General features: G+C 41.3%; 1 protein-coding gene and 2 pseudogenes across 3 annotated transcripts; 2 read left to right on the top strand and 1 right to left on the bottom strand.

Annotated features, from left to right (window-relative positions):
- The first annotated feature begins 17,747 nt into the window (after window positions 1-17,747).
- Window positions 17,748-19,970, top strand: LOC309819080 (serine/threonine-protein phosphatase PP1-gamma catalytic subunit B-like; annotated as a pseudogene). Its single transcript has 2 exons — window positions 17,748-18,683; window positions 19,909-19,970. The product of its transcript is annotated as a serine/threonine-protein phosphatase PP1-gamma catalytic subunit B-like (transcript).
- A 5,564-nt stretch (window positions 19,971-25,534) lies between these two features.
- On the top strand, window positions 25,535-58,342 carry GOLGA5 (golgin A5). The gene is made up of 13 exons (XM_082649449.1): window positions 25,535-25,672; window positions 27,673-28,249; window positions 35,059-35,286; window positions 36,171-36,390; window positions 36,841-36,964; window positions 39,537-39,740; window positions 43,409-43,579; window positions 46,007-46,135; window positions 48,725-48,823; window positions 52,269-52,494; window positions 54,725-54,830; window positions 56,524-56,587; window positions 57,924-58,342. The coding sequence occupies exons 2-13, from the start codon at window positions 27,703-27,705 to the stop codon at window positions 58,002-58,004; spliced, it is 2,199 nt and encodes a 732-aa protein (XP_082505575.1). The 5' UTR covers window positions 25,535-25,672; window positions 27,673-27,702; the 3' UTR covers window positions 58,005-58,342.
- On the bottom strand, window positions 32,787-33,615 carry LOC309818474 (non-histone chromosomal protein HMG-14-like; annotated as a pseudogene). Its single transcript has 2 exons — window positions 33,611-33,615; window positions 32,787-33,122 (listed from the first exon to the last, which is right to left on the bottom strand). The product of its transcript is annotated as a non-histone chromosomal protein HMG-14-like (transcript).
- Window positions 58,343-72,089: the final 13,747 nt, after the last annotated feature.

Here is a 72,089-nt window from a genome sequence, read left to right as displayed (position 1 = left end):
AGAATGACAAATGTCCATATACCCACATTCCAGCCTTATCAAGTGATAACATCATGTCATTTTGTTCTGACCCTGAAAAAACTTATGTCTGAAGGCCCCTCTGTTCCTGCTTCCTCAGCCCAGAAGTAACTACTGCCATAACTTAATGTTTATTATTCCTGTAAGTTTTTATACTCTTACTAGGCGTGCATACATCCATAAAAAGTATATAGTAGGAGATATCTGTATATGTATGGCTGATTCATTTTGTTGTATAGTGGAGGCTAACGCAACATTGTAAAGCAACCATACTCCAATTAAAATTAATTTTAAAAAAAAGAAAAAAGAGAGTATATAGTACAATTAAAGGAATGGAGGAAACTTAAATGCATATTATTAAGAAAGAGGCCAAACTGAAAAGGCCACATACTATAGGATTCCAACTATATGATATTCTGGAAAAGACAAAGGTATGGAGACGATACAAAGATCAGTGGTTGCTAGGGACGGGGCAGGGAGAGATGAAAAGGCAGAGCATAGAGGATTTTTAGGGCAGTGAAAATACTCTATGGTATTGTAATATGATGGCTATATGTCATTATACTTTTGTCTGAACCCATAGAATATACAACACAAAAAGTGAACCTTGTTGTAAATTATGGGCTTTTGGTGATCATGATGTGTCAGTGTAGGTTCATCCTTGATAAAAAGTGTACTGTTCTGCTGAGTGATATTGATGATGGGGGAGGCTATACCTGTGTGGGAGCAAGGGGTACACGGGAAATCTCTATGCCTTCCTCTCAATGTTGCTGTAAACCTAAAACTGCTCTAAAAAAAGAGAACAGTCTTTTTAAAAATTACGTAGTATTGGGACTTCCCTGGTGGTCCAGTGGGTAAGTCTCCACGCTCCCAATGCAGGGGACCCAGGTTCGATCTCTGGTCAGGGAACTAGATCCCACATGCCCATCCCACAGCTGAGAAGTCCGCATGCTGCAATGAAGATCCCGCGTGCCACAACTAAGACCTGGCACGGCCTAAATAAATAAATATTTTTAAAAATTATGTAGTATTATTTCACAGATTTAAAAGTTTTAAATAGATGTTATTATACCATATAAACATCCTTCAGCAACTTCTTTTTCTCACTCATATTTTTAAAATAAAAACAGGCAATTCTGATCAACTAGGCGCGTCCGGAGCCTGTGCTCCTCAACGGGAGAGGCCACAACAGTGAGAGGCCCACATACCGCAAAAAAAAAAAAAACAGGCAATTCTGATCAACTAGACAAGTATGTATCAAACATTCCATGAGACACAGTGAAAACCGTGAAGAGCTCAAACTCTTGCTCCACGCTGGCTGAGCAGAACTCCTACCTCATATCACATTGTCTTTTCTTGTTTTGATTTTTTATTATGGAAAATCTCAAACGTTTACTAGAGTAGACAGCACAGCATAATGGACCTCCGTGTACCTACCTATCAGTTGTTGATCAACCGATGGTCAGTCTTGATTGATTTGTATTGAATCCCACCAAATTCCCCAAATCCACATTATTTTATAGTAAATCCCAGACGTTTATACCTTATCTGTTGTAGTCAGTCCCCAAGATGACCCCCAGTGATCCTTACCTCTGGTTCCTCACGCCCTTGTTTATTCCCCTCCTACACTAAATCCGGGATGGTCTGGGTAGCCTGTAAAATTCGGTGAAAGTGTTGGTTTCTGATCTCTGAGTCTGAGTCATAAGGTATTGCAGTTTCCTCATTGGCCTCTTGGATTGCTCACTGTGGGGGGCAAGGCCGGGTCTAGGACAGCGGTCCCCAACCTTTTTGACACCAGGTACCGGTTTCGTGAAAGAAAATTTTTCCACGGGAAGGGCCGGGGGATGGTTCAGGCGGTAATGCGAGCGATGAAGCTTCACTCGCTCTCCCCGCCGCTCACCTCCTGCTGTGCGGCCTGGTTCCTAACAGGCCGCTCACCTCCTGCTGTGCGGCCTGGTTCCTAACAGGCCGCTGCCCAGTGCCAGTCCGTGGCCCGGGGATTGGGGACCCCTGGTCTAGGATGACATAAGCAAGGCACCTAGGATGCAAAATATAGGGAAGCATTTACTCTCAGGTGCCAACCCTACACTTGTATAACCCCGAGAGTGCGTCCTCCTTCAGGTTTGCCCTCTAAGTGACTCACTTCCCTCCCTACGGTCCCAGCCCTGGTGGGGGAAGCAGCTGCCATTCCATGAGGACACTAAAGCATCCTTACAGAGAGGTCCATGTGAAGAGACAGAGGCCACCCATCAACAGACAGCGCTGACTTGCCAATGAGGTGAGAAGCAGATTCTTCAGTGTCGGTCAAGATTCCAGATGACTGCAGTTCATGGAAGACCCTCATAAGACAATTTGATCCAGAACTGCCCAGCCAACCTGCTCCCAAATCCCTGCCCACAAAACTGTGGGAGGTAATATATAACACCATATTGTTCAAGCTACTAAGTTTTGGGATAATTTGTTATGCAGCAGTAGATAACTAACACAGAGACTGATACCCGGAAGTAGGTGCTGCCTTAACAAAACCCTAAAAATGTGGGATTGGCTTTGAGATCAGGCAAGGGGTGGAAACTGGATGTACCTTGAGAAGTGTGTTAATGAAAGCCTAAAGAGCCTCAAAGAGGCAGTTGGAAGTAGCTTAATGGCCCCCAGGGGGGCTGACCATGAAAGGTTAAAGGAAAATGAAGAAAATATTATCAAAAACTGGAAGCAAAGGAATTATTGGTATTTAATGGCAGAACTTTTAGCCACATTGTAATCCATAGTAACATGGAAAGTAGACAATCTATCTAATTAAGCGAGTGATCTAAGAAAATTTTTAAGCAGAGGGTCGAATGTTCACCTGACTTCTTATTGCTGCCTATAGTAAAATGCAAGAAGAAAGACATATGTTAAAGAAATAACTCTAAAACGTAAATTTTTCAGGACTTGCCAGATTTGAAAATTCCCAGAATCTATAGATAGCAAACAATGCTAAAATTAAGAAATGACTTCTGGGAAAAAAATCAGAACACAAGTATAAAAACATGGTTTAAAGATGAAGCCAAGGGCTTCCCTGGTGGCACAGTGGTTAAGAATTCACCTGCCAATGCAGGGGACATGGATTCGAGCCCTGGTCTGGGAAGATCCACATGCTGCGAAGCAACTAAGACTGTGCGCCACAACTACTGAGCCTGTGCTCTAGAGCCCATGAGCCACAACTACTGAGCCCATGTACCACAACTACTGAAGCCCATGTGCCTAGAGCATGTGCTCTGCAACAAGAGAAGCCACCACAATGAGAAGCCCACGCACCGCAGCAAAGAGTAGCCCCCTGCTCGCCACAACTAGAGAAAGTCTACATGCAACAACGAAGACCCAACACAGCCAAAAATAAATAAATTAAATTAATTAATTTTTAAAAAAGATGAAGCCAAGGGTGGACTATAAAATCCTTTACTAACATGTTAGAAAGATCTAAGGCAGTGCCTCAAATAATGGTTCAAACAATAGGACTTCCAAGAATTTTAAGAACATTGTTCTTAGGCAGTCTCAGGCAAAGCCCAAGTAGAGAAGAGAATATCTTAGAGATTCACGGGTGTTGATTTGCCTAATAATGTAAACTCCAGTAAGATTCATAAGGGATCTACAACATTTTAAAGAGAATTATATTAGGAGAAACACCGCCAGTTTGGACTGAAATTAAGAAATCTTTGGACCCCCCCAGATTCTGTAGGCAGAACACAATTTAAGAAAACTACCTCGTTGTAAAGACAGGCTACCTTTCATGGACAAGGAACGATGATGTAGAGGGTGGAATCAAGAGCCATAGTGAATCTTCTCAAGCCTTGAGCCCTAATCAGGGAACTAACAACACGTGCCTGCTGGATCTCAGAATCCACTGCTACGGACTAGCGATTCTTGTGTGCCACCTAGTCCCCCATTTTTTTTTTTTTTTTGCGGTACGCTGGCCTCTCACTGTTGTGGCCTCTCCTATTGCGGAGCACAGGCTCCGGACGCGCAGGCCCAGCAGCCATGGCTCACGGGCCCAGCCGCTCTGCAGCATGTGGGATCTACGCGGACCGGGGCACGAACCCACGTCCCCTGCATCGGCAGGCAGACTCTCAACCACTGGGCCACCAGGGAAGCCCTAGTCCCCCATTTTTGAATATGAGAATCTATACCAGTTACCCTATGCCTGCTTCACCATTGTATGTTGGCAGACCTCATTCAAGTTACATCAGGTTTTACATACACTCATTTGTATGTGTGTGTTTATAGTTTTATGCAGTTTTATCACATGTATAGATTCATGTAACCACCACCACAATCAAGAATTCAAGATACAGAACTATTTCATCAACACAAAAGAACTATTTTTAAAAATATAATCTCAATATTATTATCACACTAAATAAATAACTATAATTCCTTAATACTGTCAAAATCCAGTCATTGTTCAAATATCCCCAATTGTTTCATATTATATTTTGCTTTTTTGTTTTCATTTGTTGGAATCAATATCCAAGTAACATCCATATATTGGAATCTATAGGTTCCTCTCGTCCCCCCACCCCCGCCCCGCCTTTCTCTCTCACTCTTTTTCTCTGTTTTTTGTTATAGTTTTTGTTTGTTTTTCTACCTTGCAATGTATTTGTTGAGGAAGTCAGGTTATTTGTCCAGTAGAGTTTCCCTCATTGTGGATTTAGCTATTATATCTCTGTGGTGTTTTTAACATGTTCCTTTCTGAAGACTTGATAAGATTCAGATTCTAATTTTTGACAAGAATGCTATGTAGGTGATGGTGTGTACTTCAGTCAGGAAGCACCTCATGCCTGGTTACCTCCCTCTTTTCTTAAATAACAGTTTTATTGGATATAATTCACATACCATAAAGTTCAATTCCATGGTTTTTATCATATTCACAAAGTTATACAACTAACACAACTATCTAATTCCAGAATATTTTCATCATCCCAGAAAGAAATCCCATACCCATTAGTGGTCACTCCCCATTCTCCTCTGCCTGCCCCCCTGCAACCACTACTCTACTTACTGTCTCTATAAAGTTGCCTATTCTGTACACATCATATAATGGAATCATGCAATATGTGTCTTTTGTGTCTGGGTTCTTTAAACACTTAGCATAATATTTTCAAGGTTCATCCACAGTAGCATGTATTAGCACTGCATTCATTATTATGGCTGAATAATATTCAGTTGTATGGATACGCCACATTTTAAAATCCATTCAACAGTTGATGGACATTTTGGTTGTTTCCACTTATGTCATTATGCGTAATGCTGCTATGAACATTCATGTACAAGTTTTTGTGTAGACATATGTTTTTATTACTCATATATATACTAAGGAGTGGAATTTCTGGGTTATTGTTGAAACCCATTTAAGTTTTCTTGTAGCTTTTTGTTTTCCTTTGGCCACGTGGCTTGTGGGATCTTAGTTCCCCGACCAGGGATTGAACCCAGGCCCTCGGCAGTGAGAGCACAGAGTCCTAACCACTGGACCACCAGGGAATTCCCTCTTGTAGCTCTTTTTGTTCTTAGTATATATGTCTGTGGGAATGTGCAGTCAAATTACTTTGTGTTAAAGTGAATTGAAATAGTTTCTGTTTGTGTCGTTATGCTACAACTCAATGTACAGATGTATTTCATTCTTTTCTTTTGATATGGGGGATTTATTTTTAAACTTAATTTTGTTTTATATTTATGTGAAATATTCATATGGGCTTCCTGCCTTCCTTTTCTTCTTCCTTACTTAATAACCCAGTTGAGAAGTAATTGAACAGGTACATGTGAGGAAAGTTGCCAAGTTTGGAGGTACCCCAATAGCAATCAGGGCTCATACAAGATTATTGGCCCAGCAGGTCAGTGCCCTGGCAGTGGGGTCCTCAGCAAAGAAAGTAGCCAAGTTGGGCAGCGACAAAGCAGGTTTGGGAGATTAGTTACATAAAGTGGGATTGAGCAAATACATAAATATATTGAGGATAATGGATAATAGAGAGCAGGTTTCTCACTATCAGAGAGGAGAGTTACAAATATGAAAATGGCAAGTCTGGAATGAACCTTGTGGTGCTGGATTAGGATTGGAAGTATTGGTGTAAACTCATGGTCCTCGAAATATAAATATGTACAAGTAAACAGCAAGTAACAATGAACACACTTAGCCCCCAAATCTTGGTTTCTAAATACCACTTTTTTCTAGCAAAATGAACCAGGGATCCTTGGGGAAATTACTGATTCTAGGAGGGCACAGAAAGTATAAGATGAGCCCAAAACCTCTTGTGGGGTCCCAGAAATAAAGGAAGTGCTCTAAAAATGATTGTGACATGTCCAAAGGACAAAGAAGCCAGATTCTAGGACAATTTGAACATCAAAACAGTTAATAAACGTTACAGATTATAGGGACTTCCCTGGTGGTCCAGTGGTAAAGAATCCACCTTACAATGCAGGGGACGCCGGTTCGATCCCTGGTCAGAGAACTAAGATCGCACATGTCACGGGGCAACTAAGCCCATGCACCACAACTACCGAGTTCGCGCGCCTCAGCTAGAGAGTTTGTGTGTCACAAAACTACAGAGCCCACGCATCCTGGAGCCTGCGCGCCACAACTAAAGAGAGAAAACCTGCACGCCACAACTAGAGAGAAGCCCGTGCGCCGCAATGAAGAGCCCACGCACGGCAGTGAAAGATCCCACATGCCTCAACTAAGACGTGATGCAGCCAAAAATAAATAAATAATAAATAAATTCTTTTTTAAAAAAAGGAGTAACAGATTATATTCCATGGGGTAAAACAGGAATCTATGAGTCTACTTTGATATCAATAAATGAATGAGGAGAAAAGAAAGCACTTACTTGCAGTAGAATGCTAACTAATAAATGTAGAAGGAATGATGGCATCAGAAAATCATCATTTGGCAATCGTCATAGCAATAATGAATTCAGGCAAGCAACATCAACGGATGTTAAGCCCAGCAGATGAATGTTGGATGAGAAACAGGATATTTACATAGTCTTGAAATGTCTCCCCACAAAGTATTTATTAACTCAAAAGGAAAAACAAGTAACTTCATGATGGAGAGTCTTGGCAGGGGACATTGTCTTCCACTTTGAGGATGGAGCGCAACTTACTCAACTATCCCTATTGATGGCCCTTTGGGTGGTTTACAGTCTTTTCCTATCATAAATAGTTTACAGTGAATAGTCTTGTGCATGCCTCCTTTTGTATTGGTATCTGGGCATTATTATTTTATTTTTTTTATTTTATTATTATTTTTTTTGTGCGGTAGTCGGGCCTCTCACTGTTGTGGCCTCTCCCGTTGCGGAGCACAGGCTCCGGACGCGCAGGCCCAGAGGCCATGGCTCACGGGCCCAGCCGCTCCGCGGCATTTGGGATCTTCCCGGACCGGGGCACGAACCCACATCCCCTGCATCAGCAGACGGACTCTCAACCACTGCGCCACCAGGGAAGCCCTCTGAGCATTATTTTTGTAAAATAATTTGACTTCAGGACCCCACCCAGATAACTTTCCTCAAGATTAAGATTATTCATTCATATCAAAAAAAAAATTCACTGAGCATTGCTCCAGGTGCTTTTGAATTTGGAAATGAACAAGAAAGCAAACTTCCTGCCTCCATGGGGCCTGCCTTTTAGTGTCGACACAGAAATAAACAAAGTAGCATCAAATGAGGATAAACGCTATGAAGGAAAAGACAACAGAATAAGGGAATAGTGAATGATAGGGTAGGCTCTATTATTGGGCCGTTAGGATAGGGAGCCTGAATTAATGCAACAAGCTCTGTGAATATCTTCGGGCAGAGGGAACAGCGGCAAAGGCCCTGAGATGGGAGTGAAAGCTGTACCTCACTCCTGCTCTTTGAAAGAGGCACTGCTGTCGATGGAGGCTGCTTGCAGCCTGTGGCTCTAGTGCACGTTTCCCTGGAAAGCTCCCTTCACCAAGGGCATTTTCATGTCATTTTACAAAGCATCCGTTGTCATCACATTCCAGGAGTGAAACTGGATCCTTTTAAGGTGAACAGAATGGCTCTTGTTTGCTCAATGCCTCTTCAGTGGCTCGTCAGCCAAGATTATGATCCCTCCAGCATGTTCAGAATTTTCTCCCGGCACTGACTCACTCACCCCTCCAATAAGCCTGGGAGGGCAGGGGGCCCAGGGAGTGAGAGACAAGGCTGGGTCTGCACTGGGATTTCGGCCAGGCTTTGGGTGGGATTTCTACTCTACCACTCGGCTTCAGAGCCTCCGTTTTCTGCCTTGTGTCCTCTCTAGCAATATCCATCTTTGAGTCTCAGACCTTACCAACCACCACCTCTCCCCATTACAGTCGTTACTGACACCAGAACCGAGATCCTTGTTCCCTGAAGAACAAGCTTCTTGTTCCTGGATCATTGTCACTCTCTCCTGCACAATGCCTGTCTCTATTCTCAGTGATTGCGATATACCCACAGCTATTCCTTCCAACACCCTGAGCCTCAAATCCCATGTCATATCCTAGAGCAGAAAATGTCATGATCAGTGTATTAGTCTGCTCAGGCTGCTATAACAGAATACCACACAGTGAGTAGTTGAAGCAATAGAAATTTATTTTCTCATAGTTCTGGTGGCTAGAAGTTCAAGATCAAGATTTGGTTTCTGGCGAAAGCTTTCTTTCTGGCTTTTGGCCTTCTCACTGTGTCATCCCCTTGGTGGGGAGGAGAGGATGGGGATGAAGAAAGAGCACTCTCTGGTTTCTTTTAAGAACACTAATCCTATCTCATCAGGGCCCCACCCTTATGACCTCATTTAACCTGAATTACCTCCTTATAGGCCCTATCTCCAAATACAATCACATTGGGGATAAGGGCTTCAATACATGTGTTAGGGGGATACAATTCAGTCCAGAGCAACCAGGAACCCCCAATCCTCCATAATTTCAAGCATCCCATTCTCCACCACTTCTTCCTACCTTCCACTTCATTCTCTCCAGGACCTCGACCCTAACAGTCCTTGTAACCCTCCAGACTCTACAATCCATTTCGCCCAATGTGCTTTGCTGTCTGCCACTTACCTCATGCTTTCACACCCTTTAACCCACTTTAAATCCCATGGCCACTTTCATGGGCTCTTTCATTTCCTCAGACTTGCTTAGCTGAACCTGGCTAATCCATTGCTCCCCCTGCTTGGCCCAGAGCTTAGAAGGCAGAATGCCACTGCAGGGGATCATGCAACCAGGCTGACACATCTCACTGTAAGTTCAGGGCCCAGCTTGAAGTGGGCCCTGGATGCTATCCAGAAATCACCCATATTCTCCCTATAATTTCGTTTCCCAGCCTGCTAAGTGGCACTTTCACATTTCCTCACTCCTAAAACCCCATGACCTCCTCCCCAGTCCTCATCTTCAGGTGGTGACCTCATTTCCTGTTCTTCTGAGACAAGTCAATCAATCAGAAGAGAACCCTACAAGCACCCCCAGAGCATCCACCACTCTACCTGCATGTATGACTGTACAGTCTGCTTTCCTTCCTGTGAGGATGTGCGAGCAAAAGAAGAGCAAAGAGCATCTCACTCTCCATCCAAGTTCACAAAGATTAACCCGCTGCAGCCGCTGACAGTGCACTTGGTGCTTCAGACAAAGACATTATGGCAATAACAGGATGAGGCACTCTGTGCTTCAGACAGAGGAAATTGAAGGTGGTAACAGGATGTTCTGTGCTTTGGACAAACAGGTACTTAGATAGTTTGATGCATTTCAGGAAGAATTTTAATGAACCCTGCTTTTTGCATCCTCCGTACGTAGAAAAGCACTATAACCATTAACTTGAGATACCTGTTCTTTGTGATGAGCAGTAATCTTTTGTGGCCTCTCCCGTTGCGGAAAATAGGCTCCGGACGTGCAGGCTCAGCGGCCATGGCTCACGGGCCCAGCCGCTCCGCGGCATGTGGGATCCTCCCGGACCGGGGCACGAACCCGTGTCCCCTGCATCGGCAGGCGGACTCCCAACCACTGCACCACCAGGGAAGCCCTGTAAGTGACTTTTTTTGGTGTTCTGAGACCCATTTCCAGTGCCTGCTGAAAAGAAAAGCCACACAACCTAAGAGCTGTGAGTCGCGTTTTACTCAGGATCTTACTAAGGATGATGGCCTGAGAAACAGCCTCTCAGTAACTCTGAGAAGCTGCTCTGAAGAGGTGGGGGAGGAACCAGTATATACATGAATGTTTTTGTCTAGGAAAACATGTAGCGAAGCATGCATCTTGGTGAAAGGTTACCGCTAATCACAAACGATATCTCAGGTTGATGAGTTCAGTGCTTTTCTGTGTATGGGAAGATGCGAGAATCTGGGCTCATTGAAATTCTTCCTGAGATACATGCATCTTAGCTATCTGGGAGCCTGTTCTTAACCATCCGGAGCCTCATCCTGTTTATCCAAAGCACAGGATGCCTCACCTGTTGTTTCCATTCTGAATTCTCCTCAGGGTGCACAGTCACTGGGCAACTGCCCTAGGTAGTGATTTAACCCTTTGTATACCTGGAGGATGAGTGACATTCTTTGTCCTTTTTTTATACCAACATGGCGGGGGTGAGGGGTGTGCCCCACACTAACAAACGATTCTCAGACACCAACTGGGTGTCCTAGAGTTCAACTCAATTCTGACGCTGTCTACCTGGAGTTAGCATCAGACTCCACAGGTTAAGGCTTCGGTCCTACAAGACTGCCCCTCACCTCCGCCCCTCACTTTAGGGGCCAGTCACAAGCCCAGTGGTAGCTGCTTCTTGTGCCTCCTCATATCTAGAAAAGCACTAAAATCCGTCATGGTAACATCTGTGTTAGCTGCTTCTTGTGCCACTGCACCACCAGGGAAACCCCAGGGAAGGGTTTTTAAAGGCAACGTTTGGGGTGAGGGCTGCAGTGTGCATAACTTTTTCTGATGGGTGGGAGGTGAGGTAACAGGGTGGTGTTTCAGGAATCTTAATCATTCACCTCCTGATTCCAGCCAGTCTGGGGTCCACATGCTTGTGGTCAGCAAGTAGTCGTCGTCTCTATGATGAGCAGGGGAAGAGGAGGCAGGGTGGGATCTTCATTTTTGCAGAACAACTCAAAGATATGCATCAGATTGTCATATATATATATCCCTTGAGGAGGAACTAAGTCTCTGTTTTGTTGCTGAACTATTGTTTCTTGACTGCTTTCCCTCTGTTTCTGCATTCCGTCACTTCCCTAATTAGTAACTGCTTGCGTCTGCTCTTTGGAACTCAAGGAAGGCCTAGGAAACCAAAGCCTTTTTCCACAAACAAGAAACAGGAGACACAGAGGGGCTTTTATAACCAGGAAGGCCCCACAGGGCCCTGCTCAATTTCAATCCCCCTTTTCTTTGATATTTCTCAATCCTGAGGGGAATAGGGGTTGGACGAGAAAGGGAATAACGTTTTAGATAGAGAGGTTAATCCTGAACTCAGCAGGGGAACTCTGTTTTAGGGGACTTGGTTTCAAGCGCAGGGTAAGTGGGAAGGGGCACAGAGATTCCATGCCCTCTGTTGGCCACTTTGCCTCCCATCCACTCATATTCACCAACCAGGAAGCTCTCCAAACTCTGTCCTTTTAGGTTTTGTACGGTGGCTCTATTAGAGAGGCATGACTGATTAAATCATTAATAATTGGTGATGCATTCCATTTATTCTCCCTCCAGCCCCTCTCCCCTCCCCACCGGGTGGGAATGAAAGTTGGTTGGTTCTCCTGGCAAACAGCCTCTACCCTTAGTGCGTCCATCACTTCACTAACACAAGACACTTTTCATCACTCTCAACACTTAGGAAATTCCAAGCGTTTGGGAGCTACGAGCCAGGAACTGTGGACAGAGGCAAAATTATATATGGAGAAATATATGTTGGTCATCTGAATGACCAGATATATATTTCTTATAAATCACAATATCTCAGACCTCTGTAAAAATAAGGAACTGATCTCCATAAAAATCAGGATTGTTGTTACCTTCAGGAGAGAAGAGGGTTATGGTAGGAAAGAACACTCAGGGGCCTCTGGTGCACTGGCAAGCACATATTTGTACATGTATGTGATATGTATTTGTACACTCCTCTACGTGTGTTATGTTTCACTGTAAAGATAGGTTAAAAAAATGCAGGGGAAATTTGTGTCCAAGCAAGCTGTGTATAAAATATCCTGAACTCTTCCTACATTAAAATACCTAAAAAAACACTAGATAAAAATATTTTTAAAACATATTTTATATATATACATTATATACTTATAAAATACATAGTTACATACATGTATATTGCCAACTTAAAAAATGCACAATGTGAGAGTTGTGAGTTAAGCTTTATTTGGGGCAAAATGAGGACGACAGCCTGGGAGACAGCATTTCAGATAGCTCTGAGAAACGGCTCCAAAGAGGTGGGGGGAAGGTCAGTATATACGTGATTCTGGTGAAGGGGGAGTGCATGCAATCAAACACATACTTTTTGCAGAAGATTTCTGCTAGTCACAAGAAGCAGATGTTACCATGAAGGATTTTAGTGCTTTTCGAGATATGAGGAGATACAAGAATTGGGCTCATAATATCGTCTCCTGAAAATATCTAACTATCTGAAGACCTGTTCTGCTAGTTTTTCCCAGAGCACAGAAGACCTTATCTCTGCCCTCCCCCCTGAACCCCTTTCAAGGGGTGTTGAAAGTCAGTGGCTGCAGCAGCTCATGATTTAATCCTTGTAGAGCTCGATGGCAAGTGCCCATGGCAAGTGACAGTTTGTATTGACAATATCAAGGTGTACACATACAATATATGTTTACATATGAAAACCCACAATGAGGCACCACTGGATACCCACCGAATTTGTGAAGCTGGAAAAAACCATCATTTTAAATGCATGAAGGAGTTAGCAAGAAAGAAAAAAAGTATAAGAAATCTGCGATGCCAAGGTCAAAACCAGATTCCAGAGGTGAGTGAGCCTTGAGGTTAATGAATAAAATGACAGAAGGAAAAAACGCGATCCTTGCTTTGGCCCTGGGTGGAGAGGTAAAAACCTCCTGGGAGTACTGTGGCCCTCTGGCAGCCCTCACGTGTCCATTCTCCCTTTAATTTACTCTCCTTAGGTTCTTGCTCTACAGCCCCCCAAATAACTCCTGCCTAGACCACCAAAGACCGCCACACTTCTAAAATCCACGAGTCATTTCCCAAGCTGAGCACACTTGATCTCTCACAGAACTTTTTTTATTGATGTGAAATTCACATAACATAAAATTAATCATTTTACAGTAAAATTCAATGGCATTTAATATTCACAACGTTGTGCAACCACCATCTCTGTCGAGTTTCAAGACATTTTCGTCACCCCAAAAGAAAACCCTATACCCAATCAACAGTCACTCCCCACTCCCCTAACCCCTGGCAGCCACCAAATCTCCTCTTTGCCTTTATTGACTTACCTACTCCGGATATTTTGTGTATATGCAGTCAAGCCCTCTCCCACAATTTGATGCAGTTGATCACTTCCTCTTCCTTTCAACATTTTCTCCACGAGGCTCCCAGGATCCCCACACTTCCTGGTTTTCCTTAACCTGATCTCTGAACACTGGTGGGTCCAGGGCTTAGTCATGTACCTCTCCTTCTCTCTATCCCCACTCACTCCCTGGCTGATTCACCCAGTCGCATGGTTTTAGGTTCCATCCATGTTCTGATGACCCCAAGCTTTTCTCTCCAGCCAGGACTCTCCCCGGAACTCCAGACTCACACATCCCATTGCCTACCTGACATCTCCGCTCGGCATGTCATACTTGCCCTAATCAAGCCTGAGCTCTTGACCTTCCCCTCGTTCTGATTCATGTCGAGTCCTCCTTCCGGGTCCTCCAGCAGAAAACCTTGACGTTTTCATCCTTGACACTGCTCTTTCTTTCATACCCTACATTTGACCTGTCAGCAAAATCCTATGGGTTCTCTTCAAAACAGATCCAGAATCTGACCACTTCCATCACCTCCACAGCTATCATTCTGGGGCAGGCGATCTCCTTTTTCACTAGAATTATTGCAATCACCTGATAACTGTTGTCCTACTCCTGTCCTTGGACCCCTTCAATCCATTCTCAACACACCATCCAGACGGATGTATTAGTCAGGGTTCTCTAGAGAAACAGTATGTATGTATGTATGTATGTACGTCTGCATGTACGATAAGGATATGGAATTGGCTACGGACTCATGCAGTCATGAAGGCTTAGAAGTCCCGTGATTGGCTATCCGCAAGCTGAGACCCAGGAAAGCCAATGGTGTGGTTGCAGCCTGAAGGTCTGAGAACTAGGAGAGCCAATGGTGTGATTCCCAGCCTGAGCGCAGAAGACCAACATCCCAGCCTAGACAGTCATGCAGAAACCGAATTCTCCCTTCTTCTGCCTTTTTGCTCTATTCAGGCCCTCATTGGATTGGTTGATACCCATTCACATTGGGGAGGGCAATCTGCTATACTCAGTCTACTGATTCAAATGCTAATCTCATCTGGAAACATCCTCCCAGACACACTGAGAAATCATGTTGAGCCAGCTATCTGGGCATGCCCAGATTCAGTCACGTGGACACATAAAATGTATATCACGTTGCTAAACGTGAGTTAAAGCAATTCTCTGCTGGAAACCTTCTAATGGCTTCCTAACACTTTTAGCCTAAAATGCAGAATCCTCCACAGGGCCTAGAAGGACCCATATTATCTGACCCCTGCCTGCTTCTCCACCCTCACCTCCAGCCATTCTGCCCCTTCTGCTCTTACAGTTCTGGCCCCCTTTGCCCCTGATTTCCGGGTCCCTGCACTCACACTCCCCTCTGGTTGGAGCACTCTTCCTCTCCCTTGCCCCATGTCCTCTGGGCTCACTCCTTTACCTCCTTCAACTCTTTACAGAGGTGTCAGCTTTTCATTCAGCCTGCCTGACCATCTTATTGAAAATTGCAGTTTCCACCTGGAACACTGCCCCCTCCTTCCCTGCTTTGTATTCTCTCATAGCACTTACCACCATCTCCTCTCAGCCAGAATTTGACTTATTTTATCTGTCTTCTCTCGTTAGAATATAAGCTCCACAAGAACAGGGACCTTTGCTTTGGTCCCTTTTGTTTCTATCCCCAGCACCTGGATTTGTACTTAGCGCATAGTAAATGCTTAATAAATATTTGTTGAATCAATCAATGAATGAATTTTCCAAAAGCTAGTTTAAAGAAAGAAAAGGGGTTTGTACTGATCAAGAGAAACATTCCTTATTGTTCATAGAAAGGAGAAACATTTTAAGGATCCCACTTTCCCCAAGTCTCTGCCTTAGACATCTCACATGTATCCTTTTAAGAGAGGGGCATGGCCTTGGGAATTCAGTCCTAGACCTGTCTGCTCCTACCCACTGATAAGGTGGACATAAGACTCGTCACACCATGTGCGGGGGCTACAGGATTGAGTAGACTGAGGTATGTCCACATAGCCAGACTTACTCACTAATTCACTAATTCATTCATTCCTCTGGCCTCCCTTGCAGGACTTACTACCTTGTTTGTAATTGTCAGTTTTCTTATCTATCCACACGGACTTTGAGCTCTTTGAGAGCAGACATTCTTCTATCTGTCTCCTTAATGCCTAGCTGTGCCTGGCACAGACTAGACAACTCAACAAAATGGAAAGAGTGGGTGAATAGAAAACAGTGGCCAGAGTGAAAGAAGGCCAGCAGCTGGGGAACTCACAAGGCTTGTCTTCAGAATGGGGGGGCACCTGTCTGGATGGAGCAGTGGGTACCTGTTGGGGGAATAACACTGGATGGGTGAAGCTAGGCACCGAGTCCCTGCTAGGCTGCTGCAGTTCCCTAATTAGGGGAGAACAGACCAGTCGGGAAGGACATGAGTTGAAACAAGCACACATTTATTTGACTGCCTCCTATGTGGCTTCACACAGCTACCCCACCTGCATTCAGATGACGGATCCCCAAATCACGATTAACAGTCAGTTTACGTGGGACTGATGTCAATGACCCAGGTGTGCCCCTTCCTGGGCCCCGTCACTAGACTCAGGCACGCTTCTCTCCTCCTCCTGCCCTCCATGACCGGGGAGCCCCACCACTATCCCTCCTTCCTGAGACTCTCACCTCCTTCTCGGCCTCCTGAGGAGAGGGGGCTGGGTTGGCCCTGCCCCTTGGCCACGCCACCAAAGTCACACCTGATTGCAAAGATGATGTCTCCCCTGAGGGGTGATGAAGACCCCTCCTCTCAGGCCTGAGGAACTCTACCAGGCTTTTTTATGCTTGCATGATGGAATGTCTCCAGCATTTCAGTAGAATGTTCCACCCCCATGCTTCTGGGGTCCTTGAAAACCAAGTAGGGGAACTACTTGAGGTGAGTTTTGGGAAGAAAGAGGTAGATTGGCCTTGTGGGTTAGGCAGGCTGCATGGGTGGGGTCCAGGAGGCCCACGGCAAGACCCCATGCCTTCATTTTGGATGGAACTAGGACTTAGGATGTGGATTACGGATGGAGAAGAATAAGAAGAAGGTCATGCAGGGGGAAACTCAGAGAGACATAAAAATCATACCTACCGTTTGTTATGCACCTGTTGTGTGCCAGGTATTGTGCTGGATGCCTACATATGCAATAGATTCTTTCTGAGGTACCTGCCTATCTCGTGGAGCCAGCTTCTCTAATCCACAGGGTGGGACCACTGCATTCATTCATTTAACAAGATACGTATGCACCTACCAAGTAGTAAGCCCCGTCCTAGGTGCGAGGTGCACAAGAGGAGGACAGATGTGGTCTATGCCTTCATGGAGGGGGGATGCACACTAAGTAAATAAACAAGTAAAAATACATTATACGGATTATTATAAATTTGCATAAGTATAATTGCACAAATTATAATCACACAAAATAAAATTGTATAATTATAAATATTATAAAGGAAAAGAATGAGGTATCGTGTGGAGCAGGACAGGACCTAGTGGACTCAGGGTGGCCAGGGAAACTTCCAGAGCGGGAGAATTTTATACCAAGACGTGAATGATGGGAAGGGACTGTCCGTGTGAATTGGGAATTGTGGGTGATGATGGGGTGGGGAATGTGTGGAGGGGAAATTTCCAAGGCAGTGGGAACATCAAGGCCAATGTTCTCGAGGGTGGGATGACTGGACACTGTGAGTCTGAGGGACAGCAGTTCCAGATGCAGCTGGCGAGGGCAGCCTGAGCCAGATCCTGCAGGGCCTTGTGGGCCACAGTAAGGAGGCTGGGTTTCATTTTATTTTATTTTATTTTATTTGGCCCTGCCTGGTGGCATGTGGGATCTTAGTTCCCTTACCAGGGATGGAACTGTGCCCCCTATATCGGAAGTGCAGAGTCTTAACCAGTGGATCTCCAGGGAAATCCCCCAGGTTTCATTTTACACACTGTTATTTGATGTGTTAATTTTAAAAGTATATAGATTATTGAATCATATAATTTAAAAATATTTTGATAACTGTATTTCAATATTCCCACTATAATTTCTTTTGTCATACTGTGCATATTATTTTATGGTTTAAAAACACAATTCTGCCCCATGGTTCCAGTGGGGAGAGAAAGAGGAAGCAGGGGGTGCGGGCGGTTAGGGGGGACCCACCAACAGTTTCTGCTACCACCGCCGGGGCCGCCTCTGTGCTCTTGGCTGTGGGAAAGGAGATGTGAATCCTGGGTGCAAGGCCGCACGTACGGGAGGGTGGGCAGTGGGACAGCGATGGCAGATACAAATAAACTCAACATCAACAGCCTCATCCAATGGCTGTTGGAAGTTAGAGGGTCCAAGCTAGGCAAGAATGTCCAGCTACAAGACAATGAAATCAGAGGACTGTGCTTAAAGTCCCAAGAGATCTTTCTCAGTCAGCCCATCCTACGAGAACTTGAAGCACCGCTAAAAATAGTGGTGATACCCACAGGTAATACTATGATTTGCTTCGACTTTTGGAGTATGGTGGTTTCCCACCGGAAAGCAATTATCTATTTCTTGGGGACAGGGAGAAGCAGTCTTTGGAGAATATCTGCCTCTTATTGGCTAAAGAAAATCAAATATCCCAAGAATTTTTTTCTTCTCAGAGGAAACCACGAGTGTGTCAGTATCAATAGCATGTATGGCTTTTTATGATGAATGTAAAAGAAGATACAACATTACACTATGGAAAACTTTCATAGACTGCTTTAACTGTTTACTGTTAGCAGCCGTTGTGGATGAGAAAACATTCTGCTGTCATGGAAGTTTGTCCCCAGGTCTTCAATCTACGGAGCAGATTCCGAGAACTGTGTGGCCAACTGATATACCAGATCAAGGTCTTCTTTGTGATCTTTTGTGGTCTGACCCAGGTAAAGATGTCTTAGGCGGGGGTGAAAATGACAGAGGAGTTGTCCTTCACATTTGGTGCCGAAGTGGTTGCCAAATTTCTCCATCAGCATAGTTTGGATCTCATATGTAGAGCCCATCAGGTGGTTGAAAATGGTATGAATTTTTTGCAAAGAGGCAGTTGGTGACTCTGTCTTCTGCAACTGATTATTGTGGAGACTTTGACAATGGAGGTGCCATGCTGAGTGTGGACAAAGCACTAATTTGTTCTTTTCAGATTTTAAAGCCTGCAGAGAAAAAGAAGCGGAATGCCAGGAGCCCCTTTAACACCTCCAAGGGGTATGATCACAAAGCAAGCAAAGAAACAGGTGTCATTTTGACACTGCTTAATTGGGACTTGTAACATATAGTATACAATCTTCACTTTTTAAATCGTAATGTATATTGGTCAGCTTTGCTCAAATAGTTTTTGTGGGCATGCTCCTTCCATTTTTGACTTAATGAATGATATTTGCTCATTATAACAGCAAATAAAAGACTCTCCACTCCCAAGAAATAAAATGTTTTGTTTTGTTTTTTAATTCTCTGGGTTTTCTTTGCAAACAATTTTAATGATGGTATTAAAGCAGTACACTCCAGGACAGTTTATCCTGTCTAGGGGGTAAGTGTGCAATTGATCTATTTTAAATTTGGTACAACCCAAGAATAATGCAAATTTGTTTTCTTTAGGATATAAAGAGAGCCCTAGGGTGCTCAATCTGTACAAGTTATTGTCATAAAATGCATACTGTTGATACAAACCACTGTGGACATATATTTTTAAAACTTTGTTTCAAAGGATTGCTTTTTTCTCTTACTGTCTTGTCATGTACAAACTAGTAATTTTCAACCTTGCCAGCATCACTGGTATGATGTATATTTAATTAAAGCACACTTTCCCCTACCATATACTTAAAATGATGATTAAAGCCATTACTTTATTTTACCTTATTTTTTTAAATAAATTTATTTATTTTATTTATTTATTTTTGGCTGCGTTGGGTCCTCCTTGCTGCACGTGGGCTTTCTCTAGTTGCAGGAGCAGAGGCTACTCTTCGTTGTGGTTCATGGGCTCTAGGCACACGGGCTTCAGGAGTTGTGGTACGCGGGCTCAGTAGTTGTGGCTCGCGGGCTCTAGAGCACAGGCTCAGTAGTTGTGATGCACGGGCTTAGTTGCTCTGTGGCATGTGGGATCTTCCCGGACGAACCCATGTTCCCTGCATTGGCAGGCGGATTCTTATCCACTGCGCCACCAGGGAAGCCCCAGAGTCATTATTTTAAATGTTTGTTAACTCTTTCCTAAAGCCAAAGTTTCTGTTGAAATACGTATTGACACTCCTCTAAGTATAACGTGGCTCGGTTGTGTACACATGCTGCCTTCCTGAGGATTCAAAAACAGGTTTTTGAGTTTGAATAGCGATTAGTAACATAGTGCTGCTTAAGCTATTAATGACTAAAGTTAATAACATTTTGTACAATTTCCACACAGCCTATTCATTAAATAACCTTTGTACCATTACATCAGGCCTGAACCCATTCATTCAGAAAGCTTCAAATTAAAGAAACAATACTGTTCTTTATGAGTGACCAATTATGCTTTCTTTGGTCTACATTCTTTATTCTACAGTGAACTTGAGGCTTGTAAGTCAAAACAAAGGAACTAACTCACTACCACTAATTCATACAGAACTCAGGATATCTATGACTTTTTAAAACTATGACCTGTTACAATGTTTCAACAGATGACCCTTTACAATACCATGTGGTGAAAATGCATTCAGACTTATTAAATGATGAACTTGTTAAAACACACACACACACACACACACACACACACACACAATTCTGCAAAAGGGTCCATGGCACAAAGAAGATAAGATGTAGGTCAATTCCCTGCACCCAAGCTGGACTGGCCTTCCACAGGATCCCAGAATCTCAGAGTGACGCTCTTAAAGAACGCCCGGGGAACTTCCAGTGGTTGGGACTTGGAGAGCTTTCACTGCCTGGCCAGGTTCAATCCCTGGTCCGGGAACTAGGATCCCGCAAGCCTGTGGCTCACCCCCGGCAAAACAAAACAAAACAAAACAAAACAAACCCAGTACAGAGCGCAAAGAGTGCAAAGACATTTTAAACTCCCTAGTAGCTATATCAAGAGCTTCTCGGTAGGGTATGGGGAAAGACTGGGAGGGGCTCTGCATACCTTCTTCCCTGCCCCCCTCCCTCTTCCTCCACACTCTTCAATCAGGACTGCTTGACTTGGATGCATTTTATATACGGGGCATAGACATAAAGATTTCCTTTAAAGAAAGAAGCCTACAGTATAACAATCACTCACATACACCTTAAAAATCACTAACCACCCATTTTACAGGTGAGGAAACGGAGGCCCTGAGAGAGAAATGGAATTGCCTATGATGCCAAAGCAAGGCGTGTGATGTTTGTTGACTCTCAGGGATCTGCTTTTTCCAGGACAGCACAAAGCCTCTTCCCCACCCAGCCCTGCTGCCAATGTTGGGTCATATGGGGGTTGGAGGCCTCTGAGCAGGGGCAATGACAGGCTGAGGATGTGGGGTGAATGGGGGCCTAGGAGGTTTCATCAGGGCTGCAGTGGCAGAGGGACTCATCTCTGGGAGCAGCTTAGCATTCCAGGTGACATGGAAAACACCAGAAATGGTCTGTCAATCTGGAGGAACTCCCAAACAGGTATGGGAATATGAAATTCCTGGGCGTCACCCAGCGTTGATTCATGGAAATATTACATTCTGTGCTCTATAAACAAAACAATCCAGCAATACTCATTTTACTTGTCAATCCAGATGTAATATACATACATACAAACATACAAGCGTACGTATATATCTTTAAGCATAGAGTGCCTCCTGCTGCTGGAAGCTAAAAATGCACAAGGAGGCTCACAATGTCATTCGTCAGAGCTGCTCAGCAAGGAGTAGAATCACAGAAACCCGGAGCTGAAGAAACACAGGCATCTTCCAAAGAAGGTCACAAAATCCCTAGGGAAAAAGCCTGCAGAGCTGGGCAGGTGGCATAAATGAAGGGTGTCAGGCTATCTGAAAGGAAGGGCTGTGAAGACATGAGGAATGCTTTCAGCCTCCAAGGGCGTTCAAAGTTAAAAAAGTTTTTTTATATGATTAACTTTTGGAAAGTAATAGATTCTTATGGTACAGAGTTCAGAGGATACATACAAAAAAGGATTCAGTGAAGAATAAACCTCCCTCTTACTCCTGTTGCCCAGCTGAATTCTCCAAGGAGGGAAAGAAAGTGTCCCTCAAGAGATAGACTCTACTCATCAAAGATATTTGTACACAAATGATAGCATATTACAAACACCATTTTTTAATTTTTGGTTTTTTAAAACATCAGATATTGTTAAGATCTTGGAGCTCTTTTCGTATCCTTGCATAAAAGCTTCTGTTTCTTTTAAACATCTGCATAGTACTTCATTGGATGAATGTACCGAGATTTTTAAATCAACGAACATTTAACTTGTTTCCAATATTTGCTATTATAAGCAATGCTGTAATTAATAACTTTGTATATGTGTGAGTATATCTGTAGGATAATTTCCTAAAAGTAAAATTACCTTCTCAGAGGGTATGTGTAGTTTTTTGGAATTGTTTTCATTGAGATATAACATACATGAAATAAAGTTAACAGTTGTTAAGTACAGAGTTTATAAACTCTTACATGTGTATCCATACCCATAATCAACACCCAATTCAAGATATAGAACATTATCAGCCCTCTAGGAGCCTCCATCTTGACCACTCCTAGTCAATATCTGGCCCCCAAAGGTAACTACTATTATAACGTCTATAATCACAGATTAGATTCACCTGTTCTTGTCCTTCATATGGACAATGGAATTCACTGGACAATGGAATTCATATGGACATGATGGAATTATACAGTATGTGGTCTTTTGAGACAGGCTTCTTTTCTTTAAATTGAAGTATAGTTGATTTACAATGTTATATTAGTTTCTCATGTACAGAAAAGTGATTCAGTTATACATATATATATTCTTTTTCATGTTCTTTTCCATTATGGTTTATTACAGGATATTAAATATAGTTCCCCGTGCTATATAATAGGACCTTGTTGTTTATCCATTCTATGTATAATAGTTTGCATCTGCTAGTCCCAAACCCCCAATCCAACCCTCCCCCGCCCCTGGGACTAGCTTCTTTGAACTCAACAATATTTCTTTAATTCAAGTAAGTCTGATTCATCCATGTTGCTGCATGTATAGTTATTTGTTTTTCATTGTACATGTCTTTTGATGGACATTTCACCTCCATTTCTCTTGAGTGGAACTGCTGACTCATAGGGTAGCCCTATACTGGGCCATAGAGTAGGCCTATGTTTACCTTTAAAGACAGAGCCCAAGTTTTCCAAAGTGGTTCTATCACTTACAGTTGTGTCAAAAATGCACAAGTGTCCTAGCAGCTCCACAAACTCATCATTTCTTGGCATTTTTCATCTTTTTACATTTTAGCAATTCTGGTGGATGTGTAAAGGTATTTCATTGTGATTTTAATTTGTATTTCTCTGATGACTAATAGTGTTGAATACTTTTTCCTGTGCTTTGGCCCATTGGATATTTTCTCTTGTGAAATGCTTATATATTAGTCTATTTTTGTTGGGTTGATTGATATTTTTTATTGATTTGTTGGAGAGCTTTATATATTCTATATATAAATCCTTTGTCAGATGTATGTATTGTAAATATTATCTACCAATCTTTGGCTTGCCTTTCACTTAATGAAAGCCTTGCAAGCTTTAATGTTGCTGTGGTTGTTGTTGTTTTTGATGAAAAGAAATTCTTAATTTTAACAAAGTCCAAATTTCAATCTTTTGTGGTTAGTATTTTTTGCATGTGTCTTGTACAAGGCAAAGTTTTAACCTCTTTCTGTTGGCTGTGCTGTTTCTCTGGCTAATCCAGCCTAGCCCCGATGACTTCTGGGTAATATGTCTCTATATGCTGACTCTCTCAGGGAGTGTACATGGGAATTCTTGAAACATTGGGGTAGTCTGCCCACTGCCTTTTTTTTTTTTATATGGGAGATCTGGCTCTGCTTCAACTTCTTTCATTCTCATCCCTTCACTGATTAACAATATTGTTTCTGGAGTCACACTGATGTAGGTTGGAATCCCAGATGTATTACCTACTTCCTGTGTGACCTTGGGAAAGTAACTAAACCTCTCTGAATCTCAGTGTCTCCATCTGTTAAATGGGGTATGTATTAGATTTCATTAGGTAAGGCTGCATAAGAAACAATTACAAATCTCTAAAAGCAAAGGTTTCTTTTGCACTCATGTGACTTGTCAGGCGTGGGTTGCTTCACATCTCTTTCCTTCCAGGACCCAGGCTGAGGGAGCAGCTCCATCTGGGACAGGCCATTCTCATGAGAGATGGAAAAGATTAAGAGCGTTGGTAGGAATACATAATGGCTCTTAACACTATTGCTCAGATGTGGTGAAAGACACTTCTCTTCACATTCTATTGGCCAAAGCAAGTCACGTGATCAAGCCTGACATCAGTAAGGCTGGAAAGGACACTCTTCCTACAGGATGCATTGCAGTCACAAGGCAACAGGTGATGATGTATAATCCTTGCTGACCTGAAACAACTCGGCTGCCAGGTATTTCTCCAGCAAAGATGGGTTTATTTGGAATCAGCAGAGAATTGCAATTTGGGGTCTGCAACCATGGTGAGCCACATGTAAGTCCCCACACAGCAAGGGAAGGAAAATGCTGTAATAGAAAGGGAAAGGGGTTGGAAGGGCTATACTAAAAAAAGTGTCCACAGCTTTTCATTGGCTGATTTGTTGCTAGGAGAGAAAAGGGGTCTTTCTACTTCTTGGGCGAGAGAGCTCTCCCTTCTGGTCTCCTGACTCTATTTAATTTAGGTTTCTGTTTCTTAATTTTTTACATCCTTAACAGGAGGAGTCACTTAATAGCTGGCAACAACGCCACCTACCACAAGATAATAACAGTACCTTCCTTATGGCTGTTTTGAGAATTAAATGAGGTGAAGCACGTCCAGTGCTTAACACAGTATACTGCACTTAATAAGTACACAATAACTATTAGAGGCTATTATTATTATCATTATTACTATTATTATTTCCTGGTGCTGCTGAAAGTTCTTCTGCTTACTGGACTGGGCTAAACCTTACTTGAGAAGAAGAAAAGAAGGAGCTGTAATTACTCCCAATATTTAATTTGGAGACAATAAAACGTTGAGTCTAACGGCTCAAGCTTTGGAGTAATATGGACTCCTTACTAGGGCACATAATCTTAGACAAGTTACTTAACCTCCAAGGTCCTTGGGACTATGTTGTAGGCTTGTCATTAGTGCCAAATTAAGTCAACCCTGTGCACAAAGTAGGTGCTGAGTATTTGTTGAATTATTAAATGTGGATTTTAGACTTATTTCAAATATTCAGTGAACTGTATGCATAACTACAGTACAGCTGTATGGAAAGCCCGTTACTGGTCTTTTCCATCATTTGGGTCTCAGCTCAAATGTCACCTCCTCGGAGAGAGACCTTCCCTGTCCACATCATTTAAAGCGCTTCCCTCACCTCCAGTCACTTCTCCCTATTATCTTGTATTTACAGCTCTGGTAAAGCTCTGAAATTGTCTTGTTCATTCAGTGGTTTATTTAATATGTCTCTGCCACTAGTTCTTGTTTTCTGTACTCTCATCCCCCGTTGAGGATGGGCCTCAACATCCTCATTCGTAAAACTAGGCGTGCGGAGGAAGAATGGGGAAAGGTAAATGCCGGCCGCTCCACCTGTGTCTCGGGCCTCCTATTCCTTCCGGCAGGGCACCGCCCCTGCCACCCACGTGGGCCGCTGTGGGGCACGCCCCCAGATGGGCGAGGCCTCCAATGTTGTGTCGGCCGCGTGCGGGCCGCGGTCCTAGGGAGGCGAGCTACGTCACACGTACGCAGGCCCTGCCCCCGCCCTTGCTCGCCACAGGCGGAAAAAGGGAGTGGCCAGGCGCAAGGGCCCCGCAGCCGGCGGCGGTGGCGCCTGAGCCGCCTCCAGGTGGCTGCTCTAGGCTCCTGTCCGCTCAGGCAGCTCGGAAGCCACTCTGTTTTGGGGTCCTCGCCGCTCTTCCACGTCTCCCGGAAGAGTAACTGAGCCGTGGCCGATCTAGGGCCAGGTTTGCTCAACCTGGACCCTCTCCCGGCCGGCTGCTGAGGACGGGAGGCCTGGGAGAGTGACCAGGCCGCGGTGCAGCCGCTCCAGAGTCCTCAGGTGAGGTGGCCGCGGGGGGCCGAGGGGTCCCCTTGGGGCCTTAACGGCCTTAGAGGCGGGGGCGGCATCCCCTCAGCGGAGACCCTGCTCTCTCCGCCCTGCCGGGGGCTCAGGAACAGGGCAGGGGAGCCCCTTTGGGCCTCCACGGACGTGGCTTAGTGCCCTCCCCTTCCCTCCTTCCCCCACCCCAGCCTGGTTTGGCCGCTCTTCCCCCTCCGGAGGCTCAGTGCAGTGGGTAGGGAGCGAAGTGGGGGTCTGTACTCGCCCACCTGGCATTGACGACAGAGCCCCTGGGACCGACCAGCTGATCCCCAGCCTCCCTTCCTCTGTGTTGACACTTGGCCTTCGTGCATGCCCTGCCACCGCCGTCGGCCGACCCGTCCCCGTCCCCATCCCCATCTCCATCCCCATCCCCATCCCCATCCCCATCCCCATCCCCATCCCTTGCGCTCTCACCCTCTCTCTCTTCAGGTCGGCTTGGGCCATTTACTGGGCGGAATTTCTTGAGGGCTCTGTACCTCGGAAGTCTGCTACAGTTCTTTTGTCCGCGGGGCAAGTGTCTAGGGCCCATCTTAACATTTAATTGGGTACTCAATCTTAAGGCACAGGCTTTTGTTTTAAAACCCTTTAAAACTTTACAATGAGAGGCAAGATATAAGTTAATAAGTATGTTTTGATTGCTTTATTAGGAGAGATCATTTGTTCCCTACTTACCACCAGTGTTTACTCGGGAATGATACATACTCTGTAGGGAATTTTATATGTTATGGAGCATGTCGCTTCTATTTTCATTGGATTTCACATAAGCTCTGTGAAATACACGGGCATGTAATTATCCCATCTTGTAAGGAACAGGTTTAGAGGGTTTCATCTTGAGGTTGTTCATATACTGGGAGGCTAGATGGGGAATGCAGGGGTTAAAAAGTGGTTTTTGGCTGACTTAGATTTGCCTGTCTGAGCTGCTGTCTAAACTCTGGGATCTTTCTAAACCTTTCCCCCCATTTTTTTTTTGTGAAAAAAGGGTATTGCTACTTACCGCACAATGTGGTTGTGAAAATTATGTGTGCTAAAGATAATGTTTGCAGGGCACCTAACATAAAAATTAATTCCATTCAGCAGGATTTATGGGTGCCTGCTGTGTGCTGAGAATTCATTGGTGAGCAAAACAAGACATGGCGTTTATCCACCCACTCCCTGCCTCCCCTTCCCCAAGAGGGAGAGACAGGGGAAAAAAAAATACATATAAAACATGAAGGGATGTGAGGGAAAAGAATAGTGTGTGAACAGAGAATGATAGGACCTAATTTAGATGGGACAAAAGAGCCATTTTGGGGGCAGATGACGTTCAGGTGAAGAACAAAAAAAAAATTAACTGTGAAAGAGCGCTCCAGGCAAAAGGAATAATGTGCACATTCAAGAAATGGTTGACTTTTTTATATGCTACTCTTCTATGAAATGGAAACTAGTTATTTCATCATCATCATTTTGATTTATTGTGGCACTGGATAAGTACCCAAATATATGCATCAAATGAATGTGCAATCGTAATTGTTTTATTCTGAACTTAGCTTAATGTGCATATAGTAGGTACTGAGAATCCAAATTATTGAAGGTATATTTTAGGCGTGTATATGCACACCTAACTTATCCATGATAGTGCTGCAGTATTTACACTTTGTTGAAATAGGAATAACAGTAGTAGTGGTAGTTGTAATTATGGTAGCAACTACTCAAATGAGTGCCTACTGTGGGCTAGGCATTTTTCAAAGTGTTTTTTAATGCAGTATTTCATCTTAAAACCATCTTGTAAAGTAAGTACTTCTTATTTTCCTCATTTTCTAGGTGAAGTTTCTCAGTTTCAGTCAAGTAGTTTGCTTGAAGTTACATAGTAAGAGGCAGGGTCAGGCTTTCCAACCCAGGACTATCTGACTCTAGAGCCTGGTCTTAATCGCTGTGCACTGCTGTTAAGCCACACTGATCATTTTATATCCTTTTTACAGGTTCACCAATAGGATTATTCTGCTGCCATCATGTCCTGGTTTGCTGATCTTGCTGGAAAGGCAGAGGATCTTTTAAACAGAGTTGATCAAGGGGCTGCAACAGCTCTCAGTAGAAAAGAGAACACCAGCGGCATTGTTTATAGCAAAAATACTGACTATCCTGAACTTCACCAGCAAAATACAGATTTGACTTATCAGACAGGACCTAAAGCTACTTACATTTCCTCAGCAGCTGATAATATTAGGAATCAAAAAGCCACCATCTTAGCTGGGACTGCAAATGTGAAACTAGGATCTAGGACATCAGTGGAGGCCTCCCATCCTGTTGAAAATGCATCTGTTCCTAGGCCTTCATCCCAGTTTGTTCGAAGAAAAAAGTCAGAACCTGATGATGAGCTGCTGTTTGATTTTCTTAATAGTTCACAGAAGGAGCCTACTGGGAAAGTGGAAGTCAAAAAAGAAAGGGGCAAAACACCTGTCTTGCAGAGTTCTCGGACAACAAGCGTCAGTTCTGAGAACACCAGTGTAACCACCATCAAAACCATTGAAGAACATCCTTCTGGGAGCCAAAGCCATGGTAGTTAATCAGTCCTCTGTTTCTTTTAGAGTTAACCAAATTGGATGTCATCATAGCCTAAAATGTTCTGGTAGCATTTGTCATGCTCCGTTTTGTTACCTGTCCCTGCTGGCGCAAGGGCAGGCTCTCTGAAGTGTGTGGTGTAAATAAGGGGACAGCATAGAACACTATTAGCCAATATACAGTTACAGTAGGGACCTTTGAATGTTGTCTGTTGTAACTTTACCCAGCCCAGCATTTTATTTTTTAATTATTTAATTAATTTATTATTTATTTTTGGCTGCGTTGGGTTTTGGTTGCTGCGCACAGGCTTTCTCTAGTTGTGGCGAGCAGGGGCTACTCTTCGTTGTGGCGCGTGGGCTTCTCATTGTGGTGGCTTGTTGCGGAGCATGGGCTCTAGGTGCACGGGCTTCAGTAGTTGCGGCACACAGCCTCAGTAGTTGTGGCTTGCGGACTCTAGAGCGCAGGCTCAGTAGTTGTGGCACACGGGCTTAGTTGCTCCGTGGCATGTGGGATCTTCCCGGACCAGGGATCGAACCCGTCTCACCTGCATTGGCAGGCGGATTCTTAACCACTGTGCCACCAGGGAAGTCCTCAGCCCAACATCTTAAATTATATCCAAAATGAATCTCTAAGATGTTTTAAGATATAAAGAAGAAAATTTTGAAATCAGAAAGGAAACATATAGTTTTGGATTTGGAACTATCTCCAATTCATTTCATTCTGTCATTGGTATTATAAGAGTAACAGGCGGCTGTACTTCACTTATATTCTGGATTGTGAGCTTTTTGGTGTGTTTTTCCCCCTGCCTACACTGAAAGTAAAGCGTGAGAAACTGAACTTTGATCTGAGTTGGAGGGTTAAAGGCATTGATTTAGTAGTGAAGTAAGAACTTAGAATTCTGGTTTTCAGTTGTTTAATTTGCTATGAAATTACCTCAACATGTACATCTTCTCACCTGCAAAAAATGATGTTTACATGGTAATGTGGCTAACTTGAGTACCTAGGAAGCATTTTAAAATAACAATAAACATGATAGGTCCTTGCAGGGATTCTTTATAGAGCTGATAGCTCATGGGAGCTTGTTATGTTCTTAAACCTTTTAGCTTCTTCCACAGTCTTGGCTCTTGGTGAATAAAATCTTTCTTGTATTTCAAGATAAAAAAGTGGTAAAGAGACGGGTTTTGGGCTTTCAAGACAGGTGCATGCACTAGCAGTTAATTAACTAGGTATGAACAATCCTAAATTTCTTCTCAACTATCTTTTGATTAATTATACAAACATTTATTGAGACCCTATTGGGCCAGGATACAGAAGTGAATGGGTTATAGTTTATTGGATGAGATACACATGGACACAGATGATATACATGTAATATAGTAAATGCAGCAGTTGAGGTATGGTCAGAGTGTTGTGGAAGCGTGTCCTTTTCCTTACTGATTCATAGATACTCTCTTTATGTTCTAGATGGCAATTCTTTCTCATCCTCCTCCAGTTTTACCTTGTTGTTTTTTTCCTTTTTCTATAATGTCTCAATAGAAGTTCTTAATATAATGATTTATCAATTTTTTCTTTATGGTTTGTGTCTTTTGGGTCTTAGAAAATCTTTTCCTATCCTGAGGTCATAAAGGTATTTTTCTGTATTATAGGAAAAGGTTTTATACTTTTGCCTTTCATATTTAGATGTTTACCTAAAGTTGTTTTTTATGTATGGTGTGAGGTAGGCATCTAATTCCCTTTTTTTCCCAAATGGAAATCAGTTATCCCAGCACCATTTATTGAAAATATTTCCTTTCCCTGTTAATCTGCAATACCACCTCTGTCATATATCAAATATCCATCTATATGTTGGTATGTTTCTGACACTTAATTCTGTTTCATTGGTTTGTCTTTATGTCAGTGCCACATTGTCTTAATTAACGTGGTTTTATAATATGTCTTTATATCTCAAAGAGCAGATTCTACCACCTTGTCCTTCTCCAAGAATGTTTTGGGTATTCTTGGGACTTTTGTACTTCCATATGCATCTTAGAATTTGCTTGCCAAGTTCCACAACAATTCTGTTGGTCTTTACTAGGAGTCCATTGCTTCTGCTGACATACAGATAGTTTGGTGAGAATCAGCATCTTTACAACATAGAATCTTCTAACTTATTAACATGGTATAATTATTTTTTAGATGTTTTTCATTAAGATTTTATTGTTTCTTCCATAAGTGTCTTGCATACTTTTTGTTAGATTTATTCCTGGGTAGTTTATATTTTTTAAAGCTCTTAAAAATGGTATGCTTTAAAATTTTTTACTTTCTGTTTGTTGCTGTCTATAGGTTTTTGTAAATACACACACACACACACACACACACACACACACACGGCAACCTAAGATAGCTCTGAAGCTTCATATTTTTCTATACGTTCATTTAAATGTTCAACAACACAATAATACCATATGTAGATAATGACTGTTTTCTGCTTAACCCTTTTATCTTTTTAAAAACTCTTTTTATTGCCTTACTACATTGGCTTGTACTTGAAAACCAATTTTGTGTCTTGTTCCTTGTCTTAGAGAATGCTTTGAGTGTTTCAGTTTGTGTTAAGTTTTTCATAGGTACTTTTTATTGGGTTAAGGAAGTTTCTGTGTATTTCTAATTTGAGTTTTTATGTTGAATTTTAGCAGTGTTATTTTCATGTATGTATTGAGATATCATGATTTTTCTTCTTAATATTAATATGGTATACAAATCAGTTGATTTACTTAAACCTAAAACCAAACTTAACTTTCAGTAAATGTTTGCTAGAACTCACTGGTGAAACCATCAGGGTCTGGGGTGTTCTTAGTGGAAGATTTAACTATTGATTCAATTGGTTTTCCATTTCTTTTTATATCTGTTTTTGGTAAGTTATATTTTTTTCTAAGAATTTGTCTATTTCATATACTTTCGGGAGGATTATATTTATTTTACTTAATTTCAGGAAAATAATGTCACAGCTGAAATGTTAACACAGTCAGACACTAATCATTTATAGTAACCCTGCAGAAATCAAAGCTTGATCACAAATACCACGTGAAGAATACCAATATTTGGCACTCTGCTAAATGTTTGTTTTTTTAAAGCAGCATTAACGAAGTATAACTGACATGCAGTAAATTACACATTTTTAAAGTATACAGTTTGATGCGTTTCATCATCATGTACATTTAAAAATTTATTGACATAACGTAGTTTACAGTGTCTCCCTCAGAAGACCATTTTTGGTTATGTTGATCCTCTAGTATGTTTCTTTTCTATTTTGTTAATTTCTGATCTTTATTATTCTGCTTTCTTTGGGTTTATTTTGCTGTTTTTGTAATCCTTATGATGGGTGCATAACTCATTAATTCCTTTCATTTTTAAAAAGTATATTTTATTTACTTATTTTTGGCTGCGTTGGGTCTTCGTTGCTGTGCGCGGGCTTTCTTTAGTTGGTGGTGAGCAGAGCCTACTCTTCGTTGCGGTGCGCTGCCTTCTCCTTGCAGTGCGCTGCCTTCTCATTGCAGTGCCTTCTCTTGTTGCAGAGCACAGGCTCTAGGTGTGCAGGCCTTAGTAGTTGCGGCACACAAGCTTAGTTGCTCCGCGGCACGTGGGATCTTCCGGGACCAGCGATCAATCCCGTGTCCCCTGCATTGGCAGGCGGATTCTCAACCACTGTGCCACCAGGGAAGCCCCCTACCTTTCTTTTTATTTTTCTTTCATAATTGAAATTTTATTGGCTGTTTTGAGGATCAGTACACAGACATTTCAATTTGTACACAATTCTCAACATACATACCAAAAATCTAAAAAAAATCATGCAGTTGTGAATCTTTTCTGAACAGTTATTCCAGTGACTTTCCAGCTTAAAATTTGGAGGCAAATTTTCCTTCACAGCATATCAAGTACCAATATCTTCAAATATTGATAATGCTGTTATATCGTAAGTCCCACTAATTCACAATTTAATATCATGTACACTACATACTCAAATTGTCCATCGTTCACAGCACATTAACAGTTACTAGAAGAACTGGACTACCACGACCAAAGATGTTACAGAGTGCACAAAATTCTGCCCAGGAGAACCAAGAACAAGGGGTGAGTGGTTTGCTTTAGGAAACAATTCTACCAAAAACCACATCGGAAGAGAAGTAATTTAAAGTGTTTAAGACATTAAATGCACAACTGACTTAAAACTGACATTTAGTGTGCTTTGTATTATAGGATATAAAAGCTACCCTCCATCTGTGGAATGTTAAGCTGACACCCAAGACAATCAAAGCCTCCCATATTCAATATCCCACTATTTTCTGGTTGTACCAAAAAATAAACAACCAGCAAATGATTTCACCTCTTAAAAAAAGCATTTACACTTAAAAAATGGGATGAGGTGGGATTCCCTCCTTTTAAAAAATATTTCTAGAGCTACTAAAAAACTAGCATTTACAAAACAGTTGGTAAAAATATTCCTCTGGATTGTACAAGAGGGGAGACAGGGACCACTGATAGGACCGGGTGTGTGATATTAATCAGACTTGGCTTCTTTCTCTCCTGCTTCATCAGAAGCTGGGCTCTCCTCGTTTTTAGTTTGTCCGTTTTCTGCAGGTACGTCTTCTTTAGTCTCTTGGTTAGCCACTTCAGTCTCTTTTCCCTTTGCTGCCTTTTCCCTTTTGTTTGCACGTTTTTGTCTAAAGATTTATCCTTTCCTGCCGCCTTTTTTGGCTTCGTTTCCACTTTTGCAGGAGCCGGTTTAGCTGACAACCTCGCCGACCTCCTCTTGGGCTCCTCCTTCGCCGCCCCCTCGGCGGAGCCGACCTTCCTCTTGGGTATCGTGGCGGCGGGGCCGGCGCGTGCCGGGTGCCTGCGGGCCGCCTGAGAGCCTGCAAAGCTGGGCTGCCTGGCCGCTGCCACTCCTCCCCCCACCCGAGCTTCTTCCTGTCATTTTTAATGTAAATATTCAAGGCTATAAATGTCTAAATACTACTTTAGATATATCTTACAGGTTTGGATATATACTTTATTTCTTTTTAAAATCTTATAAAATTAAAAATAATTTTTAAAATTTTCTCAATTTTTATTCATTAAAAAAAATCTTTATTTTGGAAATTTCAAATATACCAAAGTAGAGACTGATGGTTCCCCTCAACCCCCATATTAACTTTTATCCAGTGATGATAATCAACAGCTCATAGCCATTCTTGTTTCATTTATAACATCTCATTTTCAATCTCTTTCTTTACCTCTACCCACCACAGAATTATTTTGGAGCAAATCACAGATCTCATATCATTTCTTCTATAAATATTTTATTTACTCTAAAAAATACAAGTTTTCAAAATGAAAAATCACGCCATTATACCATAAAATTAATAATTCCTTTGTATCATCTACTATCTAGTCAGTATTCAAATTTCCATGTTTGTCTCATCATTTTTACACGTTATTGAAATGCGAAAATCTTAGTTGTACAGACAAATGGCTACACCTATGAAACCCACACCTTTATCATGATAAAGAATGTTTCCTTTGCCCCAGAGAGTGCCTCATGTCCTTTTCTAGTTAATCTCCCCACCCATCCCCCAAGCACCCACTGTTCTGATTTTTTTCCCCTTAGATTATTTTTGTCTGTTCTAAAACTTCACGTTTGCCAGCAAAAAGTGAGATCATATAGTATGAATACTTTCTTAGCTGACTTCTTTCATTCAGCATGTTAGTGAGATTCACTCGCGTTATTGAATATATTAATAATTCTTTTTTATTGTGTAGTATTTTACTGTAGTATTATACCACAATTTACCCAGTCTCTTTTATGGACATTGGGGATTTTCCAGTTTTTGTTTTTTGTGAATAAAGGTGCTACGAACATTTTTGTACTTGTCTTTTTGTGGAAAAATGTTTTTACTTCTGTTCAGTAAATACCCAGGAATGGAATTACTGGGTCAAAAGGTAGGTACATGTTTAATTTCGTAAGAAATTGTGAATACTTCCCCACAGTGTTTATGTCATTTATATTGCCACCAGCAATCTGTCTATAAGAGTTCCAGTTGTTTCATATCTTCACCAACATTTTATGTAGTCTTTTTAATTTTAGCCAGCTAGCTGGTGTGTTTTGGTCCTTGTTTTGGTTTTAATTTGCATTTCCTTGATCACTTAAGATGTTGAGAACTTTTTCATTTAGATATAGTTCATTTTTTAGCACATACTTAATTTTTTTGGAGTAAGTAAAAAGTGTATTTGCATCACATTTAGTAACAAAACCAAGATGAAACTGAATTAATGAGTATCTGAATTAATGAGTATCTCTTTGGGTAAGGCAGTTTAGACTCCAGTTTCGTATATAACAAATTGCTCTGACCTGTTGTTACTCTCCTTGCCTCGAAACCCACAGCTGTTCTTTTATGCCTTTCCAGTATTTTCAATGTTGAAACTTCTCCCTTTTTTTCAAAAATGATTCATAGACAGAAGGGAGACCAAAACGCTTGTTTACCTAAACCCAACCACGTAAATTTCTCTGCTTTTTTTTTTTTCCCCCCTTCCCAGAACTGTATTCTTGTATCTTTTCTTTATCAGCATTTGTTCAGTGTACCAGACTTCGAGGGTCCTTACAGATCTATAGGCTGTATGTATGAGAATGAAATTTCATCAGAGGGAAGTCTATTAAAAATTTAAGTTTACTTTTTATGGTGTTTTAGCTATAGCAGTCAACTTGAGCCAAAAGGCATTCTACCACAGTAAGCTACTAGTGCATAAATAGTGAGCATTCCAATGTAACAAAGATGTATTTGCTTTTTTTACAGAAGCCTCTAATAATTCAGATTCTGGCCATGAAGGCCAAGAGATTTCTTCAAAGGAAAATGTATCATCAAGTGCTCCCTGTGCTGATCACAACCCAATGCCTAAAGATGATGGGAGATCACATGAACTGTCTAATCTTCGACTGGAGAATCAACTGCTGAGGAATGAGGTTCAGTCTTTAAATCAAGAAATGGCCTCATTACTTCAAAGATCCAAGGAAACTCAAGAGGGTAGAGCCTTATTTAAATTACCCAGGGTTAGGAATTTAGCATTTCAAAAATAAACTAAAAACTTGATTATATCTAAACTGTTAGAAAGATTTTAGATGGGACTTGTAAAATAGTGTTTTCACAGAAATATAGGGCCCAGATTTGGAAATGGGAACAGTCATCCTCCCACCCACCTGAAACAGAACACTGGCCTATTTGGTCATTCTTTAGAAACCATGAATAGGAAGATAGTGTAAGCCTTGTTAGACTGACTTTAGAAGAAGCTTCACTTTAACCCAGACTAATTTAGACATAGAAATAGTTTTTCCAGAGACCCTGTACAGTTTGCTTCAATATTTAATTTTTTTTTTTTTTTTGGTTGGCACTCTGTACTGCATTGCTCTTTCTGCACCAATTTTCTAGGTTAAAAGAATATCTTTTTGCCACAGTAATTGAAAGAAACATTTCTTTCCGGTGTTTATCTTCAGGTTTTGTTTTTGTTTCTTTTAGTCTTACTGGGGTGTACATCGTGTACCCTTGATTTGGATGTGCATTCTTTCCTATCTGTAGCAGAACTCCAGAAATCCACTGACCATTTTAATCTTGTGAACTCTCGGCTGTGTACTGATTTTGGCTCCCAAATGCTTTATGACATATCTCCAGAAAAAGACATTTGTAGAAGAGCAGCTAGCTTCATGCCTGTTTCCAGCCAATTAACTGTAATATAGATATGAATGTTGGCCTTGGAAAATGGAGGTCCCTCTTGGAGCAAAAAAGTTGAAGATATTTGTAAGCTTCTAATTTTGGCAATAAGTACTAAAGGGATTCAGAGGAGAATCTTTGTGTGCTCTGAGAAAGATGTGTTTACTTGTATGGAGAATTTTCTTTCCTTTTTTTCTTTAAAGAATTAAACAAAGCAAGAGCAAGAGTTGAAAAGTGGAATGTTGACCATTCAAAGAGTGATCGAATAACTCGAGAACTTCAAGCACAAGTAGACGACCTGACTGAAGCGGTGGCTGCAAAGGATTCCCAGCTGGCTGTACTGAAAGTGAGACTCCAAGAAGCTGACCAGCTGCTGAATACTCGCACAGAAGCACTGGAAGCCTTACAGAGTGAAAAATCACGGTAGCTAACTCTATTAATAATGAGAAACTGAACTAGAATGTTTATCAATGCAAGTAATGATAAACATGGTAGTAAATACTGTCTTATCAAAATTTAACTTCGTAAATTTACAAGAGAGAAAATGTGGCTTTTGGTAATGCTGGAAATGTGTGTGGTTAAAGTGGATTTATTATCTGAATCTTGAGATGCATTGTTAGCAAATTCTGAATTTAAAAATATTTGAAGAGCAGTGTCATTAATCTTTTGACATACAATGATGTGTGGCGTGTGCTTATATTTGGATACCTAAAAATATAGGTTACAGTCCATTGAAAGGGAAAAAGATTCTCTAAGAATGTTTTAGTCAAACCGTCTTTTTTGTGCTAATATGCCAGTGCTCTAAAAATTATTCTACCTTTTCATTTGTATACTGTGGAAATGAGTTATTTCAAGTGATGTCTTTTCTTTTAGAATAATGCAGGATCACAGCGAAGGTAGTAGCCTGCACAATCAAGCTCTACAAACTCTTCAGGAGAGATTGCACGAAGCAGATGCCACTCTGAAGAGAGAACAGGAGAGCTATAAACAAATGCAGGTTAGAATGGGGACAGCAGGGCTCTTTTATTATTTGGATGAGGAGGAATTGCTTTACACTGTTCCTGACATATTTACTGTAATAAAATTCTGCAGTGCATTGCAGAAAATTCTGTTTCTGTGGCAAAAACTAAGTATTTGAAAATTTAGCTTGATCCTTGCTAAATTTAATTTTCTACGTTGAAAAACAATTAAAATACTTAATACTCATTAGATATATACATCTTTTCATTTAATTTGGTTGTGCAGCCAGCCTTACCATTATTTGATTAAAAGCTGATTTGAGGGCTTCCCTGGTGGCGCAGTGGTTGAGCGTCCGCCTGCCAATGCAGGGGACGCGGGTTCGTGCCCTGGTCCGGGAAGATCCCACATGCCGTGGAGCGGCTGGGCCCGTGAGCCATGGCCGCTGAGCCTGCGCGTCCGGAGCCTGTGCCCCGCAACGGGAGAGGCCACAACAGTGAGAGGCCCGAGTACCGCAAAAAAAAAAAAAAACTGATTTGAGGCATCTCATTCTTTTTATTTAAGCCTTTTCTGATTCCAATTTAATCTGGTTCTGTTATTTCAAGAGAAAGTTGTACATAATGTTTATTTAGAGTTTTACACTTAAGTGAATTTTTGCATCTAGTTTAGTGATTTTCAGCGCTGTCTACACGTTAGAACCTCCTGTGTGGTTTTAATGCTTTCTGATGCTGAGTCTTCATTCCCAGGGAGTCGGATCCCGTGTGTGAGGTAGGGCATAGGTGTTGGTGATTTGCATTTACACGATTTGCGGGTGTAGCTGATGGGTAGTCAGGGTTGAGAACCTCTGGCTCACTGTCTTTTCAACAGGTGAAAATAGTTCAGCCCTAAAAGTAAGTAACAGGTAATATAGGCTTTTAAATTTTTTTATTAATATATTTTATTTACCACAGTAAAATATCCCAAAGTACTATCATCTCATCATGTAGTTAATTTTAAAAATTATTCGTGAGATATTTTACATCTTTTTTGCATACTGATTCTTTAAAATATGGTGTGTTTTACACTTACAGCACATCTCAATTCATTCACTAAATTTTCTTTAGAAATACTTGATCTGTATTTAGATTTCATAAGATTTATAGGTGAAAAAGTTGTTCTAAACATACTCAGAATAACAGTTCTTCAAAAAGTTAAGCATAGGGTCACCATATGCTGCAGCAATTCTGCGCCGAGGTATATACCCAAGAAAATTGGAAATACATGTCCACACAAAAACTTTTACATGAATGTTCATAGCAGCATTATTCATAATGGCCCCAAACTGGAAACAATACAATGTCCATCAGTTGCTGAATGGATAAACAAAATGTTGCATATCTGCACAAGGAGATATCATTCAGCCATAAAGAGGAATGAATTATTGACTCATGCTATAACACGCATGAACCTTTAAAACATTATCCTAAGTGAAGAAAGCCAGACACAAAAGGCCACATATTGTTGATTCCATTTGTATGAAATGTCCAGAATAGGCAAATCTATAGAGAAAGAAAGTAGATAAATGGTTGCCAGGGGCTGGGAGGGAGGGGGACGTATGGGTAGAGGATTTCTATTTGCGGTGAAAATGTTCTGAAATTAGATAATGGCAATGGTTGCACAACTCTGAGAACACTACACTGAATTGTATTCAGGAAAACATTGAATTGTACATCCTAAAAGGGTGAACTCTATGGAATGTGAATTATATCTCCATAAATCTATTATTAATTGAATTGAGCTTCAGTATTTATGTTAAACTAATTTAAATGAACAAACTTAAAAATGCACTTCTCAGTTGCAGACACATTTCACATGCTCAGTGTGCCTCACTGAGTGGTCCTCTTGCTCCTTTCCTTCCAAACAGGAGTTAATATTGGATCAAAGGTTTGTGGGCTTTAGTTATTGGCGTGTAACCATGAAAGCTTTCTGACTTCTGTCTCACCTTCTGAGTTTTTTGGTGATGGGAGCTTTTGAAAATAAGGGTAAAATATAAATAATTCTCAGAACTAAATTTAGGCTAAGGGACAGACCATGTGTTTTTTAGAGTGTACTTTAAAAGTTTCTTAAGCTAAAAAAATTAGAGGGAATAGTTTATTAGAAAAACTGAAATAAAGGAAAAACATTAGCCATGATATTAGAAAAGATGTAGCTGTGTACTTGTGTCTTGCATTTGTTTTCTAATAGACTTTCTAGTTTTCTGTAGACCTTTATTCATTTATCAGCTAGGTCAGACCAGACCTAGTATCCAAGTGACCAGATTCAGCTGGGAAACTTCTTAAAAAACAGATTCCCAAGCCCAGTCTTGGAAATTCCAATTCAATTAAGCCCAAGGAAGGCCTTGGGCAGCTGTATTTTTAACAGACTCCCTCACTGATTTTGATGAATTGCCATGTTTGGGAACCACAACCTTAGAGTTCCTGTTCTTCAGTTCCTAACAAATGAAGAACTTTTTTTACCTCCCTGTTACGTTGTTGGGCTGAGCTAATAAATCCCATAAGATGTCTAAATGGATGGTTGTAAAGTATACCTCAAAGCAAAATGATACAATAAGTATAATATAAACTTTGTCACAGAGTGAGTTTTCTGCACGCCTTAATAAAATGGGAGCGGAGCGCCAGAATTTGGCAGAAGCAGTTACCCTGGCGGAAAGAAAATACTCAGATGAGAAGAAGAGAGCGGATGAGCTACAGCAGCAAATCAAAATGCTTAAGTCCAACTTGGAGTCCTCTAAGCAGGAATTAATTGACTACAAGCAAAAAGCTACTAGAATACTCCAGGTAAGCGTGAGATGCACATGTGTGAATGTTAAGATAGGCCAGATGACCGAGAGACATTCTGAGACTTTTTATAGATCTGTGAGATACTGTTCCCGTTTGACTGGGCTGGCTTGCTTCAGGTGTCTTGCTCTTCTTAGAAATATTATAAAAAAGATGAAATGTCTCCTGTTCCTACCACTTTTTTCCTTTTAAGAAAAAAATTAATTCTGCCACTCCCTAGTTCAGGTCTTCAACCTGTCACCTTAATCACCAAAAGCAATGTTTTTTCCTCAGTTAGGTGTTTCAAGATCTGGTCTTTTTTCTTCCACTAAGTAACCATGTGCTGTTGAGCAAGCTGAGCCAGAAGAAGGCAGCAGAGAGAAAGGTACAGAGGAAGAAAGAGGACAGACTTATGGAGAAAGGGCTTAAATGAGGTGAAAGGAGATGGAATCAATGCACAGGCGGAAGAATTATCCCCCCCCCTCAAAAAAATGAAAGGGCACATCTTCACTCTGATAAGAAAGGCAAAGGAAAGAGAAGTTGAAAGCTACATTAGATGACTACAGTCTTAGATCTAAGGGAGGGGGGAAAAGCTGGGAGAGGAGATCTGAGAGCTGGAGGAGGCCTAGACCAGTCACTCTGAAAAATTCAAGAGGATCAACAAGGAAGAACATAACAACTGTTAAAAACATTGCTTTTGGCTCTTTTGACCACTTCGATCCATTTCCCTGTCCTTCTCCTTTCTTTTAATGCCAGACGTGTGACATCTGCCAGACGTATAATATCTGCCATCTTCATTTTAGAATGTTAACTTTAACTCTTTTATGTAATTTCTGTCCCCACTACATTTCTGAAATTGTCTTCTCAAAAGTCTTTAGTGACCTAAATGCTTTCTGTCCTCTTACTAGTTTCCATCCACTTTGATTTTGGTAGAGCTTTTTGACCCTGTGAACCCTCCTACCTTCTTGAAAGTTGCCTTCTAATGTTACTTGTACTGCCTTAGCTCTCTGTCTTCTCTTTACTGCTGTTTCTCTTGGGTCCTCTTCTTCTGTCCTTTTTTGTTATTCTTTTTTATTTTGCTTTGTCATATACTCTGCTTCTGTCATTGATATGACTTCAGCATGGCTCCAGCTTCCCACCTGGTTTCTGAATGCCTGCCATGCTTCTCTGTGTGGGATGTCCCAACCCCCAAATCAGCTTCCCCTCCATTCTCCTGTTTACATAAGTGATATGGCCACCTTCCTAGGCAGTGAAGCTTGAAACTGCAGTGGCATTTTGACTCCACCTTTTTCCTTTAGCGCCTGCCTCCTATTGGCTATGACCCCCTTTTTTATTCTACCTCTGTGAAATATCATATCCATCTCCTCTAAACTCTTCTTTCTAATTATTTGTGCTGTATCAGTGTAATTTGTTAATTCATCTAAGAGGTACTTAATTGAGCACCTAACTATTCAGTAGGCACTTTGATAGGTGCTGAGGATACTGAGCTCAAAAGATGTGTCCTCTTTCTTAAGGGAGCATTCAGTTTAGTGGGACAACACTGAGGCAATTGATAAAATGAAATTATTGACGCAGTACTATGGGAGCTTGAAAGAAGAAGTCCTTAAAACCTGCCTGGAGATGTCAGGGATCACTGGAGATGCTGTATGAGGAGGAACTTGAAGGATGAGTAGGAAGACTCATGGTAGGGAGGAGATTTCAGGTAGAACAGCCTGTGCCAGAACATAGCGGGCCTGAGGGAACATGGTGTATTAAGGAGACTGCAGCTAGTTCTCTGTTGCTAGAGCATCAAGTACTAGAGATAAAGAGATGGGAGAGAAAACTCAATGACAGCAGATGCCAGATTGTGGAAGGCCTTGCATACCGTGCAGAGGAGTTTTGATTTTATGCTTTAGGTGATGGTAGGGGGTGGGGAGGTTTCAGAGGACTTGAGCAGCATGACCAGATCTGGGTGTAAGAACTGCTGCAGCCATGAAGAGGTTGGGGGTGGTGGTGCTGGATGTCTGTCTTGTTTATCTTTGAATCCCCAGCACAGTGCCTGGCCCTTAGTAGGTTCTCAGTAAATTGTTGACTACATTGAAGGGATGAGGTGTGGGATGGTGAGATGTAGATGATGAAGAGGCTTTTATAAAAAATAATGGTAAGAAATGATGAGGACCTGATCTGAGTTTGTGGCAGTGAGGATGACAAACCAGGGACTGCTAGGAGAAATGTAGGAGGTAGAATATATGAGACTTGGAGATTTAATTGGAAGAAGAGAGAAAAAGGTAAATGGAATCTAGGATGATTCCAGGTTTCTGGTTTGAGTGTACGAATGATGTTCTCGTGTACTACTACAAAAGGGAAAAAAGGAAAGACAGCAGTTTAGGATTGAAGGAGATTATGATAAATTATGGTGAGTTTGCAAAATTGATGTGACATCGAGGTGCAAGTATCAGGAAGGCCATCAGAAATGTAGGCCTGGAGCTCAGTAGAGAGGTCTGCTGTGTAGCCACATGGAGGTATGAATGTATAAATATAGATGTAGATCTAATCATGTTTACTATAGAAAATTTGAAAAATACATAAAAGCTTGAAGACATCACCCATAAAAAGGAGAAACTATTTTTGATGGAGGAGAGTGACTTTCAAATATTTATGGTGAAGGAACCAATGGTTCTTTTTATTACTGGCCTAGGATTACAGCACTTTTTAAACTAGTCTTCCCATGTCAAATCTCTTCTTCCAACTTATCTTTTATACTAGGTGTCGGCAAACTTTCTGTAAGGGGCCAAATAGTACCTGTTGTAGACTTTGAGGGCTGTATGTGATCTCCATCACATATTCTTTGTCTTTACTTTTTTATAATCCTTTGAAAATGTAAAGAACCATTCTTAGCTTAGTGAGCTATACAAGAAAAGGCCACAGGCCAGATCTGGCCCACCGACGATAGTTTGTGAGCTACCGCTTTAAACCTCTGCCAGAGTTACCCTCCTCAAACGCACCTCTGGTCATATCACTTCCTCATCCACTTCCTGGTAACTGGCTCTGGACTGCCCAGTACAATTCACACATTTTAGCCTGGTATCCGAAGCCCTCACACACTGGTCCTGACATTTTGTCTGAATGCATCCCAGGATACTCTTGGGCCCTTGTGCTTTTTCATTTTACGCTTTGTCCTCTGTTTTCTCTACACCTTTTAAAATCTTAGCCATTTTCCAGGACCAGTATAAGAGCTATCTTTCAAGTAAACCCTTCTCTTCCCCAGAAGTGTATTTTTTTCTGCTCAGAACTTTGCCTTGTATCGGATATTTGTCACTTCCCTTTTAGTTTATAAGGCAGAGGGTACTATCTGGAGTGACATTGACTTTATTACATAGGACGCTTAGCATAGTGCCAAACCCATTGTAGGTTCTCCATAAATATTTGTTGAGTGGAATGTGATTGTGGGGGGGGGGGGGAAGTATAAGAAAGGATGAGAAGAATCTTGTTAATAACAAGTTTTCAACAATAACGTGGTCCTGGGGACTACAGTCCAAGAACACTGTACAGCAAAGCTCTGTTGCATTTTTATCCCTATGGATTTAACATTCTGTGGACTTTCTCTGGTGGAGAATATAATTGGAATATTCCCATAACAGTTTAATTGGTGTGTGGTAGATGATATTCAGTGTACAAGCTAATCTCTGCTATTCTTTGTTTTATGATAGTCTAAAGAAAAATTGATTAACAGCTTAAAGGAAGGATCTGGTTTTGAAGGCCTAGATAGCAGTACTGCAAATAGCATGGAACTAGAAGAACTTCGGCATGAGAAGGAGATGCAAAGGGAGGAAATACAGAAACTGATGGGTCAGATACATCAGCTGAGATCTGAATTACAGGTAAGATACATTACTGTTCAGCTTCACAGATAGCCATTTACCCTCAGGTATTAGTAGTTTGAGACATGATGGATTCTGTATTTTGGGGGAAGGGTATTGGTGAAATAATGTGTGAAACTTTGGGAGTATTAGTTACCATATAGAAGTGAATCTAAAGCAATAGGTTTCTTTTCCATTGATTGACTTAAAGTTATAGGAATAAGAAAGATAGGTAACCAGATTCATTCATTCAGCAGATACTTACCAGGTATTTGCCATGTGCCAGGCATCTTCTAGGCTTAGAGCTACAACAGAGAACCAGACAGTCCTCATATTTATGGACCTAACATTCTAGTGGTTAAAAACAAACTAGATTTGGGCTTGTTTCTAAAACTAGGGTGTTGTCTAATATTAGAATGGGCTTAGGGATGATCTTTTATAGTTTCATGCATAATCTTTTATAGTTTGCGTAATTAATATATTTAATCGAAAGGTAAAATTGGGCCACTTATTTATCTTAAACATGGGGTCTTTGACATAGGAGGGGTCTCTGAGGATGGGAAAGATAAAAGTGTGGGGTAATGAGCCTTCTGTTCTTAAAAAAGAAAAAAGAAAACAGCTTTCTGCCAGGAATACTTATCCATGCATTAGCTTAGGAAATTATTGATTTGTAAGATGTACGTGAACAACAGTGGCAAGTGTGGAAGTTGTGAGAATGGGTTGGCTTGTCTGGGGCATGGGTTTGACTGTCAGATCTAGATGCAGATCCTGTATCCTGGCTTTGGCACTTAGTAGATGTGTTACCTTACACCAGGTACCACATCTCAGTGAGCCTTAGTTGTCTCATCTGTAGGTTGCAGATGAGAACAAGGTTCTCTTGAGAATAAGGGATACTATGTATAAAGGGCCTAGCATTGTTCCTGACACATAATAGGCTCAGTAAATCGTAGCTGCTATTATTTCTGGGGTTTTTTCTTACTGTCCTTCAAAGTGTAGGATCTTTTTTCTCTAAATAATTTTGAATTCCAAAGACTTAAGTCCCATGAATTTGAAATTGAATAAATGCTAAACTTTTTCCTACCTATTCCGTGTCTTTTGCCTGAGATTATGAAAAATATGATTTGTTTTACTTTAATATCTCATCCCTACCCCAGCATCATTGATGACATTGACACATTTTCCTATCCTTTCTCAAGAAGTTTATGAAATTGATAATAAGGACTGTAGGATTAGGTCTGGCAAAATGGAAGAATTGTTAATTATAGCAGCTTTCATTTGCTGAGCACTTCATGTGCCAAGCGCTGCACAAAGCCCTCGACATATGTCCTTTCATTTGTTCCGTACCAGAACCCCGTGAGGGAGGTGATGCATTCCCATTTTACAGTTTGAAGAAATTTAGGTGCAGAGAAGGAAGGTAACTTGCCATGACTCGTAAAGTAGCAGAGCCAGGATTAGAGCCCAGTCTGTCTGATTCCAGGACACGTATCCTTAACCACTGCACTTACTGCCCATCTCTTGAGAATTCATCGGATTTAGTCAAATTTATAACAAAGATTAGTCTGCTTTCTACTCACCCTGAAAATGGTAGGGAAAAATTATTTAACTTATTGCTGTTTTCCAGTAAGTCCACAAAGTTGTGTGAATTTAGAGTATTTTACTGTGGTTGTCTGGGAGTATCATTAATCTGTCAGTTCTTTCAAACAATATGCGAAGTGCCAGAGTTTGTGGAGATGAGCATATAACACAATGTACCAAAAGATAAAAAGCAAAGTTAAGATGCCAGTTTTGTTTCATGTAGTACTGTATGAATGGACTGTGCTTATTAACCCATAGAGGGAAAATACAGAACCCAGAGCAATGTTCTTTGCCACTAGTGGATTTCACAGATATCTAGAAGCTGGTTTTTGAGTTTGAATAAGTGAGAATAGTGACACCAAGTGAAGAAGTTAGAGTGAGAAATATGGGAAGATGTGAAAACAGATAATAGTAATAGAGCTAAAAAAAGAAACATACTAACCTCAGGTGATATGAGAGAAAAGTTATTTTTACTGTATGTTACTGTATGTTGATACCCACACATGTACAAAAACTAATTATAACCTGCAATTTCAGGGGACTAAGGCAGTGAAGTCCTTTTTGATGTTACAGTTCTGTTCTTGAAATTGTTACTTTTGAATAGAGAGATACATCTCCCAGTGAGCCGCTGTCTGCTCACGGTCATTAAACCAAATGGTTTCTGCTGCAGCATCCTGTTCATCTCTCTCACCATTTGCCGTGTTATATAAGGAGGTGCCAGTTTTTGTGCTCCGTTTAGTCTGCGTCTGTGTCTCATTCATCGTTATCCCTCCAGTGCCTGCTGAGCCCAGTTCACAGCACATAATGATCACTCAGTAAATACTGAACTGAACAGTTCATTATTGCTTTCACATGTACGGTTCATCTTTTTAGGATATGGAGGCTCAGCAGGTTAGTGAAGCAGAATCAGCAAGAGAACAATTACAGGATCTGCAAGACCAAATAGCTGGACAAAAAGCAGCTAAACAGGAACTAGAGGCAGAATTGGACCGACAGAAGCAGGTAAGGATTTTAGACTGATGATTACCTAGGAAGACTGTACACTAGCGGTCACATGAGGAGACTTCTAGTAAAGCAGCTTACTGAAATTCTTAGAGGATGAGCTCAGAGGTCGCTCCTACCTTATTACTAACCCACCCTCCTCGTTGTTTGTTTTAACAGGTGAAATATAGCGACACAAAATGATTTTGAGACTTGCTTAATATCACACAGCTAATTAGAGAATAGAATAGAATCCAGGATTCCTGTCCCAGAGCCCAGAATTCTTTCTACTGCTCTGTCTGTATTTTATTGTATCTCCTTGTCAGAGTATGTATGTTAGAACACTTGAAAACATCAGTTGATTTTTGTATTTTATCAGATTTTTACTTTCTAGAAACAGTAGTAACTTTTATTTAATAGAAATATAAATACAACATTAGTGCCATAATAGACTGCTTTTTCTGTTTTGAGAAAAAATGCTTATAACAGACTTTACTTACAAATCATGTTTAAAATTATATTTCATTATTCAATTGGCAGTTGTCTGCTCTCCAAGCCAAATTATTTTACTTCAATGTACTTATATGATAGTTTCAGTACTAACACAGTTAAACATGTTTACAGTCACATTTTCACAATAAGAATCTATAGTTAATATTCGTAACATCTATAATTTACTGAGTAACAACATTGTTATAGGTACTTAGTATACATAATCTTATTTCATCTTCACAATAAAATCACTCTTCTCTTCATTTTACAAGAGGGAAAACTTTGTATATTTCTCAGTGCATCACTTACAACGTTTCCAGCTTTGCATACTTACATTCTTTGAAGATTTTTTTCATTAGGATTTATCATTTCTGAAACTGGTTCTATTTTCAGGGAAGTGTTTGTTTTTATTATGACAGTGATTTCCTGAGTAGTAAGAGAAAAATTCACCGAGTAACAACCTGTCGGGTACATCATAGGCTATCTTAGATAATTTGGTTGTAAGATTAGCTCTCCTTTCAGCAATTGCATTTTCATTTATTTAAGGAGCTAGTATATATTAAAAGGCAAGAATTTGATGTTCTTGATGTTTAGTGAGATAACTTTCATTTTATTATGGCCGATGGTTTTACACATCCACTTGCAGTGCCCTTTTCTAAAATGAGGGAATTACGTAGAGGAAAGTGGAGCTGAATGTCGCTCTAGGCTATTTATTTAGTAATCGGATGTTCTGAATTGGAAGTACTTAACCTTGGGATTAAATAGTGCTTTAAGTAATTTAAGTAAATTTCAGCCTTAAATTTTATGCTAGCCTAGAGCGTAAAAGAAACTGGGCAAACCTTGTAAATTATGATTCCCCTACCTAACCTAATTACCTTCCTCATTTCCTCTTTTCTCACTGATCTCAGTTTTTTTAGTCTGTGAAGTGAGCAGGTTGAACTAAATGTCTAAAGTAGTCTCTAGCAGTTTGATTCCATATCACGTTACTTCTTCATACAGCTCCCCTTACTTTGCACCGTTAAACATAATGCTTTTGAAGGTACTTAATGATTTACTCTTTCTTTCCTGGCATTGCTTTACTCTTTAATTCTCACCTGACTCTTACCAATCCTGTCCATCGTACAAACTAGTTTCGTGCAGTTGTTAGTGAATTTGGAGGTATTTCTTTTTTTCCTCTCTCTGTGTTTTATCAGTGATGGAGCAAAACAGGTGCAGGATATTGCCTGATAAAAATAAGCCCGTGAAAAGCTGCCCAAAATCATCAGGGGCATGCAAATTGAAACCACAGTGAGATATCTCTACATGCCCACTCTAATAGCCACACTTACAGAGACTGACAGTACCAAATGTTGGAAAGGATGTGGAAGAACTGGAACTCTCTCATATTCCTGTAGGAATGCAAAATGGTACAGGTATTTTGAAAAGCATTCAGAGAACAGTTTGGCAAGTTTTCTTCCTTTATGCTAGGCATACACTTGTCATATGATCCAGCAGTTCTGTTCCTACATTTTTCTACCCAAGAAAAATGAAAACATATGACCAATAAAGACTTGTGCTCTGGGACTTCCCTGGTGGCACAGTGGTTAAGAATCCACCTACCAGTGCAGGGGACTCGGGTTCAAGCCCTGGTCCAGGAAGATCCCACATGCCGCAGAGCAGCTAAGCCCGTGCGCCACAACTACTGAGCCTGAGCTCTAGAGCCCATGAGCCACAACTACTGAAGCCCGCGCACCTAGAACCCGTGCTCTGCAACAAGAAAAGCCACTGCATTGAGAAGCCCACACACTGCAACAAAGAGTAGCCCCCGCTCACCACCACTAGAGAAAAGCCCGCACGCAGCAATGAAGACCCAACGCAGCCAAAAAAATAAATAGATAAATAAATTTATTAAAAAAAAAAAAAGACTGGTGCTTAGATAGTCATCATATACAAATTGATACATCATGCTGAAGTATTAACTTTTCATCAGATCCCTTGAAGTCTGTTTATTTACTCATTCAGTATACACACAGCACATATTGAGCAAGTGCCTACCTTGTGTCAAGCATTGTTTCAGGTACTGGAGATGACATAGGGAGCACTGACTTAGCTTTTGTTTATTTGTGCCTCACTTTGTAGGAATTCCACTACATGGAAGAAGATCTGTATCGAACAAAGAACACATTGCAAAGCAGAATTAAAGATCGAGAAGATGAAATTCAAAAACTCAGGAATCAGGTATGAAGCAGCATTCACTACTTGAGCAAAGATACCATTGTAAAAGTACATTTTTTTTAGAGATACAGTAAGACTTTCTTTTCCTGTATTTTCACCTGAATCCTGTTGTTGGAGTAGTGAGGTAAGTTATTTTCAATGTGATATAGAATTTTCATCGAATGCCATTTGAGTCTGCATTTGCTGTATTCTAGGGCTTGCTTCTTATACAGGTATCTTGTAACCAGTCACCCAAGGAGATGTGAGTTACTCCAGAATTTCATACCATCTAACTTCAGTGGTAGTTTTGCTGATTGCCAGTTTTACAGTTGTGTTTTCCTAAGAAAAATCCAACGATACATTTTCTTATTAATAGATCTTTCATTAGAGTCACTAAGACCTTTTTATAACTGAAAATGTGAAACATAGAAAATAACATGTGCCTACCACTCAGATTTGCCAGTCTTTATCATTAACTGACAGAATCGTGCATTCACTTACCCTGTCATTATACACTGTCCTTTCCTCTCTTATAGTCACATGATTGACTTAATAAATAATGAACTTATTGATCATTTAAATAATTTGCATAAAGATTGACTAGTTCATTTTTCAGTTAGGTGATGACTTTGTTTGAACATGAAAAGTCAAATAATTTTAATTTTTTTAAGTTCTTAGACTTCTTAGTAGTCTATAATTTAAAATGTTTAAAAACTTTAAATTTTTATAAGAGTTGGGGACAGCTAACTGATTTTGAGTGTTCCCTTCTCCTTCCCTTTCCTACATTTGTGAAATGATTATAAATGGTAAGATGACTTGCTAACAGAAAATTAAAGAAAAGAAAGGAGCATAAACCATCATTCAGTTTAATGCTTAGGTAAACATTCCAATATTTTAAAAATATTTATTGAGTACATACTATGTCTAAGATATTGTGGTATTTCTGTTAATCAAGAATTAACCATAGGAGGTTATCTCTGAAAGATTTTTCATCTAAGTAAGAAGGAAGTTGTACAATTTGAAAAGATATCAGCCCCTTAATACACTGCAAAAAAAACAAAACAAAACAAAACCCCACTCAATTAGTGAGTTAAGATATATACTGAATGAACAATAAAAAATGCTATTTCTGCTTATCTTATTACCTTTGGGCCTCCTCAGAGAAAAATATCTTTGTTAAAACATTACATTGCATGGGAGTTCCCTGGTGGTCCAGTGGTTAGGAGTCTGCCTTCCAGTGCAGGGGACGTGGGTTCGATCCCTGGCCGGGGAACTAGGATCCCACATGCTGCAGGGCAACTGGGGCCGTGTGCTGCAACTGGTGAGCCTGTGTGCTCTAGAGCCTGCACACCACAAACTAGAGAGAAGCCTGTGCACAGCGATGGAGAGCCCGCTTGCCACAACGAAAGATCCCACATGCTACAAAGACCCAATGCAACCAAATAATAATAATAAAAAAATTACATTGCAGTTTGACTATTTTTTCATTCTTTAAAAACTATTTTATGGGACTAGATAAAAACTTGTGGAAAAAAATGAACCTTGATCTTTATCCCCTAATTAGACTTGTAAAATTAATAAAAATTGATTTGGAATGAAGCTAGGTGTAAGCTACAAAGCTCCTACAAGAAAGTATAGGGAAATCTTTTGCAATTTGGGAGAAGACAGATTTCTTAGGACACAAAAAGCACTAACCATAGATGGAAAAAGTGATAAAATTGGACTTCATCAAAATTAAAAATTTTTGCTTGTCAAGAGACTCCATTACAAAAATGAAGAGAGGTCAGCAACAGACTGAGAGGAGCTAGTTACAATGCATAGCACAGCTGGCAAAGGGTTTGTGACCAGGATAAGGACTCTTACAGAAACTAAAGAGATGCACAACTACTTTTTTTTTAATGGACAAAAGACTTGGGTAGACAGTTCACAAAAGAAGATTATGAATAGCCAGATAAGCACACGAATAGGTGCTCGAAATCATTAGTCATCAGGGAGATGCAAATTAAAACCTCAGGGAGATACAGCACTCCACACCCACTAGACTGGCAGAAAGTGGAAAGATGGGCAATACCACGCGCTGAGGATGTGGTGCAGTTGAAACTGTCATACTCTGCTGGTGGAAGGGTACAGTGGTACAGCCACTTTGGAAAACTGGTTGTTTCTGATAAGATTAACAACATACATCTAACCTATAACCTCAGATATTTACTCAGTCTAAGTGAAGCCATATGTCCACAAAAAGACTTGTACAGGAATATTTGTAGTGGCTTTGTTCATAAATAGCCCAAACTGGAAACAACTGAAGTATCTGTCAACAAGTACGTGGGGGCTTCCCTGGTGGCGCAGGTTAAGAATCCGCCTGCCAATGCAGGGGACACGGGTTCGAGCCCTGGTCTGGGAGGATCCCACATGCCGCGGAGCAGCTAAGCCCGTGCGCCACAACTACTGAGCCTGCATGCCACGACTACTGAAGCCCGCGCGCCTAGAGCCTGTGCTCCACAATAAGAGAAGCCACCACAATGAGAAGCCCACGCACAACACAGAGTAGCCCCCATTCGCCGCAGCTAGAGAAAGCCTGTGCACAGCAACAAAGACCCAACGCAGCCAAAGATCTTGGCATTTAGCAGGAGTCTAAAAGAAGGCTGAGGTCAGCTCGGGCTGGAGTCGTTGGAAAGGGCTTCAAGGAAGAGGCTTTGAAGGGAGGCAGAGCCTGGAGAAGAGAAGGGGACTGGGGAGAAGAGAAGGGGACTGGGTTTGCCCAAAAGGGAAAATTTGAACAGCAGAGCAGAGGCCAAATGGGAGCGGAGGAAGATGATACAGGTGAGAGCAAATAGAAGATGGAATGAAGTTATTAAGGAGCAACTGTCAGCCAGACCCTACTAGGAAAATTCTCCTTTCATATCCCAAAGTGCCATGTGCAAAAGGCACTCTTACCCTCACAGGTGAGCAAACAGATTGGGGGAAGTGTAGCAACTTGTCCAAGGTCAGGTAGCTAGGAAGTTGCAGCGCAGAGATTGTGGTTTTTGCAGTGCACCACAACTGTTGACTTATGGAGGTTTTGAATCCAGGTGGAGAAGCTTGAACTGTGTCCCGTGTACCAGTGCTTTCAAATGTTTTTGACTGTGATGACATAGCAAGAAATACAATTTAAGTCATGTCTCTATACTCACACACACTTACACGTATAAAACCAAACCAAGTTTCACAAAAGAATACTCTCACACACTATATGCTGTGCCCTCTATGTACTATTCTGTTCTGTTTTTTTAAATGGCAACTGTGACCCACCAAATTGATTTCATGGTCCACTAATACAGTTTGAAAATCGCTTCTGTAGATGGTGAAAGAATCGTAGAGTTTTGAGAAATCATTTAATGCCACGGTTTACCTGTGGGAATGTAGTAACGTGGTTTCTGTGTTGTATGCCTTTCATTTTATGTAGTAATCTTATGAATACTTTGCCTTTCAGCTTACGAATAAAACTTTAAGCAATAGCAGTCAGTCTGAGTTAGAAAACCGACTCCATCAGCTGACAGAGACTCTCATCCAGAAGCAGACTATGCTGGAGAGTCTCAGCACAGAGAAGAACTCTCTGGTCTTCCAGCTGGAGCGCCTTGAGCAGCAAATGAACTCCGCCGCTGGAAGCAGTAGTAATGGGTCTTCTATTAACATGTCTGGAGTTGACGGTGGTGAAGGTAAAAAAAAAAAAAAAAATAGGGAATCTCAAAAGAATATTTCATTGCCTTAATTTTCAATGTTGCTAATTCAAACATGATTTGAAAAGTTACAGAAAGACCATTTTTGTTTAAAAAGAAGCTTTATCTAACAAAGCAGCCATTTTTCTCGAGGCCTGGGCTATGCACTGTTTGATATGATCGTTAATGAACTGGACAGGGGGATGATTACTATCCCACACTGGTTTCGAACCTGGAGAAGAAGGCCCAGGACACTTAACAGGGTGGTGAGGACAAATAATTCAGTTGAGAGGGGCTTTCAGGAATCTTAAAGTAAGACTTGCTTTAATAACCATAATTATTAATATTAAAGTTAATACATAGTCACATGAGGATATCCGTGCTCTATAATTTTAATGGAGAAATGTATAGATTCTCAAAATACATGATCAAGAAGAATATTGAAGATTTTAGCATAAGTTTCAACAGATCAGATTTTTAGTCTTAGAACTTCATAACTACTTTGACTACAAAGTAGTCATTCAACAAATCTTAGTTCTTTGGCTTTAAATTTTTAGAACTTTTTTCAAATAACATGTTATTTTATATATTTTTTTTAATAACACAGTCTCAGTATAAAAAGAAATGCAAAAAAAGGAAATTAAAATCACTTGATAATCTATTGCCCTCAGGTAACATTTTGGAACATCTTTGTCCAGACTTTTTTCCTATATATGTTTGCAGTACTTGTTTTATTGATTTTTCATTTTTGTCATATTAATATATTTTAATAATATATTTAATACAATATGTATATATTGCTTTATAGAAATTTATCACATGAAAATACTGCAGTTTGTTTAATCAGTTCCTTATTGTTGGAGATTGATAAATGATCAGAAATGGAATTGTTGGGTCAATAAGTACACACATTTAAAGGCTTTTGATTCTTGTTCCCGAAATCAGCAAACAATTATTAAGTGCCCACTCAGTATCAGGTGCTGTTGCAGAGATACAGTGGCCAACAAGAGGCCAGACTCTGCCCCATAGATCTCACATTCTGGTGTCGTGGGGGAATACAGGGGAGGAGACAGGCAGTAAACAAGTAGTATGAGCTGGAGATATGTGCTACAGAGGGAAATGGAGCAGAGAAAGATGTGCAGGGTGCCACATGTGAGGGGGCGATAATAATTTAAACAGGGAAGTCAAGGAAGACCTTGTTGAAAAGGTGGCATTATATTAAAGTCCCAAAGGAAGTCAGGTAGTAGACTATGACGAGATCTACAGAAAAAGTGTTCCAAGCAGAGAGAAGTGCAAAGGCCCTGAGGCAGGAGCATAGCTGGCATATTGCAGGAGACCAGTGCAGCTGGAGTAGACTGAATGAGGGGCCAGAACTTGGAGGAGGCTGTTTAGGTCTGTATAAGGACTTTTACTCTGAATGAAGTCGGAAGCCATAGAAGGGTCTTGAGAGGGGTAACTGAGCTGACCTGTATATTTTAACAAGATGTCTCTGGCTGCTGTGTCAAGAGTAGACTGCAGAGAGCTAAGCACTGAGGCAGGGAGACCAGGGAGGGGCATGGTATTAACCCATGTAAGACATGCTGGTGACTCAGACCAGAGTGGGGATGGAGGGGGTGGATTCAGGATTTATTTTAAAGGAAAGCAGATGGAATTTGCGGGCAGATCAGATGTGGAGTTTGAGAGAAAGGAGTTAAAAGTTTTTGGAAAAGTGGAGTTGTGTATTGAGATGGGGAAAACTGCAGGAAGAGAAGGTTGGCAGCAAGGGCAGGCAATCAGGATAACAGTGTGCGGTGTGCTAAGTTGAGATGTCTACTAGACATCCAGATGGAAATGAAAGGGTGATGGACGAGCCTGGAGTTGGAGGTGGGCTGGGCTGGAGATGCGAATTTGGGAGTTACCAGCTTTGTAGAAAGGGTGTGTGGCCTCACTCCTGCGGGCCCAGGAAGAAAGTGCCCATTAATGCTGCCTCTCACCAATACTCGGTAAACTCTGATTTTTGCTAATTTCATAGGAAAATAATTTTCTTAGTTTTTGAATTTTGATTTTTGCGGGTATGGAAGTTTACATATTTAAACTGTCTTTTTTTTAATGTTTTCACCTTTGGTTATTGCTTAAAAGTTGACCTTGAGAATTTCTTCCATATGTAACATAAGGTATATTCAACTATAATTTTGTTAGAAAGTTGACTCTGGTGTCTGTACGTTAATTACTTATTTTCTTGTTTAAACAGGCACACGTATGCGAAACGTTCCTGTTCTTTTTACTGACACAGAAACTAATCTGGCAGGAATGTATGGAAAAGTCCGCAAAGCCGCTAGTTCAATTGACCAGTTTAGGTAAGCAGTGCCGGCACCAGTGAGTGACGGACCCTATTTTTGTAACATTCTCCAGTGATTTCAGTCATGGTGAGTCCTGTCCAGCAGAGCTGATATTGATTGATTGACTGCGCCATGCGGCTTGCGGGACTAGTTTCATCACCAGGGATTGAACCGGGCCCCCTGCAGTAGAAGCGCGGAGTCCTCACCACTGGGCCACCAGGGAATTCCCAAGCTGATTTTTTTTTTAAATACTTATTTATTTGGCTGCACCAGGTCTTAGTTGCGGTACACGGGATCTTCGTTGCAGCATACGGGATGTTTAGTTGCGGCACGTGGGATCTTTTTTAGTTGTGGCATGCAGGATCTAGTTCCCTGACCAGGGATTAAACCCAGGCCCCCTGCCTTGGGAGCCCGGAGTCTTAACCACTGGACCGCCAGGGAAGTCCCCCAAGCTGATATTTCAGTGTCATGAAATTGCTTTAAGAGGTCTGCCAGTGCCTGTGTTTTGTTGAAGGTGTTTAACTCTGATCATTTCTCTTCTTTCTGTAATAAACTCTGTTTGAAAACTCATTAAATTTCATTGAGAAAGCCTGTATCACGTAAATGCATCCATTTGAATGTTTTATCTCCTTACTTCATCATATGATTAGAATAAAAGATGCCACTATATATAAATGAATAGTACTTATTTTCATATATATTTTATATATACGATATAAATAAAAATTTATATGTTACATATATTTATAAATAAAACTTTTTATACTAGTAGTCATCCACCTTACAAAGAAAATGTTCTCCCGGTATATGTGTATAGCCTTGATAAAGTTCATATCTAAATAACCTACTAAACTCTCTTGCCTTTTAGTTTTTATAATTAAACATAGTTGAAATGAATCGTTGCCTAACAGAACAGTCTCTTCTTACCTTTTTGTGTCAGAATAGAGCTGTGGTGTTAAAAATGAGGATGATTTACTAATTTGGATTCCTGAAGCCATGAGCCTTGGATGCCATAGTCACTGTCTCCACACTATTGAGCATATCTATTTCAACTATTAATGTATTCAACATACATATTAGTTTTTAGAGAACATACATGCAAGGCAGTGAAGGCATATCTGCAAGGGTAGTGAAAGAAGCAGAAGGGCGTAGGAGAAAGGTGCATCTGTGCATGCATCCGTCTTAGGGAAAGAATGTTGCAGAAAGGCATAGTAATAGGTCTGGACGTCGTAATGCGTCCCACTCTTAAAGTGTTTACTTGAGTTTCTGTAGTTGGGAGCCTTTTAGAAGTATGTGTCCATGCTAAAGCTCCCAGATTAGCTATTTACAGGTTCATTCCAACTAGACTCTTTTTTCCTATGCATGTGTTCACACTTGCCTTTGGTTCCTAAAAGAAAAATGATTGCTAGAGGGACCAAGTGTGCCTTCTACAGTTGTAGCTGAAGAATTAAGAGGAATAGCTTGTGCTAAAAGCTTAACAGTCAATCCCCAAATAATGATAAAAGTATTTGTTCACTGCTGTGATATTTTATATGGTTATTTCAAGTAATCATTTAACAATCTACTATAAAACAGAAATAATCTGTCTTTTGTGGTAGCCACATAAATAGTTTAAATGAGTAAAGTCTTAAAAAACATGAAGAGATATTACCACAGGAACATGTTTTGAGTGTAACTCTCTCCTCTCTCTCCACCCCTACCACTTGCACAGCATCCGTCTGGGAATTTTTCTCCGAAGATACCCCATAGCACGAGTTTTTGTAATTATATATATGGTAAGTAAACTTGTTTGCAAAAACAGTGCTGCATTTGATTTTTAACTAGTTTTTTTCAGCTGCTGATCTTTTTGACTAAACTTTTAGCAATCAATTTTGAAAGAGAATAGAACTCATTTTTGGTAATTAAGGTTTTTTTTCTTAAAGTGTACAAGTAATGTTGATAATTCATTATGTCTAAAAAATAAATTGCTTGAAGGCTTTTCCGACAGTAAAACTAACCGTAGTGCAGTTTAATGATTACCTTTATTTCTAAGCCCCTCCAGTGATACAATACAAAACAATTGATTTCATTTTTATCTTGAAGTAAAGTTTAATTATTTCCATGTGTTTTGCTTTATTTCCTAAAGGGATCTCAAAGGTGATGTATTTTCTTTCTTAGATTTCTTAGCTCTAATAAAATGGTTACCATAGTTTGGGATGCCGTGTCATATCTTCTGTGAGCCTAAAAAGCCCACTGACTGTTCTGAGTGGGGATGTCTAAAAGTAGTTGAACTGAATTAAGACGGGCAGTTTTCTTGAGAAGAAATAAAAGCATACTTAGAAATTTCCTTGTGAGCCACTAGAGGGAAGAGTTACTCCTTGAAACAAAAAGGTTTTAAGATGAGGGGAATGGGGAGAGTGAAAGAAAAAAAATTGAATGGCGTCAGAAAGGATTCAGAACGTGCCCACATCTGGGTGGGGAGATGATGAGGAACACAGGCACCCTCTGCCAGCATGAGATGAGATGTTGCACTTCTTGTGTGCAAGGCACTTCGTGATGGAACCTCATCATGTCAGCACCACCATGAGGGAGTTAGTGGAAATGTATCACTGCAGGTCCTGTTCTGGACCCTAAATCGACCTCTGAAACCTGACACATTGTTCCTGTCAAGAACGTCTTCCCATCTCCTCTTCACCAAATCATGGCTAAACCCTCTTTCAAAACACCAACCACAACTCTGTTCTAAAAAGCCTTTCCAGCCAACTTCATGTACACCTAGCAGTTTTAGTCAGGCCATGTACTCTGCACTGTAATCCCCTGATGGGTTAGTTATGTGTGCGTGTGCATGTTGTGACTGTGTTCAAGGCTTCGCCGCTCTCAACCGAGAATGCTGTAGGTGTTGTAGCTCCTTATTACCTTCCATTGCACTTTTTAGCTCACTTGACTGTACAGTTGTTTCTTCCTTGTTTATCCAGTAAACACGTACTGCGCGCCTGCACTGTTGCAGACACACTAGCCACAGGAATACAGAGACAAACGAGACATAGCTCCTGCCCTCAGTGCGCTGCACAGTGGGCCTTTAGGGAGGATTGATTTATTGGCTAATCCATAAATTGTTTTTTCTTTCTTCAGGCTTTGCTTCACCTCTGGGTCATGATTGTTCTGTTGACTTACACACCAGAAATGCACCATGACCAACCACATGGCAAATGAACTGAGCCAGGTTGTTTTGGTGATTGGTCATCTCTCCAGTTTTGGGGTCTGCAGAAGGGTCACTTGCCTGAAATTCCCGAGAAGGGTACACAAGATTATTTTATCACTACAGGCTTTTAACTTTTTAAGTTATTATACAAGTACTCTGCTACCAAAATCTTCTTCTGATTTCCTTCAAATGGTAAGAGTTTCTACAAACAAAAATAATCTAACGAGCTCAGCTTTTGCCTTTTCGAGGTCAGGGGCTCAGTGTATATATGCATACACACGGAGATGCTGGGGGTGTCTGCCTCTGTACAGACCATCCTGTATTTTAGGTGACACTCATTATGGGTTATAATCAGAGAAACTAATTGTATTTAGTGATATAAATAAAATGTTTTCTTTTTGATAATTCAGTCTGCTTTGTATTTTCGTATATTTAACTTTGCAAATGTAGATTTACTTTTTACATTGTTAAATGCTTGATTGGTATAAATCTTTCTATAAATACGTAAGTAAAATTTACTGTGCATTTTTCTTTTAAAAATAATAATTTTTCACTCCCATTTAAACAAGACCTTTCCAGATCAGCGTTCACGAGCAGAGCCAGAAATCAGAGCTGATGCCACTTGTAATTGCATTAGTGGTGTGTGCGCTTCTTTTCCTCCCCCTCCCACCCCACATGCTGTCTTCCTTTAATTCTTACTCGTTCATCCATTGTCTTCCTTCACCTCTTTTCCTTTTCTCTAGCCTATACCTTGGGTGGGCTCAGGACATCCATAGCCCCTCTGGTAGCATTTAGGAATCAAATTTGGTTTGACACCCTTTGTGTTTTTAAAATACTCCAAGGCAGAGACTATATAGAGTTATTCTTTGAAAAGGGACATTTTCTCTGCCTTAAGTCCAGCATAATGTCTGTTTTGGCTTTCCTTGTCATCTACATGTCTGAATTCTCATTTTGTCCATGCCGGGCAGTCTCTCTTCATATATAATTGGCATATGTAGATCCTGGGCTGGGCAAAGGGTATAGTCCTTCCTGTCAGGAATGCCTTTGCAGTAGCCTGCTGGTGCCTAACAGGAAACCTGACCAGCTTCTATTCTTAATGATATTTATACTGTGACTTTAATTGTCCTATAAATTCTTCAAAAGTTTTGGTATGCTAGATGTATATGTTTCTTATTTTTCATCAGAGAATGAAGTTTTAAAGGTCATCTTAGGTGTGTTTGGGCTTTTTTCCAATTTAACATGAATGAAAAGGGTAGAGAGTTCTATACCATCTAAAAGTGGATATGAGATTTTGGAGGGTAGGGTAGAGACATGTTATTAAATCTACATGTCATAGTTTTTTTTTTTTTTAATTATTTTTGGCTGCGTTGGGTCTGTTGCTGCACACAGGCTTTCTCTAGTTGCAGCAGCGGGGGCTACTCGTTGTGGTGCAGGAGCTTCTCATTGCGGTGGCTTCTCTTGTTGTGGAGCACGGGCTCTAGGAGTGCGGGCTTCAGTAGTTGTGGTGCACGGGCTTCAGTAGTTGTGGCTTACGGGCTCTAGAGCACAGGCTCAGTAATTGCGGCATGGGCCTAGTTGCTCCGCGGCATGTGGGATCTTCCCGGACCAGGGCTCAAACCCGTGTCCCCTGCATTGGCAGGCGGATTCTTAACCACTGCACCACCAGGGATGTCCCTAGATGTCATAGTTCTTCTTCAGGTGTGATAGCCTATTAGAGTCTGAGCTGTGAAGTCACGTCTTATCTCAAACAGAGTGAAGAGTTTAGACTTATTAATATCTTTTAAAGGTTTTTTTTTTTCTCTTCTAATTTGGAACCATTTCTGGAAAATGATTAAAACCAGGCTACATACTTAAAATGGAAAATGGCACCTGCTTCATCATCGTGTGTTGCCAGACTTCCCGTCTCTGCATGTCCTCCTGGTTTTTGTTGGGATGGCTCTAAATCTTTTGTTCAGTTTTTATGCATTCTTGGCTTTGGAAATAGTTTGACAAAGTGTTTCTGAGATTATTTTTCTGAAGTTACTTAAATCTTTAATTGACTTTCAGTTTCTGTATTCTTGACCACTAACACACTAGGGGATTTTTAAAAGTCTCCCATTCACTTATCCTCAGATAACATGAAACCTTCTTGACTTACTTAAAAGGATTGTGTGAAAGCTGAATTTTTTTCTTCTCAACGTACTGCTTTGTATTTATAGTTGTCAGTTGGAAAATAAGATTATTTTATTATCTTAAGATTTCCCTTTCTCTAGACTTTGTGCTTTCTAAAACCTACCATTTCTATTGCTGCAGAACAGAAACTTCAAAGGAAAAGCATGAGTTGTTAAAACGTGGAACTGTGTCCACCCTGGTTAGTTTTGTCGTTAAGGGAATAATGTCTGGGGCTGGGCATTCTAGCCTTCATTTAGGAAGACTTATATACAACTCACCCTGGAGGGGAAAAAAACCAACCTACTCAAATATGCCTCGCTGGGCTCCAGCTCCCTACTTTAGGAGGTCAGCTGTATTGGAAAAGGCCAGTATGGGCATCTTGGTCTAGATGGAAGTAGAAGGACAAAACTGGCAAAGCCAAAGCGACTAATAGCCTAAAGCCCTTCAGGCTGTGATTGGTCAGAAGAAAGAAATGACAGAAAAATGTCTTGTGGTTATTCTGAACATGTTGAGGCTAGTATTCTTAGGAACTCTTTCCTGAGTGAGAAGGCTGTGGATTGAATGTTTCTGAACTTCTGCAGTTCTAACATGTGGTCTGCTCTTCAGACACAGATTCCAACACAAACACCTCCAAGTAAAGAAAACTTTTTTTTTGTATGAACAGTTGAGTCATCAAGTGTGTTACACACAGAAACCTCATTTACAAATGTCTCGAAGAAAAAAAGTGGTGGTAATATAATCTTAAGCCATCACAGGACTATAAGATAGTTCAAATTACATACCCTTGTGCTGGCCCCTTCTAGGAACTGGGAATAGAGTGGCGAACAAAAGTCCCTGCCCTCGTGGAGCTTACCTTTGAATGGGGAAGGCAGGCTGCAAACATACGCATAATGTGTCACTAAGAGTTAAATGCTGGGAATAAAAATAAAACGAGGCAAAGCGTAGAGAGACGTGGGGGAGGAGAGAGGGAAGTCCTCCCTGCAGAGGTGACACTGGTGCAGAGCCTGAATAAGGTGACAGGCCATGCAAAGTGGAGTGGCAGTGGGTTAAAATGCAAAGTCCCTGAAAGGTGCTAAATTTGCTGAGGTGAGGACAGACTGAACCCAAGGAGGTGATTTTCCTATGTAGTTGCGAAGAATACCAGGTCAGTGAATTGATACTTTCCCCCATAACTTTTTGGTCTCCGCATTCATAGTTAATGCCTCATCTTTGTTCAAGTCAAGGACAAAGAGAAAAATGAAATCCAAGAGCAGAGCCCTTCATATCTGAAGGCAATCTCTCTCATCCTTTGATCAACCAGCCTAAGCACGGCTCACTGTCCGGCACCACCGCTCTTGTGCTATCAGAGCTCATAAACTCAAAATGACATTTCTGATCCCGTGAGGACAAAGATACTACCTTTTTAATCCACTATTATATCCTTAACGCCTAGAACACTGCCTGACACATAAGCGGCCTTCAGTTGTTGTTCACTGAACTTCATTGACTGAATCAGGCAAAACACTAAATTCACGCATGACTCCTCGAGAGCTCCTCGGACCTTCACTCAGCATCTGTCCCGTCCACACAGCACCTCTGGTTTCCAAAGCCAGAGCAAAGAACTGTAACTGGCCAGGCACATTGCTAGTAGCGAGGACTTTGATTGGGCAGCTTGTCAGGGTTTTCCCAAAGAGGGAAAAGCCATAATAATTTAAAATATAAAAGCAAAAGGTGACCTGAGGATTTCGCTGGTCCTAGATGTTCATAGTGAAGACCTTTAATCATCAGGGAGAGTTCAGTCTTGCTTAATGACTCCCAAAAGACAGGCAAGGCTGCCTCACAGTGGAGAAGCCTTCTGAAAGCAATACGATATTTAGATTCACTTTTTGAAAGTTCTGCAAAGCAACATGTAGGTACAATCAGGTTCTTTTCTAATGTCAAATTAAGTTTCCTCTCTACTCCACTGGACCTCTCCTCTTTAGCCGATTAGCTTCTTGTGGTGCTAGTTAAACTGAGTTTACACAAAGTATATAATAAGGTTTATGCATGTAAACTTATCAACTATTAACAATTTGCTTTCACTCACAAATGTGGCTTAAGTCAACTGAACTCAAGAATTAATTAAAACAAATGTAACTGGGGCTAGAACATGCATTCTCAATGTGGGCTGATATCACCTTCAAGGGGGTGAAAATTGATTTTTAGATGGGGAAAAGTATCTTACTGTTTATATTTATAAAGCCCAAATATACATGCAGTACATAACAGTACATCTGTGACATTAAGATTTTATTGGGGTAGGGAGTAATAATGAAAAAAAAAAAAGGTTGAGAAATACTGGGCTAGAAAGATCAGGCAACCTAGATCCTGCCCTGGTGGAGCCTACATTCTTTTTTTTCTTTTTTAATTTTATTTTTTTATACAGCAGGTTCTTATTAGTTATCCATTTTATACATATTAGTGTATACATGCCAAACCCAATCTCCCAATTCATCCCACCAGCACCACTACCACCCTCCCTGCCGCTTTCCCCGCTTGGTGTCCATATCTACATCTGTGTCTCCATTTCTGCCTTGCAAACCGGTTCATCTGTACCATTTTTCTAGATTCCACATATATGTGTCAATATACAATATTTGTTTTTCTCTTTCTAACTTACTTCCCTCTGTATGACAGTCTCTAGGTCCATCCACATCTCTACAAATGACCCAATTTCATTCCTTTTTATGGCTGACTGATATTCCATTGTATACATGTACCACATAATCTTTATCCATTCATTTGTCAATGGGTATTTAGGTTGCTTCCATGACCTGGCTATTGTGAATAGTGCTGCAGTGAACACTGGGGTGCATGTGTCTTTTTGAATTATGGCTTTCTCTGGGTATATGCTCAGTAGTGGGATTGCTGGGTTATATGGTAGTTCTATTTTTAGTTTTTCAAGGAACCTCCATACTGTTCTCCATAGTGGCTGTATCAATTTACATTCCCACCAAAAGTGCAAGAGGGTTCCCTGTTCTCCACACCCTCTCCAGCATTTGTTGTTTGTAGATTTTCTGATGATGCCCATTCTGACCGGCGTAAGGTGATACTTCACTGTAGTTTTGATTTGCATTTCTCTAATAATTAGTGATGTTGAACAGCTTTTCATGTGCTTCTTGGCCATCTGTATGTCTTCTTTGGAGAAATGTCTATTTAGGTCTTCTGCCCATTTTTTGATTAGGTTGTTTGTTTTTTTTAATTTTGAGCTGCATGAGCTGTTTATATATTTTGGAGATTAATCCTTTGTCCGTTGACTCGTTTGCAAATATTTTCTCCCATTCTGAGGGTTGTCTTTTCATCTTGTTTATAGTTTCCTTTGCTGTGCAAAAGCTTTTAAGTTTCATTAGGTCCCATTTGTTTATTTTTGTTTTTATTTCCATTACTCTAGGAGGTGAGACAAAAAGATCTTGCTGTGATTTATGTCAAACAGTGTTCTTCCTATGTCTTCCTCTAAGAGTTGTTTTTTTTTTCTTTTATAAATTTATTTTTTATTTTTATTTTTGGCTGTGTTGGGTCTTTGTTGTTGTGTGTGGGCTTCCTCTGGTTGCAGCGAGCTTGGGCTACTCCGTTGCAGTGCGCTGGCTTCTCATTGCAGCAGCTTCTCTTGTTGCAGAGCACGGGCTCTAGGTGCGCGGGCTTCAGTAGTTGTGGCACGTGAGCTCTAGAGCGCAGGCTCAGTAGTTGTGGTGCACGGGCTTAGTTGCTACGCGGCATGTGGGATCTTCCCGGGCCAGGGCTCGAACCCATGTCCCCTGCATTGGCAGGCAGATTCTGAACCACTGCGCCACCAGGGAAGCCCCTCCTCTAAGAGTTTTATGGTGTCCAGTCTTACATTTAGGGCTTTAATCCATTTTGAGTTTATTTTTGTGTATGGTGTTAGGGAGTGTTCTAATTTCATTCTTTTATGTGTAGCTGTCCGGTTTTCTCAGCACCACTTATTGAAGAGACTGTCTTTTCTCCATTGTATATCCTTGCCTCCTTTGTCATAGATTAGTTGACCATAGGTGCGTGGGTTTATCTCTGTGGAGCCTACATTCTAAGGAAACTGGTTTTTAAAGTCATGCATGATCTGCCCTCACTCATGAGCTTCAAGCCACCCCCACATCTACTACACTCCAGCCTCTTGTACTGTGCTAGTCTATTGCTGTTCCAACTATTCACTGCCTGTTCTTATGGGAAGATTTTACTTCCTGTCCCGCTGATGTCAGCCTTGGCCATATGACCTGACTTGCTTTGGCTGATGAAATGTGAGTGGAAGGGGCCTGAGCCATTCCCAAGCAGAAGTTTTAAGCATCATCTTACGGTTTTGCCCCCTAACTTGTTCCTCCACCATGAACCCAACATGTTCTAGACAGGGGCTGCTCCTGGAACGAAGAGGACATAGAGCAGAGCCAAAACATGGCGCACGTCAACAATGGACATGTAGCTTGAGCAAAAAGTAAAACTTGGCTTTTGTGAGCCCCTGAGATTTGGGAGTTTGGTTGTTACTGCATCACGACCCAGCGATAGATGACTGATGGACCCACCAATGCCCCCTGCTTTCTCTCCACCTCCAGACCTCCCCTCTGCTTAAAGACACTTCCCTTCTTGGTTCCTGGCCCCTCCTGCTGTCAGCTTAGATGCTTCTTTCTCTATTAAGTCAGAATTCCTCCCTGCCCCTCCCCACCAAAAAAATACCAGGCTAGGTGTCTCTAGTAGGCAGAATAATGTCCACCCCGCAAATGTCCTAATCCCTGAAACATATAAATATGTTATGTCAAAACATTGCAGATGTGATTAAGGATTGTAACAAAAGAGTATCCTAAATTAACCAGCTGTGCCCGATGTAATCATAAGGGTCCTTAAAAGATGGAAGAAGAAAGCAGAGTCAGAGGTGTCATGACAGCAGAAGTCAGAATGATTGAATAGCTGGCTTTGAAGATGGAGGAGGGGCCATGAGCCAAGGAATACAGGCAGCCTCTAGAAGCTGGAAAAGGCCAGGAAGCAGATTCTCCCCTAGAGCCTCTGCAAAGGACTACAGCCCTGCCAGGACTTTGATTTGAACCCAGTGAGACCCACTTCAGACTTCTGACCTCCACGACTGTAAGAGAATAAATTTGTGTTGTTTTTAGGCACTTAGCTTGTGGTAATTTGTTACAGCAGCAATAGACTCTGATACGGTGTCCTTCCCTGGTTATGAACCCCAATCACACAGTAGTTCCCTAAACATAATACTGACGCTGAATTGAATTGCCTCTTAACTTTCCATCACGCCATCATTCTGGAATAAACAAACAACTTTCTAAACCAGAACTAATGAGGAACAGTGATGGGTGACAAAGGATTTCCCCAGGTAAAAAGAGCATTTTCTAAGTTGAAAGTGTATCTGAGTGTTAGTTTTTCATCGGGTGCTATGTTTATTTTAAAGCTGGATGGGAGTGAGAAAGTAGAAAACGGCCCTACTGACAAACAGTCAGCCATGTTCCCAGCTGGACATGAACAATACTCAGAACAAGACATTGAAAAGGCCACTCTTGTGAGCCCCCAAATTACCAACCCCCCCCCCACTCTGACAAGCATTCCTCCTTTCTGAGCAATTGCTGCTGTTTCACCAATAACAACTCAAGCCCCATTTTAACTCTCCTTCTAGGTGACAATCACTGAAGTACTCAATCACCCGTTGCCCCTGCTTCTTGACAGCATCCAACCCAGAACAGGCCCCTGGTTCTTTAATGCCCCCTACAATCATCCAACAGAAACACAAACCCTAGAAGAAGCCCCTCTCGTCTCCCCGCTGGGATGCTCCTGAGGACGCCTTCTCCTGGGCTGCAGCAAGCTTGGTAAACCTAGCTTTGAAAGTGTGTGTTGTGTTTATCTGTTCTGACTACAGGTGTGGTCTTTGGTCCTCATATTTAATTCTAAATTCACAGACCTGCAAACAGGTTCGGAGACCCATCAGGGTCCTCTAATTAGCTATAAAAATGAGATCAAACATGTCTTCAGTTTGTTTTCATGTAGCCATGGGCTTGGACTATTTGGTTACTGAACGTGTCAGCTTACCAGATCTGTCTGGCACCAGGTCTTCTGTTTACCATCTTGGCGAGAACTTTCCAGTAGCTTTTAGTCACTGGAGAAAACCTGCCATATTTTTTCAAATAATGCTTCATCCTGTGGCAAAGCCGGATGCATTCTGATGAGAGTTTATCAGTGTGAGAGGAAGCAGATGTGTGTTCCCCGCTGCCATCTGATTTCTTTCTTTGAGTTCTAGAAGCAGACACTCCATCAGCCACCCAAGCAGGAGATTGCCTTTCTACAGAAGGTAAACAAGAGGGTTTGCTTTATTTTCAGCCATAATATTGGACCTAAAAAACATTTCAAATCACTTTTTAAAAAAATCTGATTATTAGAGTAATATTCCTGTTGTGAAAAATACAGAAAAGTGTAAAGAAGAAAGTGTCATTCATCCATAGACCCATCCCTCTAGTAAGTCTTCACATCTGGGCCTGTTTCCTTGCAGTCTTTTCCCGTTGTGTATGTGTATGTACATAGGAAGGTCCAGAAGTGGAGAAAAAACAGCTTATAGTGGAAGTCACACTGTATATTCAATTTTCTATTTTAATTGTATTTCTAAATTACATACTACATGCTCATTATAAAAATTCTAAGCAATACCATATGCCATACCATACCAAAATTCTGGTGCCCTTTTAGTGCCTCCCTATCCAGCCACTTCCCAGTGATAACTCCTCTCAAATATTTAAGGAAGAAACGAGCTTTAGTGCTCAATTGTAAATACTCAGTAAATAAGAATTTAGTGGTGGGTAGGGGTGGGTGTGGCAGTTGTAGAGTGGATTCTTCCCATCCCTTTTGTGGCAGACAGACCCTAAGTTGACCCCCAAGGATCTCCTGTCCATGCCTTTGTGTAATTCCCTCCTCATGAGTGCAGATGGGATCCGTGACTTGCATCTAACCTATAGAATATGGCGAATGTAATAGGATATCAGTGTCTTGATTTGGTTACATTGTAAGGCAAAGGTGGTAGGTTGTCAGCTTCCTGATTACATTACATTATGTAAGATTCCATCTTAGCAGACTGGATTCTCCTTGCTGGCTTGATGAAGTGAGTGGCTGTGTTGAGGAAGCCCATGGGTCAAGGGATGGTGTGTAATGTTTAGGACCTGATGGCAGCCTCCAGCTGACAGCCAGCAAAAAGCTAGGCCCTCAGTAATACAGCTGCCAGGAAATGAATTCTGCTGACAACTTGCACAAACTTGGAAGGAGATTCTTCCCCAGTCAAGCCTCCAGATGAGACCTGGCCAACATCTTGATTATAGCCTTGTAAGACCCAGAACAGAGAACCCAGCTAAACTGTGTCCAGACTCCTGACCCACAGAAGTTTCGAGATAATAAATGGGTATTGTTTGAAGGTGCTAGAATTGTGGTAATTTGTTACACAGTGATAGGAAACAAATACACCTTTTCTATGCATTTCCATGCTGTAGGGCTAGGACTCCTTGGGTGCAAGCAACAGGCACCAGCTCAAACTGGTATAAGAAAAAGGAAATCTATAGGTTCACCTGACTTCAGGCACATTTAAATCCAGGTGCTCAAACAGTGTCAACTGGTATCTTTCTCTTTCCTTCTTAGTTCTCCTGTGTCAGCTTGACTCACAGGTAGCTACTCCCCAAAGATGACCACACTGCTTCGTTCACATCCTCTCAACCTGACAACCTCAGTGAAAAAAAGTACCACCTCTTCACCACGGGTCCAGCAAGAGCCCTGGGGTAGATGTCCATTGGCTCTGGTTGGACTAACTGAAGACATATGCCCACCAATCCCTGGAGACAGATGGATGTAGATGGCCCCCACATCCAAACCCCATGAACCAAAAGAGGGAGGGTAGGTGCCAAAAGAAAATAAGGGTGCTGCTAGTTATGCATGTTATAATCAGTGCAAATGCAATGATTACAAACAACAGCTGTCTGCCATGGGTACACGCATATTTGTACATCCAGATGTATACACAACTTCATATCCTACTTTGATGACATAATAGTATCTGACAGTATTGTAGTAAATACCACCCACATTATTTTTTGCCTGTGTTTTTCAAAATAAACATGAAAAACTTTATACTCACAGAAGAGTAGAAAAGACAACACAGTGAATATCCATATGCCCTTCACCTAGATTCCCCCATTGTTAACATTTTGCACCATCCGTTCTCTCTTTTTTTTTTTTCTCTGAATGACCTAAACTTAAATTGCAGACCTCATGGCACTTCATCCCAGGATAGATCCCAGCTTGGGTCTGAGAAGAGAGGCAGAGTCTCCTATATAACAAGAGCACCATTGACACAGCCGATAAATTTAACATTGTGCAAGGATATTACCTAATATCCAGTCCATATACACATTTTTCTAATAGTCCAAAAAACGTTCTTTGTAAGCTGTTTAAAATTGTTTTCTGGTCTAGGATCCAATCCAAGATTACATTGGATTATCCCATTCACCCCCACACCCTGGTCCCTTTCATCTAGAACAGCCCTTTCTCCTCTGCCCCTTTTTTAGTCCTTCTTGTTTTGGTATTTTAAAAAAATTTTTTTTACTGGAGTAGAGTTGATTTACAATGTTGTGTTAGTTTCAGGTGTACAGCAAAGTGAACCCGTTATACATATACACATATCCACTCTCTTTTTTAGATTCTTTTCCATGTAGGTCATTACAGAGTAGTAATGTAGTAATTGAGTAGAGTTCCCTGTGCTATACAGTAGGTCCTTATTTGTTATCTATTTTATACATAGTAGTGTGTATGTGTCAATTCCAATCTCCCAGTTTATCCCTCCCCACCCCAATATTTTGAAGAGCGTGGGCCAGTTACCCTGTAGAAAGACAAACAACATGGATGTCTGTTTCCTCACAATTCGATTCAGGTCCCACATTTTGGGGAGGAATTCCTGTACAAGTGATGTCAGGTCAGCACATCAGTCCCGGAGCCACAGAATGTCAATGATGCTAAGTTGACCACTTAGTTAAAATGGCTCCTGCCTGGTCTCTCCATCATAAAAGCATATTTTTCCTTTTTTTTTTTTGGTAATAAGTATTTTGTGGAGTGATACCGTGAGACCATGCAAATACCCTTTTCCCCAACAAATTTTCAGTGGTTTTAGAATGCACTGTCAAAAAGAAAAAACAAAACAAGAATGCACTGGTGATCCTTGCCTGAATTATTATATTGGTGGTTACAAAATGATGATTTTATAAATATATCATTTTTTTCTACCGTTGTTAGCTGGCCATTTTCTTTCCCACCACTCTTTTTTTTTTTTTTAAATACTATCACTGTGTACTTATGAATTCTTTTTTAAAAAATTATTTGTGGGCTTCCCTGGTGGCGCAGTGGTTGAGAGTCCGCCTGCCGATGCAGGGGACGCGGGTTCGTGCCCCGGTCCGGGAGGATCCCACATGCCGCGGAGCGGCTGGGCCCGTGAGCCGTGGCCGCTGAGCCTGCGCATCTGGATCCTGTGCTCCGCAACGGGAGAGGCCACAACAGTGAGAGGCTCAAGTACCACAAAAAAAAAAAACAAAAAAAACACTTATTTGTGTTGAAATCCAGTGTGGTCATTATCCTTGTTGATAATTAAACTGTCCCAGGTTTGGCTAGGGGGAGCCCCTTCAAGCCAGCTCTGGCGTCCTTTCCACCTGTCCCCCTTTGGTGCACATCTTTGCTTTCCAGCATACCAAGATGTTCCAGTCTAATCTGGAACATTCCTTTCCTGGACCTGGAATCAGCCATTTCTGCAAAAAAGGTTCCTTTTCATGGAGAAAGATAGAAAGCAAGATCTCGACATTAGGACCTTCCAGACAATTTTTCAAGTTGCTAACCACATAATATTTCCAGTAACTGGTTGGACCACCACTTCACTATTCCATCAATACTGCGTACTTTGGAGGGAAGGAATCTTTCACTATTCAAAATAACACTGTGATGAAATACCTTGTGCATAAATACATTTTTTGAACTGAGTGCCTTAGGACACATTCCAGAGGGGAGTCACTGGGTTAAAGGTAGAGGCACTTTTCCGACACGCTGTGCAAGTCACCCAACTGCCCTCCAGAGAGGCAGTAGCCAGCTTGCCACCCACCAGGAGTAGACCAATTTCTTAGTGCCTTTTCACCTGCAGCAAGTATTAGAATAAAAACGAGAGAGCAGTTCTTAAAATCCAATGGAGAGCACGGTATCTCATTGGTTTAATATTCATTTGACTACTGGTTAGGTTGAATATAATCAGGTAGAACATTTTTCATGTTTATTATTTGAATATGTTTTATAAAATCAGGTCATTTTAATGGGAAGACTCAGTAAAAGAGGAACTGCGTGAGTACTGTCTAGGTTCTCGTAATTTCTAGATAGTGTATGTGTTTGGTATGATCGCCAAGTGGGAGGGGGACAGACTCTGCTGGGGTCACCAGCAAATGAGGCTCAAAGACCCGAGGCCCCCAGCCTCTGGTCAGTACCTGCTGCAGCACCCAGGGCACCCCCAGGTGACCAGTGCAGCACCCTTCCCTGTGTGCAAAGCCAAGTGGGGAATCACAGCCACAAAGGAGCCCTTAGTTCCTGCCAAACAGCTCTATAAGCCCCAATTGGTGGCCTTCACCCCAAGGATTTTATTCTTAGAGGTCAGGGCGGCTATCAGAAGGAAGCAGCATGCCACCCGGGGTTTGACTCACTTCCTTCGAGGTACTGATCAACAGTAAACATTAGGGAATGCTGGAAAGCAAAGGAGAGAGCTTGTCACCAACATGAGAGCATGCAATGCCACCATTTGTGGCTGAACGATTAAGTACATAGCCAGCAACAGGCCATCTGCTTCCAACCAAGCATCTATAGACAGAAGAGCTTTGATCCCATGCCAGCTAGTCACAGGTTTAATACCACCATTGTTTCAAAGTAGTGAATGAGTGTAAACAATATTTCAAGATATCTGCAGCAACTGTAATGGGATATCAAAATATCTGTGACTTCCCCTGGAAACATATTCACAGGTATAAAATTGTGGTTGGTTGTCTATATTCATAATAAAAGGAAAATGCTAAATTTTATTCAATAATAAAGAAAATAATGATATAACTTTCCCCATTTAAGTTCATGGGTCCCCTGAATTCTATCCATAGACCTCTCAAGGGTCCAGCAGTGGTTAACAACTCCTGCATAGATGGAAGGACCCTGGGTCCCTTCGCCCCTGCTAAGAAGGTCACCTGATGACCACCTACTTGCTCTGAGTGAACAATAAATGAACTCTTTTTCTACTAGGCCACTGAGATTTGGAAGTTGTTGGTTACAGCAGCTAGCATTACTTGTTCTAACCAACACAGAAATCAAGCCTTAGATTCAAGAAGTCCAACAAAGCCCAGACAGATGTGCCAGGATGAGAACCAGGCAGTCTGACCGCAGGGCCGGTCTTTTACCCCCATCCCCACACCCACCCCACTGTCTTCCTGGGTGTGTGACTGGGTGTACGTCACAATCTCTCTGGGCTTCAGATATTTCAGCCTTTTGTTTTCTTAGTGAACAAATATGAGACAAAGACACAACAAGACCTGGGAATGCTTTGGAGAAAGAAAAAACACAGGTTCAAGGTCAGAGTGAAAAACAATACCATTAAGATACCATTCCTCAGCAACAAGTAGTGGGAATTACACACCTGCAGCTCAGACACACCTGGCCCTGCCAATTGCTTGGAGAGTCACTAGGCCTCTCTGAGCCTCTGTTTCCTTATCTGTAAAATGGAGACCTAGCCCCTGCAGTGATTGCAAAGATTAGATGAGATAGGGTATGCAACCGTGTCTGATTCTGCCTGGCATACATCAGGCGCTCCCTTCTCCAGTGTCTCCTGTTCACTGGGAAAACCTGGGGGCTTGGAAGGGAGACTTGGAGCAGTTTTG

This window comes from Grampus griseus (assembly GCF_964374135.1).
Source record: "Grampus griseus genome assembly, chromosome: 2".
Lineage (NCBI taxonomy): Eukaryota > Metazoa > Chordata > Mammalia > Artiodactyla > Delphinidae > Grampus > Grampus griseus.
Note: the sequence above shows the minus strand (reverse complement) of the source record. Positions and strands in the feature narration are given on the sequence as shown.

Coding starts and splice junctions, on each gene's coding strand:
- GOLGA5 (XM_082649449.1), top strand. CDS start 27,703: ATGTCCTGGTTTGCTGATCTTGCTGGAAAGGCAGAGGATCTTTTAAAC. Junction 35,287..36,170: donor ATCCAAGGAAACTCAAGAGG/GTAGAGCCTTAT, acceptor TTTTCTTTAAAG/AATTAAACAAAGCAAGAGCA. Junction 48,824..52,268: donor TTCAAAAACTCAGGAATCAG/GTATGAAGCAGC, acceptor TTTGCCTTTCAG/CTTACGAATAAAACTTTAAG.